A 72,089-nucleotide genomic window follows, 5' to 3' on the forward strand; every position below is an offset into this window, starting at 1 on the left:
AGATAAATGTACCGAGTACATGCCTTATTGGTGCCACAAATATTCAAAAGCCTAACGTTAAGCATAGGAAGTGCCAATAATTTTTTGTTGTTGTCTTACATCAGAAGTTCTCACTCAAAACACTACTAACCTTATGGCCCAAATACTCTGTTAGAGGTGACTGCACTGCCCCATGCATGGGTTTGTTCATCATCAGTCCTAACATTTCCCCACAAGGTGCCAGCAGCACGTGCTAAATCACAGGAGTGTGTGTGTGTGTGTGTGTGTGTGTGTGTGTGTGTGTGTGTTGCCAAATGTTCCCCAAGTGGGAGGTACTGTTCAAGGTGAGAATCATCAGTTAAAAGTCATTACATGAGAAATAAAAAAATTGTTTTTCAAAGTGGTCTGTACAGAAATAAAAACTTTCACTAGGAAATCTTATCAGCAAAGCTTAAAAAAAAGTACAAACTTATTATATATTTCCTTTACTTCTGTAGCTATACAGTTAGGAAATTAAAAAAAAGATTAGATAATCCTAATGAAGAAACATTTTTATGCCAGAACCACTCTGTTTTTATTACTGTGAATCTGTACCATAATTTGAAATCACTCTTTTTAATTATGATTTTTTTTGCCAAATTTAAATTGTTTTTACTTCAATATAAATTTTAGAATTTTTCAGCACATTTTTATTGAGTTTCTTGAAATTTTGCATCATACACATCAATCATACTCACTTCCCAGTTCTTCCATGTCTGTCTCTTGTGATTTCTGGACACAACACTTTGGGAAACAGTGTTTTTACTTTTTTATTTACCTATCATCATGTTCTGTTTGCATATTTCTTTACTATGCAGTCCAGAGTGGTTTCAAACTCACTAGGTAGCGCAAGTTGACCTTGAACTCCTCCTATATTGTATCCTGCGTGCTGGAGTCTTAGGTATGTGCGATTACCCTCTGAACTGTCATTGCACTTTAAAACCCACTTAACTATTGTTTTTCTTTAAAACCACGGTATTGCCAGGCATGTTAACACATGCCTTTAATGCCAGCACTTGGGAGGCAGAGTCAGGAGAATCCCTGAATCCAAAACGAGCCTGGTCAACATAGCAAGTTCCTGGTTCCAAAACAAACAAAAGGCATCAAGTAGAAATAACATAATGGTCCTATGTAGATCTTACTAGAAATATTACTAGTTCTTCTACTCTTTGTATATAAACAAAAGATTTTATTCTCTAAAAAGGGTAATCACATGTCCTTTGCTAAGGAGCAGCTACATAATTTTAACATAAGATCTTATATGTAATCAATATTCACTTTATTTATTACAATAAATTCTTATCAACTATTAGTAAAAATTAATACAGCTGTGATAAATGCTTATGATATAAACCAAACAAAAATAGTATTTATCAGCTCCGTTAATAATTATTTATTGTCCCATTTAGCTCCTGTTTTCACTGATCTGACCTTGCTTACATAGGAAGGTGAAAATGAGCTTAGTAAAGCTGTTTAAATTGCGATCAAAGCTGAGTGATTGTCAATATATAAGGTACATCATTTCCTTTACCTCTATGTTTACATGTCTGTAATGATAGTAAAAACTGATTGTCAGAACACCACGGATTATATCTGAAGCCTGTACTTCATCTTTTGATGTAGACAAGTTAATCAAATAGGCATTAGACTACATAAAGATTAATTACCCTAGCCCAAGAGTTAGTTCTAGATGATTTGTTTTAATTGATAACCAATGGTATACATACCAGAAGTTATCATCTGTGAAATTGGATAAAGAGTCATACAATGAGAGAAATAGACAAGAGAAACAACAAAGAGAGATCTTTGTCATATCATAAACAGAATTGCTGAAAAGGAGGACATCCATAGCACACAGAAAAAGAACGAACAAACTTTTCCTATCTTAAGATTGTTATCTTTGTCATTGAAACTCAGCAATATTAAAAATATTCCTCATTTCTCTTGCACAACCCATTTTCTCTGTTGTGTCAATTATAGTTCCAAAGAAAGGAAATGAAAAATAGAGAGACAGAGAGAGAAACATTGAAAGAAGGGTAAAATCAAAGGAAGAGGGGAAATTTTTTCTGTAATAAAAATACAATTACATAATTTTACTTTCTGTAAGAAAATAAAACTATCCTATAAGAGTAAGGCAGTGGGTTGGCTTCCTTTTGCATTGTTTTTTAATTTTAAACCCCATCAAAATTTAACTTAGTAAGCAAATACGTTGTCTCACTTTGAAAAAGGATAAGGAAATTTAACTAGTAAAATGACAGTGTTAATTCAATCTTGATTTTGAAATTTAAGTATATGTTATAAATAACCACTTCATGTAGTTTTTCTCACGTTGTTCAGTCACTCAAAAAAAAAACCCAGTGTCTAGAAATTCTTGTTTTTCGGACATTTAAATATTTTGCATTGTTTACTCCTATTTGTCTTGCTATATGAGAATCTGTCATAAAATAGCAAGTGGGTCTTATGCTTGCCAGTAGGTCTAGATTTTTTTAAAAGAGCTAAAAGTACTCTTTTAATTTTTGAGATAGTTTCTCTAGAAATTTGAAGAAGACAATAACATTCACAACAGTGTCAAAGATTATAAATCCAGGTTACCAAGCATCATTGTTAAAGTTTTTCCAATGCTTTTAGTCCCTGTATTAGTTAGGCTTCCCTAGAATCACAGAACTTACTGAACGAATCTCTGTATATAGAATTTATTGAAATGATTAGCAGGCTGTAGTACAACTACTCCAACAAAGGCTAGTTATGAATGGAAAATCCAGAAATCTAGTAATTGCTCAGTCTCACGGAGGTTGGGTATCTCTAGTCTTCTGTATTTGCTGCAATCCCAAAGAAATAGGCTCCAATGTCAGTGAAGGAAAGGATGTGCTAGCAAGAAAAGGGCAGGCAGGCAAAGATCAAAACTTTCCTTCTTCCCTGTCCTTATAAAGGTTTCCAACAGAAGGTGTCACCCAGATAAACAGTGTGCCTTACACCTCAAGATCCTGATCAAAAGCCTGTGTCTTCCTACCTCAATATCCAGATCAGAGATGTGTCTTCCTACCTCAATATCCAGATCAGAGATGTGTCTTCCTACCTCAAAGGCCTGGACAAGAAATGGATTCACCTACTTCAAACCAATCAGAGCATCTATCACAGGTGTGCCTCCCATTTCATCCCAGATATAGTCAAGTTGACAATCTAAAATAACCATCACCTCCCCTTAATCAAAAATTATCTAGCTGTAGTTACATGGGCTTGTTTCTGTGTCTTCTATTCCTTTAGTATACCTGTTTGTATTGGAGGAGTACCATGATATTTTTGTAATTATAGCTTTGTAGTACATTTTGGAGTCACTTATTGTGATTACTCTAACATTGGTTGTCCCCAGTAAGGATTGCTTTACTATTTGGGTATTGTGAGACACTGAATCTATAGCTCAATTTGGGTAATATGGCCTCCTTTGAAATATTATGAAGTAAATCCATAAATTTAGTAAACATTGCAACTTCTTTTCTTTAATTTCTTATGTATTTATAGTATATATTTTAATTTCCACTTCATTTTATTTAAGGTTATTGTGAAAAATATTTTCCTGATTTCTTTCTCAGGATGCTTATTACTACTGTATAGAAAAACTACTGATGCTTCTATGAGTATTTTGCATTCTTCCCTTTTGCTGGAAATGCTTATTGGACATAAGAATTTTCTGGTTTAGTCTTCCAGATCTTTTAAGTTAGTAGAACTAAAATTAGAAGACTGAAACATGATCTCCACCTGTCACCCCTCAGAAAAGTTCAACCAAAATGAGTCAAAGATTTCAAAATGACTAAAAATTTTAAAACTAGTACCAAAAAAGTGAAGAAAAACATTTCATTATTTAAGAATAATAACTTACATTTCAAATAAGATTTCAATCCCCCTGGAAATGACTGATAAATAAGATTGTCTGATAAATAAAAACTGATAAATAAGATTGTGTGAAATCAAAAGCTTCTGTCTAGCAAAGGAAACAACATCCAGGGTAAATAGAGACTACAGGGCAGATGAAAATCATTGCCAGCTTCTTTTCCAAAACAGAAAGAGTATGTAAACCACGGTAAAGAACTGAAAAAAAAAGAAAAGCGCCAAACATTTAAAAAGACGGCAAGGACCAACAGATGAAGACAACACCTACACGGTTCATTGAACGTGGAGAAGTCAGGCTTATGGCCATAGAGCCTTCAAACCTATATTCTAGCATCTTAGGATTGTACTCTTCATTTACCAAAAGAGAAACATAGACACCAACCCAGCCACAAATGCTCTGATCTACAGTAATGTCCTGCCTGCAAGCTATACTAGTGCAATGGTGGCACAATTCTTATAGAAGTGACCAACCAGTAGCTGATTTGACTGAAGACTTGCCTCACAACACAAAGCCCATACTTGACAGAGCTTTGGTGACCAAGAACCAGAGACTAGATAGTCCAGGGACCTAGGATAAAACCAAATATTATTGCTCTTCAAAAAATTTGCAATAAAATGTTTCCTCCTAATGATATTCTGCTCTTTCAATGCCTTGCTCAACCATCATCAAAGAATCTTCCTTCGCAGCAGATGGGAGAAAATACAGAGACCCACAGCCAGATATTATACAGAGAATGGAGATCTTGGAACACTCAGTCCTAAATGGGATGTTTCTATCAAATCCCTCCTCTCGGGGTTCAGAGAATTCAGGGAAGTAGAGGCAGAAAGAGTGTAGCAGCCAAAAGGGAAGGAGCACACCAAAGTAATAAAGCCCTCTAAGTCAGCATGATCAAAGCTGACACGAACTCACAGAGACTGAGACAACATGCACAGGGCGTGCAGGAGTCTGCGTAATGTTCTCCGCATGCATATTATGGTTTTCAGGTTAGTGTTTTTATGGGAGCCTTATGTGTGTTAATGAGAGGGTCTCTGATTCTGCTGCTTTTTCTTGGGCTCTTTTTTTTGTTGGTGTGCACCTTGTCAAGCTCCAAGGTGCTTATTTTTGTTTTGTCTTATATTATTTTATAAAACAGCAAGTAATCAAATCAATAAAAGGGGTAAAGAAATGAATACACAGTTTACAAAAGAAGTGCAAATGACTGATAAATTTATGAGAATCAATGTTCTTAGCCATAAAAACTATACTGGGTTTCCAACTCACCCCAGTTAGAATAGCTATCATCAAGAAAACACACAACAGATGTTAGTGAAGATATGAAAAGAAAGGAACCTTTATATACATACTACTGGGAGACTATGAACTAATATAGTCACTATCAAAATCTGTCTGAAGGCTCCTCAAAAAAGTTAAAAATATATCTTTTATATAATCCAACTATATCATTGCTGGGTGTGTCTATCTGAAAGAATAAAATTCAGCATATAATAGTTACCTGCATACCCATGTTTACTTTGACAATATCCACACTAGACAACCTGATATCAGCCTGCATGCCCATTAATGGCTGAAAAAACAAAAGGTAATAAAAGATAATACAGTAGAGTGCAATTCATCTCTAAAAAAGAATAAAACCATGCTATTTTCTGAAAAATGTAGAGTATTGATGATGAACCTTTTTGTAAGGGAAATAAGATAAATTTAAAGAGACAAATTATTTCATATTTGCTAGCAAATGCAGAAATCAGAAATGAAATAGTTGCAAGTAAAATCAAGTTATTGGAAAAAAACAACTTAGGAGGGTGATAAGAGAGAATAATGGGTGGCTCAGTATGATGAAGTATGTTGCACACATACATGACAATGTAATAATTAATGTCATTATTATGTACAATAAGCACACAATAATGAAATCTGGCAAATTTCTATCAGTTCTAATCTGACTAGAAAATAGAATATTAAGTACAATTTTTGACTCCCATTTATTTTGCCCATTTTTAGTTAGGATTTCTATGGCCATGAAGTGACACAACGGCCACAGCAACTCTTATAAGAGAAATCATTTAATTGAGGTGACTCATTTACAGTTTCAGAGGCTTAGTCCATTATTATCATGGTAGAACATGGTAACCTGCCCGCAGAGATGGTGCTGGAAAAGTAGGTGAGAGACCTGCATCTTGCAGGTGACAGGAAGTGGCCTATCTCACTGGGTGTAGCTTGAACCAGTGACACACTTCCTTCAAGACCATACCTACTCCTACAAGGCCACATCTCCGACTAGTGCCACTCCCTTTAGGATTCTTTTTCTTTCAAACCACCATAGCCCATCAATGTAAAAGAAGTCTTTTAGTTAAAGACCAAGCATAAGCAAAGAATGAATAGGTAGTATTCAGTTAATAACCCTTTATATTAACATAGAACACAATTACAGTTTTATTATATATTTGTGTTATTGTTTGTTTAAAAACGGTAAATTTTAAAACAGGTAGTTTCTAAAGCAGAATGAAGACATCGTAAGACCATTTGATCAAGATAAGTTACTCACATGTAACTGTGAATTTACATCAAAACCATAAATCAGAAGTTTGGGTGATAAATCATTCATCAATCTTTAAAGACAAAATGACTAATCAAAATCAGTGAGCTCTATGTACTTTCATGTAGAAATGTTACATCTTCTTTGTAAGATAAATGTTACTTAATAGAAAATAATAATGTCGATGACATGATTAACCTTAGATGAATTGCCCTTAGAATCTTGATTGAGCTAAGCATAATGTTTATGCTGTTGGAGATAAATCAAAGATCTCCCTTGAAATTTCAATTTATCTTTCTACCGATCATAAAAAAGATGAAATGTAGTATTATTCACTGAATCTTTAAAACATATACTCTTATCATCATAAGCATTTACTCATTCTCATTGTAATTTCTCTTATATTAATTTGCACTGAGTGAATGAAATCACAGAAAATTGGTTCAACACAATTTTAGTCAAGATAACTGAGCTAAAATAATAGGAAAAGAGAGAAAAGGGATAGGAGAATGTTGACACAACAACCGAATCAGCCTCTTTGATCTTGCTATATTCAAATTATTTTTAAACAATTTATGACCCACGCCCCAAATCTCTGTCTTTTCACTTTGAAGAGCCTGTATAGAATCATGATGTTGAACAAGCAATGCATGTGTGATATGTAAATGTTACACATTTAATCTGGTGTCATAATTAGTAATGTAATAAATGAGAAATTAAAAATGAAATATGATCTTAGCCATTTTGACAGAAGTAAGATGGTATCTCTCTCATACTTATTTTGATTTGCATTTCCCTGATGACGAAACATGTTGAGCAATTCCTTCAATGTCTTTTGGTCATTTGAGTTTCTTCTGTTGAGAATTCTATGTTTAGATCTATGCCCCATTTTTAAATTGGATTAATTGGTATTTTGATGCCTAGTTTCTTGAGTTTTTTTTAATATATTTTGAAATCAATCCTCTGTCCTCTGTACATTGCTGTTTTCCCTTATTTACCATGTCCTTTGGCTTACATAAACTTTTCAGTTTCAGGAGGTTCCATTTATTAATTGTAGATCTCAGCATCTATGATACTTGTGTTATATTCAGGAAGTAGGAAGTAGGAAGTCATCTTCTGTGGCAATGTGTTCAAGGTACTTTCTACTTTCTGTTCTATTAGGTTAAGTGGAACTGGATTTATGTCGAGGTCTTTAATCCACTTGGACTTAAGTTTTGTGAAGGCTATAGCTATGGATCTATTTGTATTCTTCTACATGTCAACATTCAGTTATACTAGATTTGTTGAATATGCTTTTCTGTACAATTTTGGCTTCTTGGTCAAAAATTAGATATTAATAGGCATGTGAGTTTATGTCAGCATCTTCAATTTGATTCCATAGAACCTCATGTCTACTTCTTTGCCAATACCAAGCTGTTTTCACTACTGAAGCTCTACATTAGAGCTTGAAGCCAGGGATGTTGATAACTCCTGAAGTTTCTTTATTGTATAGGATTGTTTTAGCTATACTGCATACATTTGCTTTTACATATGAAGTTGAATATTGTTTATTTGATGTCTGTGAAGTACTGTGTTGGGAATTTGATGGGGATTGCATTGAACCTGTAGATTGCTTTTGGTAAGATTGTCATTTATACTATGTTAATACAACCTATCCATGAGCTGATGACAGCTTATACTGATGACCAAAACACTGATGACAGATTATGCTGGAGATGGTATGGATTAAGGGAAACACTCCTGTACTACCACTTTGGAGATCAATATAATAATTTCTCAGAAAATTTGGAATCAATCTATCTTGAGACCCAGCTATACCACTCTTGGGCTCAACACAGAGGATGCTCAATCATACCACAAAGGTACTTGCTCAACTATGTTCATAGCAGCATTATTTGTAAAGCCAGAACCTGGAAACAACCTAGATGTCTGTCAAACGAAGAATGGATAAGAAAAATGTGGTATATTTACACAGTGAACTATTACTCAGCTATAAATAGTCGATAACATGGAATATGCAGGCAAATGGATGAAAGTAGAAAAATCATTCTGAGTGAGTTAACTGAGACCCAGAGAGACAAACATTATAAGTACTCACTCATAAACAGATATTAGGAAGAAAGTATAGTATAACCAACCAATAATTCATAGCCCCAGAGAGGCTAGACAACAAGAAGAGCCCAAAGAGGCCTGCATATGTTTCCCTTTGAAGGGGAAATAGAAGAGCTCTCCTGAGTAAACTGGGGGTGGGGGAATATGGAATGGAGGAATGGGAACTTGAGGGAGTGAGTTGGCAGGGGTGAATGCAGGAGGCAGGTTGAAGATGAACAGACAGGAAGAGTAAAAAAAGAAAAGTCTTGATGGGGCTGCATTTTGGGGTTATGTAGAAACCTGGCACCAGAGAAATATCTGGAAATCCACAATGATAAGCACTGCTACGATTCCTAGCAATAGCGGAAAGGGTGCTTGAACTGGACATCTACTGTAATCAGATTGGTGTCTACCCTAATTGTCAACAGAAATACTATGTCTAGTAACCGATTGAAGGAGATGCAGAGACCCATAGTCAAACACAGGGCTGAGTTCTAGGAGTCTTGGTAAAGAAAGGGATGAAAGAATGTACAAGCCAAAAGTGTCATGATGAGCTCATGGGAACTCATGCACTCTGGACCAACAGTTAGGGAGCCTCCATGAGACTGACCTAGGCCCTCTGCATGTGGGTGACAGTTGTGCAGCTTGATCGGTTTGTAAGGCTTCTAGCAGTGAGAATAGGACCTGTCCCTGGCACCGAGCTGGCTTTGGGTAACCTGTTCTCCATTCAGCCTTGAGTCAAGGGCAGGAGCTCATATGCCTCAACTTGATGTGTCATGTTTTGTTCAAGTCCAAGGGAGGCATGCCCCTTTCTGAATAAAGATGGTGGAGGTGTGAAAGAGGAGAGAGTAAGATGGAAAGTTGGTGGGAGAAGACTAGGAGGAGAGGAGGGAAGGGAAACTCTGATTGATATGTAAAATAAATGAAAAATGTTATTTAAATAAAACTAAACATATTATATGTCATATATAAAGTAAAAATAAAATATGAGCAGCTGAGAAGAATATGTAAATCTAATCTTTACTAAATTCATATAACATCACAGTGCATTTCTCAGGGACCACTTACAATTATTTAAAATTCAACAAAAGCAAGGCTTTGTCACCCTTTCATAATTTAGATTTAAAAATTATACTGCAGAAACTAATGAATGATTTGTGGTACCTTCCACTTAAGACTCCTTTATCTAAAACCAGAGGTTATTTAGAAGGTACATAAATAGAACGCACCCTAAGCTGTGAGATAACTAAATAATTAACACACTTTATAGACTATAAATGATCATTTTCTCTTGTCATTTTCTCAGGTTGATAATTTGTGCAATTGGCACAATACCAAATCAAGTGAAATATAATCAGGAAATTTGGAAAATACTTCATAGGGTAAAACATGTCCACTAAATAGAACAATGGTGCAGTGAAAGTCTATCCCTTGATATAGGGTATGTTTCATATTTATTACGAAAATCATTAATCATGTTTTATCTATTTGAAAACCTAATCTAGTGTTCTAAGACTCAGAACTGCCCAGGAATTACAACAAATAAGATGAAGTATTGTGTCCTGTTTTGTCCTGTGTGATCATATTTTAGTTGCTACTGTTGACTTCTTATGATTATTTAAAGCAGAATATGAATAAATACTTCACTAAACTCCATCTTGAAATTTTTCCACTGGCTAGAAACACAAAAATAATTAATTATTAATCCAAGTAGATATTCCCACACAGTGCTTAGAACATTAAATGTGACATTTCAAGTAGGCTCAATTAGATAACAAGGAAGTTGGGACTAGGGCAAAGTCAGCAAAGTACCAGTTGCACATGCATGAGGATCTGAGTTTAAATCTACAAAACCTATGCAAAATTCAGGCAAGGCAGTGCCCCTGAAATTCAAGTGCTGAAGTAATCAGAGACAAGTGGATCCCTAAAGCTCATAGGTCAACCAGCTGTGAAAAGATGAACTTTGGATTCAACAAGAGACTCTGGCTATATAAATAAATGTGGAAAAGTAAAGGAAGACAATGAAGGCCCACCTCTAACCTTCACATTAATATAACCTCATGAACACACATGCACACACACACGCATATACACACACCTTTGCACACTCTTACTAACATGTACACATTACATGTGAACACGGAAAGAGAATATTAGAAAGAAACAAGCAAAAAAAACAAAAAAAGATGTGAAGGAAGGGAGAGAGACAAGGAAATAAGGTTTCAAAGTTAATGTAACTAAAGCTGTCACCTAAAGTACAATTCCTTTTCTGTAATTCTAGAGTCTGTATTTGAAAAATCTCTAAGTACTCTAATTGTAAAATTACACTCCCAGTATTTTTTTATTACTGTAGTTTTAAATTTTTGACTTTTACAATCCTGGCATGATTGTCATATTGAATTTGTTTTAAAGGCATGTTAGAATTTGCTTTAAAAGTATCAAAGTACAGAAAACAATCAGCATGCCACCTTGATTTTGGAAAATATCCTAGCAGTCTTGAGCTGTATGACATCTTAAAATTCTGCATCTGAATTTTTTTCTATTTTTGTGTGATTGTTCCCCATATTACTGCAGGGTCTTTTAAGTATGGTTTCAATAAGCTGACTTATTTGTAATATTAGATAAAGTCCCATTTTTCATGAAATTTAAGTTTTGTATTGCTTTAAATTCTTTTCAAAGTAGTTTAAAATAATGCTTATTTTGTATTTCTGATTATAAGACATTTTCATTTCAAATGTTTCATGACATAAGGCAAAATGAAATGTAGAATTTTAAAGGCACATGTTAACTCATCACCTAAAGACAAAATTGAAACTATTCTCTAGAAGATTAGATACTGAACCTTCAATATGCTAAAAAATGGTTACCACTGAGATAGCTCTGGTCTTTGACTTTTGAGACAGGGTCAGGATAGCTTAGAGATTCTCCCATCTCCACTGTAGGACTTGCTGCAACTATAGTCACACACCATTACATCCCACCCAAAGCACAAAACATTTATCTTTATAGTTAATTAGCAAATAATACCTTTATGGTAAATGTTTCCAGGGCGTGGGGGAGGAAAACATTGGTTAGAACATCTAGTCAGTGTCCATGTGCTGTCTTCCCAAGGTTCTCAAGCAACCCCCTCTCTTCACATTCCAGCCTTCATTTGTGTATCACAATCCTGTTGTGTTAGGACACCAAGTCAAAATGTATGTGATCAAATATAGTAAACAAGGGTGCTAAGATAATATAAAAGACAGAGTGACTACACACATGAGTCATCCTCTGTAAACTAATTGGCTGAGACTGTGCTGGCACTGCCTGCTTCCTGGAATAATGCACCTTCACGTTCTGCTTCTGTTAGACCATCGCATAAAAATGACTTTTAAATTAATTGATTATAATTTTACTAAAATTAAAATTTCACTATTCATGAGAATGAATATACTACTCTACTTTGAATAATTTCAGATATATAAATCTTTCTAATCCATTACATACTGTATTTAGTCCAGGGGAACCAAGCATTTTCTTGATTGAAGAAGCACACTTATTCCATAGAAACAAAAGCAGCGTTTCTCTATCCGTATATTTTCAACAACCCCCTACTTGGTCTGTAGCTCTTTCTTTTCTTGGAGCAACTATATATAGCACCCATAAAAAAATAACTGCAGCCCCAACTCCTCAGCATCCCACATTACACCTGTAGCTAACATAGGAGAGAACGGAGAAGGTCAGTTGCTGTTGCTTAGTCCCAATTTGCAGACACTGGCTAGCATATGATAAAGCTGGATTAGCTTAACTTCATTCACAAGCATACTAGGTTACAGCAACTGTGACTGCACAGCATACAGTACATGGTATTTCCTGGACTAGGGTAGACTGCTACCTGATCCTTCCTGTACTGTGAATAAAGCAAAATGTTTCATAGATGGAAATTTGGCAGAAATAGTGATGTTCTATTACAAAATTACATGGAGTTGCCCCACTCCTCACAGAGATAGGACCATGAGGTCTGTCAGTTCTCCTGATAAATAAAATATACCTCCTTTGACTTCTTTGGGGATTCAGAGTGTTACTCTGTATTTTAACATTTATCACTTTGTGGGGTCATGCATATTATATTAATGAGGTTAGACTGCATTCTTTACAGGTCAACGGTAAAGAAACTGTCATTTTTCCATCAGTCTTGTATTATGATTAATATGACTGGGGAAAACCAAAAACAAGTCCTGGCTCTTCCCTGATTGATGTACACTCCCTCTCTTGGGTCTTTCCAACATGCTTGCTTTAGGTTCCTTGAATTCTTTGGGCTACACTTATCTTGTTCATAAGTAGCCATTTTATCTACTCTTGGAAAATACGATTTTCTTTTCTAAGAAGTTAGATTTAGGCTTTAGAGACAGCAGTTAAGACGTTTATAAAAAATTGTAAATTAAAAGGAATCTATTTAGAGTTTTATTGACAGCTCTTGGACATTATAATCTAAATAGTTTCTTATCTAGCTCTGCGCACTAAAACTACTTATAGTTTTGATGAAAACTATATCATCTGTCATCTACAATATAAAAGTATTACCACAGCTTAGCAGTTAAGCCACATTCCTGTGTCAAGAATGCAAGCATGGCTTATCTGGCTCTTTGCTTAGGGCTTTATATGATGTTTCAGTGTACATGTCAGCAAGGTTATTCCAAACTGATTGTGTTCTTGAGCTTGGAAAATGTCTCTGAAAACTTAATAGTTTGTGAGCAGAACTCATTTTATTTTATATCTGCAACTGAGAACTCAGCTCCTTACTGGATACTGACTGTAGACTGCTCTGAGAATAGAGCAGCTCCTACTATGTAATTACTGGAGGCTGGTCTAAGGATGGAGCAGCTCCTACTATGTACTTACTGGAGGCTGGTATAAGGATGGAGAAGCTCCTACTATGTACTTACTGGAGGCTGCTCTGAGGATGGAGAAGCTCCTACTATGTACTTACTGGAGGCTGCTCTGAGGATGGAGAAGCTCCTACTATGTACTTACTGGAGACTGCTCTGAGGATGGAGCAGCTCCTACTATGTACTTACTGGAGGCTGCTCTGAGGATGGAGAAGCTCCTACTATGTACTTACTGGAGGCTGCTCTGAGGATGGAGCAGCTCCTACTATGTACTTACTGGAGGCTGCTCTGAGGATGGAGAAGCTCCTACTATGTACTTACTGGAGGCTGCTCTGAGGATGGAGAAGCTCCTACTATGTACTTACTGGAGGCTGCTCTGAGGATGGAGAAGCTCCTACTATGTACTTACTGGAGGCTGGTCTCAGGATGGAGCAGCTCCTACTGGGTGCTGACTGGAGATTGCTCTGTGGATGAAGTAGTTACCAGCAATTATCTAACATGTAGCTCTTGTGTGTGTCCACAGCTACTTTACTCAAATGACCTTTTAAAACTGAACAACTATTACATAAGAACCATATTATTATCGTAAGTGTAGATCAGATCAGAAGATTCCACAGACTAAATCTTCCTATGGCCTCCCACTGCACTGTGCCAGTATAATAAGCCTGGTCAACTTGTAATAAGTAGTAATAAGACTCCTTGACTTCAGCTTTGCTTACTCTCCCCATCACTCACTCCTCCTGCACATTAGGTTCTTTCTAAGTCCCAGGCTGGATTCTCCACCTCAGAAGCATCACCATTTCTCTGTTTGGTGTTCTCTTACAAAGAAGTATGTGTCAGGCTCCTCCCTTTAATCAGATCCCCACTGAAGTGCCAGTGTCTCTCACCAAGGTTCACATAAAATAGTAATCTATTCATCATTCTTTTTAACTTCTTGCCCTGACTTCCACTATTCTGGAAAGCTTACTGGTACTTGACATTTTTGGGGCAGTACTCTGTTTTGTTCTGCTTTTATCAGTTTGCCCTCATTCCCACACATATAAGCTCAATGAAGTCGAGACTGACTCCTGCTTCTGTTTATTTTCCTAGAGGCCAGAGAAGTGTTCATCATTCAAAAGGTAACATTAATACATGGACGGAAACATCTTGGATTAAGCCCCACCCACTGATTAGCATGAAAGAATATAAGCTAAGCACTCCTAATAGCCAATTTCATTTTAAATTATGCTTAACTACTACACCACAGTATTTCTTTAAATTATAATTACATATTGAACAAAATTGTATTCCCTGTCCCCTATTAAACCCTGATAAACAAAGGTGATTAAGGACCAGGATATTAAAATGAGAATTGATTATTATTCAATTGATACTAATTGAAATTTAGTATGGCATTTTTTGCTAGAAATATCTTCTATCGTATGTGTTTTTTGATGTTATCTATATTTGACTTGTTTGAAAGGAAAATACCAAAATGAAAAAAAATATTTGTATATGAACAAAACCTATTTGAAAGATTTCACAACCTGGAACAGAAGGAATTAAATGGTTCATATTCTATATCATAAAATATCAAATAGAAACCATTGTTAATTTCTGATTTAAATGAATGAAGACTTGAATTAAGTATGTTCACAAAAATGTATTACAAAGTTTGTTTTGTGTTGGGCAAAGGATCTGACCTGGAGTGTGGTTGATATACCTAGTCAAACTCTACTGACAAAACCCTTTCTCTTTTTCCCAGCAAGTATCAATTGCAAATAGCATCTTAGTTAGGGGTGGGGGTTTTGTGCCCACTTCTCTGTGGGATTCTGTCTGGTTTGAACTTGTGTATGCTGTGTCATAGTCTCTGTGAGTTCATATGTGTATTGACCATGTTTTATCTGAATAACGTCATTTCCCTGGAGTCACACATCACCTATGGCTCTTAGACTCTGTGATATAGGATTTCCCTCTGTATGCTATAATTACCATTGTCTAACAAAAGAACTTCTTTGGACATATAATAAATTTACAGGGGAACAGAGGTAGGTGGGGGAAACTAAACTGAGTGCTGGGAGAAAGAAGGTAAAGAAGGAGCCGTGTAGCCCCACCAGAGACAGACTCTGGCCAGAAATTTACCCAGTAAGCCACAGCCACGTGGAGATACACAGATTAATAGAGATGGGTAGGTTTATGGTATGAGTTAGCCAGAAATACGCTTCAGCTATTGGCCAAACAGTATTGCAAATAATACAATTTCTGTGTAACTATTTTGGGGCTGAGTGGCCGGGAACTAAGTAGCGGCCTCCTCCAGCAAATTGGCACACCAACATGGTAGACTAAATCCATGTAAAACCTGAGAGGTCTTGAAAAGGAACTCTAGAAACTAAATAACAAAGTTTAACTGCATTTTTTTTTCCTGAATGGACTTTGCTTGCTGGCAGCATGCAGCAGTTGCTTTAAGAGAGGTTTTCCTGATTCAATGTTAGCAGAAAAAAAAGCCTCAGTTTCAAAGCGGCTGCAGCTTCCTGCTTTGCCAGCACTAATGGCTCTAGCTCTTTTGGAAGGTTTGTCTATGGAGCACTTGGATGGGGTTTGTAGGCCCGGGTGCTTGTATGCCCAGTTGGGAAAGTAGCTGAGACCATACCAGCAGCTCAGCGCCCCCTGTCTCAGCAGGTGGCAGGATCAGGACTGCCTGGACTGCACAGGCAGGAGAGCATGGTGGATTCCTGCTGCCATACACAGAGATACTTCCAGGCCATGCAATGCTCTGCCAAGCATATTCAGTTATTACACAGATCAAAAGAGTTTATGTGTTTCATGCTCATTCTCAAGAGTTAAACAACCTAGGTGCCCCTCAATAGAAGAATGGTTAAAAAAGGTGTGGAACATATACACATTAGAGTTTTACTCAGCGGTAAAAAATAATGACATCTTGAATTTTGCATGCAAATGGATGGACATAGAAAACACTTTACTGAGTGAGGTAAGCCAGACCCAAAAAGAGGAACACGGTATGTATTCACTCATAAGTGGATTCTAACCATAATTTAAGGTCTTTGAGCCTATTATTCGTGATCCTAGAGAAGCTAAATAAGAAGATGAACCTGATGAAGATTATTTAGCTATCCGCCAGGAGGTAGGAAATAGTCAAGAGTCCCAGATCCTTCATCTGGCGTTGGATGGCGATACAGATGGAGGCCCGCGTTGGAGCATCGAACTGGGCCCCCCAAGATCCAAATGAGGAGCAGAAGGAGGAAGAAAATGACGAAGGACTGCGAGGGATACTATCACCCACTGATACAAGGGGTCGGATCTAATGAGAGTTTACCAAGGCCAGATGGACCGTGACTGAACGAGCATGTGATCCAACCAGATTCTCTGAATGTGGCCGGATTTTCTGAATGTGGCTGGCCTGCAGTCTTTTTGAGAAGCCATTGACAATGACACTGGGACTGGTTTCCTCTGCATATACTGGATTTTTGGGATCCAGTCTGTTTGGATGCTCACCTTCCTGGACCTGGAGGGAGGGGGGAGGAACTTGGACTTCCCACAGGGCAGGAGATCCTGACTGCCCCTTGGGGACAAAGAGGGAGGAGGAGAGGGAGGGGGGGAGTGTGAGGGCGTTGGGAGGAGGGGCGTAAATGGAAACTTTTTATAATTTAATAAAATTACTTTCAAAAAAAAAAAGAAAAGAAAAAAAAAAGAGTTAAAGTGTTGAGCGTGGTTCACACCTGGCAGTTCCAGAGCTGGCAGCAAAGGAACCTCTACCATTTTGAAAGTGGAGAGAAGCAGAGCCAGTATTCAGAGCTACTGCAACAAAGCTGCTTACCATTGAAAAACTCTTCAAGACAGAAAAGAATTTCAGATACACAATAGAACAGATTCAGACATAAAGGAACTTTAAATGAATTACAGTGTTTAGAAAATGTATGTAGACTTGGGAGAGAAAAGAAAAAGAGTATAAAGAGTTATAAAAAGAAGTAAATGGTTTATAAAAATAAACCAAAGTTTTTAAAGAAACAGTAAATAAAAATAAACCTTGTAAAGATGGAAATTTCACAGAGAGTTTATTATAAAGGTATCTTGACTTCAGAATTTGGGTATAAGGATTTGTTGTTTTGGAAAAGAGGTTCTTCTTTTGTTTCCACAGAGGATGAGAACCTGTGGATTGCTTTCAGACTAATATGGTTTTATGCATCAAGACCCCCTAAATGGTTGCTGTAAATATACCCCCCAAAATACTTCACCCAATAAACAATAAGAAGAAGTTTTGAGGAGAACTATGCTCATATTCCCAAATATTGTCTATAAATGTTTGTTTACATATAAAGGAGAATATACTATAAAGATTTGCATTGGTGTGGATCTGGGTTTATTGATACAAATTTAAGGTAAATTTTGTTATATGTATATTTCTGCTCTTGATTAAAGTATGATGTTTATGTACTTAATTTAAAAATGTATGTATAATTAAGAAATACAGATTAATAGATAATCATCTTTAATAGCCAATCTTGTAGTCATGATAGTTAGATTTTCTAGATATACAGAGATGTATTTCAGATAGGTATTCTTCAAATCTTTCAAAGTCTACAGTATATGGCATTTAAAATATTTAAGGATTTAAGTCTTTTCATGACAATGAGACACATCTCCTCCTGGCAGATCTACTTCAAGAGGATGACGGGCATTGAAGACGCTCCTCATAGAGTTGGTTAATCATTTGGGCAAGAAACTTCTCTTGCTTGTACTGTTTAATGAACTGAACATGCAGGACCTGCATAGAAATGACTGCTGAACTTGCCTAAGGGTGAGACGGTCATTTGGGGTTTCTGATTCATGAAAGTGTCTGCTAGACATTCTGCAAGACAAAGAAGAAAGTGACTAACAAACTGCTAATATAGGTTTCTGAAATTTCGTGCTCCATGGAAAAGTCCACCGGATACTATGGGCCAGTAGGCTGAAGATGGATGTGCCAATAGTACAGAAGAACTTTGGGTGGCTGTCCATGCAGTGAGATGTCTCTGTCATTTCTGGAGTTTTGGGGGTTGTTTACAGTGCACTTCCTGTTTACTTAGATAATATTATACCCTTCTTGAGTCTTTGATATGGTTGAATAACAGATATTTATAATTATAGATTCTCTTGCTTATGATAAAATATAAAATAGATATAAATATTATAACTATAATTCTTGCTTGATACCTGTTTTGTTATATGTAATTTTACTATGTTAAAGTTAAAGTTGAAACTTTTTATTTATAGAGAAAAGGGGAGGTGATGTGGGATTTCCCTCTGTATGCTGTGATTACCATTGGCTAATAAAAGAACTGCTTTGGGCCTATAGCAAAGCTATAGGGGAACAGAGGTAGGTGTGGAAAACTAAACTGAATGCTGGAAGAAAGGAGGCAGAGTAAAGAAGAAGCCATGTAGCTCCACCAGAGACAGACTCTGGACAGAACTTTACCCGGTAAACCACAGCCATGTGGAGATACAAAGATTAATAGAGATAGTATGAGTTATCCAGAAATATGCTTAAACTATTGGTCAAACAGTATTGCAAATAATACAATTTCTGTGTAATTATTTTGGGGCTGAGTGGCCAGGAACTCACTAGTGGCCTCATTAGAACAAATAGAACCCTGACACTTGAGGGAAGAGGCTAGATAAGGCATCCCATTTAGGGTTGTGCAAAGTCTCTCACATTACATTGTCCAGCTGTGGGTCTCCGTGTTAATTATCATCTATTATAAGAAGAAGGTTGCTAATAAAATGGAAACTGGAAATGCATTGCTACACATATTCTAATAGGTTCCTGACCAAAGAAAGAAAAGAAGAAAAGAAAAGAAACCCCTCCCCCAAGATATGCTTACAAAAATGTACTGTGAGTAGATATTTCAGACAAATTCTAGTGACAGAAATAGAAATGATAGAATAAGTAGAACCTCCTGACACATATTGTTTTTCCAAGGCTTGTTTTCTGCCTGAGTGCTCTAGTTATTACATACTTATGCCTGATCTCTTGTGAAACTCTCACCTTGTTGGAATGTCAAAGTGAGAAGTGATCTCTGTAATTTTCCATTAGTCACTGGGTAGTACATTTAAACAGTAGATTACTCCTTCTGACTGACTTGCTTGGCTGGTGCCAAAGTCTGTTCAATGTTCTCTATGCATTGTTTACTTTTGTATTTGTGACTCAAAGTCATTCTGCCAAGCAGTCCATGAGTTCTACAAAATATGTCACCGGAAATAGGTCAGCTGACATCATAAGAGTAATTATATCAAGTAAATTGATCAAGAAAATCTACATAAATGTGAAAAAATGTACTTCCATGTAGGTAATTAATTCTTAAAATAATAAAATGAGGAACTGATGATCTGTTGTGTGTGTGTCATTACCTAGAAGAGATGATTAATCAGTAAAAAAAAAAAAAGGTGAGGGGAAGCATAGTCAGATGGTGATGAGCATATCCCAAGCAGAAAATAGAACAGAAATGAAATAGTACCGAGAAGAACACACAAGGAAGGTCAGCGTACTTGTACAATGCTCACTGCTGGCATTGTCTGCAGTATGATTTCCTAGTATCAGCATCAGGACCCTGATAACTATCCAGCCTTATAAGCACTCTGATCTATAACTCAGGGTAAGATCCTGAGGGATGAAGGATGTACCAAATGCAATCAGCTGAACAGAAAGGCACACCGATGTGGACTTAGTTCAGCAAGTCTACAGAACAGGAATCTTGTTCCTTCACTGCTGTATTCCACAGAATCTTCCAACTCCTCTCTCAGATTAAGGTTGACTTGGCATGGTGCTTTATCATTAGATATCGGATTTAAAACTACTGAAAACTCTGTTGGTTCTATGGAGTCAGTGTGTGTGTATATTCTGGTTTTAAATTCTATATGTTATGTAGATACCCCTGTTTTTTCTCAGATTCTATTTACCACCAGACCTAAAAAGCGGTTCAGAAAAACAGTTAATTATTAAAAAGGACTTACACACTAATTGTCATGATATTAGCTACATATATCGGACTCTACAGTTTCTCATAATTCTTATCAGATCAGAACATTTGTACAGAAAAAAATGCATCTATTTAAATATAATGCAAGTCAAATCCTACTCATTACTCACTTCTTCCCTTTTCAAACAGTAATTTCTTTCAGGTTTATAGTATAGTATGCAATGTTAATACTTATTTCAAATGCTGTGTATTAATCATGGTTTCACATGCCTATAATCCTAGCACTCCAGAGGCTGAGTTAGGAGGACACTAAAGTATAGGCCAGCCTGTGTTACATAGTGAGTCCAAGACAGCCTGAGCTATAAGGTAAGTTCCATGGCAACCTAGAATATATATTAGACCCTGTCTTAAACAACAGATGAAAACATCTGTCTTGAGTTTCATGGAGCAGAACTGTGGATGTGGTGGTATGTTTATGATAAAGATATATACATGCTAGAAAAGAATTTAACGTTCACACAGTTCAATGTTCATATAATATACAGATATTGCACATCACAAAAGCAAGAGAGCCACACTATAGGAAAGTAGGTAGAACAACAGAGCTAAGCTGTCAGCCATCAAGCCTCAGTGGTCTTTAGTCTCCCCTGCCACAGTACTGGAGATCAGGTGGCACACACACACGGAATTTTTGGTGTGGGCAAAAACCCAGATACTCAGGTTCAGATGCTCCTTGCCACTGAGCCGTCCCTCTAACCCTTTAACTTTTTACAAACCTTTTGATTTTCACTTGATAACAATCCCATCTGTATTCATGCAAATTTTCCACTTTTTCTGTAGATACTGTAAGATATCAAAAATGAGTTTAAAGTATATCAGCTATTTCTAAGTGTGAGCCAATTCTGTGATAGCTTTACCTGCTCTCTCTTGACTATGCTCACATTTTCTTCCTCATCCATAAGCCTCATACTTTTTATTAAATACTAGATATTGCATTTTAAAAAGCGCAGTAAGTGATGTGTCTTTAAAAGTATCCTTCTCATTTTTATTTTTTATTTATTTATTTTTTTTGAGACAGGGTTTCTCTGTAGCTTGGGAGCCTGTCCTGGAGCTTGCTCTTGTAAACCAGGCTGGCCTCTAACTCACAGAGATTCACCTGCCTCTTCTCCAGAGTGCTGGGATTAAAGGTGTGTGCCACCATCCCCCGCCCCATTTTTTTTTTTTTTTTAAAAAATCAGGCTTCTTGTTAGGAAAGTTGAACCAATCAAATCTTTAGATTTGCTGAGTCTTAGATTTGTTGATGCTTTAGTTTGATTCAGTTCACCGTGTGTTACAAATATGCTAGCCTTCTCAGAAGCGGTGCCAGAGCGCAGGAGTTATCTTTGTACCTTATGTTCTACTGCTGACACAGTCTTACCTCAAACTTCAGGTTCAAACATGCCCACCGTACATCCTAGCCTGCCTGTATTTCTGAGCCTTGCCACCCTGCCTGAGCCTTCAGACAGGAAGCACCGCTGAAGGGCTGGGACCGGCAGATGATGGATGTGCTCCATCATCCTGCCTTAGATCTGCCTTTGACAAAACACAGCTGATCACTTCCTCTCAAAGCATCCAGGAAAGGTCTGGGAGGTGGCTGCTAGGATGGGTGCTCTGGGGGACTTGCAATCCCTCACTCCAGCCCACACGTAGCCAGTAAACATTCCATCAGTCTCCCTTGGCCCATTTATGGAGCGTCCCTCCGCCTCCCACTGCTCTAAAGATTAAAGCAACTACAAATCTCTTAGCTCCCTGGAGTTCTCAATGCTTTCTGGATTTGAGTTTATTTATCTGTGTACTCATCTCTTGGATCTGATTCTGTTTCTGAAAATCAAGTTTAAAAATGTGTGATTAAAACACCAGTTTCTTGTTACTTAGAAAACTGGACTTTGTGTTTTTCTTACTTTATAATAATTTCAAAACACTTTCCTCAGGATTTCTGTACCTACTGTTTCTCTTCATCTGCAGGGCTGATAATCACAGATAAAGAATGGAAATGTTTTCTTTTCTTCCCCGCCTACACACACCCTGTCATCAGGTGAGGTGCTCTTGCTGTACAAATCTACTTGACAGATGTGAGTGTCACATCTGGTAACGCATCTTCTTTCACAAATGCTTCATTTCCACCATTTCCTGTTCCGTGTATTCTGAACTTCACTGAACCCAAGAAATGACTCTGATCTTCCGTGGGAAGTACACCAGAATTGCAGGCTCTTGGTTAGTTACAGTTCTCGATTCTTGGGTTGGTTCTTACTCCTTGATCTTAACTGTTTCTTGGATGGATCTTTGTCGAGAGCTTCTGACTGTCTTCTAGATTGTCTCTTCCTGACATCTTCTGCTTCTTAACAGTAAAAATCTTGCTTAATTCTGGAAACTGAAAGTACTTTTGCTAAACTTGGAAATTTGCTGAGTTACCCAGATGAACACATGAAAGCTGTCCATTGTTCTCTGCCTTCTCAGATGCCTCTCAGTACATTCTGAACTGTTATAGTTTGGGAGAATAAACCTTGCCAGTTCACATTTGTTACAGATATTTCACCAGAGATGAGCACCTAGACACAGTTTATAGTCAACTGATATCTTTTGTTCTATCTGCTGGGAACAGACTGGGGTGTGACTCTGAGTGTCCAGAACAGGGGTTTTTAAAGGCAGAACCATAAAACCAGTCCTGGTATCTTGCTCAGCAGCTTCAGGGGGCAGGGCTTCTCAGAAACAAGGAACTGAACAAAAGCTAAGATTAGAGGTTAGCTATAGGGGATTCTGTACAAGCAGGCTAAGATAAGCTATCTAGCACATCCCGGCCTTATATCCCGAGAGTAGAGTTCGTTAATTTTCTATGGGATTCTCCATCGATGAGTTCAAATTCTAGTTAAATCTGAGATGGCCTCAGCAAGAATACAAGACAGAAGAACCTGTGCCCTGCCTTGTTCTGTCTCTACACATTCCCTCAACTATTAGAATTCTGACTTGAATACAATCAAGCTCACATTTTGGTCAACAACAAATCATATATATGAGCCATCCCATATTATAATATAACTAGATGATTCTAATCACGTATTATTTTTACTGTGTCTCTTCTATGTTTAGGTAGGGATCTATACACAAATATTGCTTATGATGGTTTGACAACTGTCAGGATTCAGCACAGTAACATATTATACAGGATTATGGCTTAGGAGCAGTAGGAAATAGCATATATTACATATTGTAGCAGTCTGTCTTGTAGTATTGTCTAAGTGTGTACTATCATGATCACACAAAACCAAAGCTGCTAATGACACTTTTTCAACTGTATACCCATCATTAAGGAAATCATTTTTACTTACTAAGTTGGCTATCTCATCTGAGATTGTTCTTATTCTCTGACTTAGCTATGGTTCAAATATAAATTATTCCTCACAAATTCATGTGCTACAGATATAGTCTGTGACTGATGTCATTATTCTGGAAGATGATAGAAACTTTAGAAAGTGGGCTCTAGGTGGAGGAATAGGTCACTAAAAGTGAGACTTTGAAGATTCCCATGTTCTTATCTCTTTCCTTTTTTATTCTCCTCCCCTGCTTCCTACTTATCATGCATACAGCTATAATTGCTCTACTATATCCTTTTCAGCATGATGCTTGGTCTCACTTGCACAGTGAACATACCACTATGGACTAAATCATCATAAGCCCAAACAAATCTTCCTTGTTCTGTGTTCTTCAGATATTTGGCTATAGTAATGAAGGACTAACACAATTAGGAAGATGCTATAACACAATACTCAAGATGCCAACCCTGGGATGTAATTATTGTACTAAAAGAAAATCTTCAAGAAACACTTAAGTTTTGAATAATTTTCAATATTCAAAACAAACAGGGTGGTTGTAGTTTGAATGAGGAACATTGGGCATATGCTCATGCACTTAAATACATGGCTTCTGGTTGGTAGGGCTGTTTTGCGTGATTATGGAGTCTTGAAGAGTTGGAACCTTGCTGAAAAGGGAGAGATCTGAGGACTTGTAGTCTCACCCTATAGCCTACTTGCTTCCTCTACTTCTATGTGTGGATAAAAATGGATCAGTAAGCTTCCTGCTCTAGCTGTCTGCCACTATGCCTTTCTCCTCACCCCACTAAGGACTCTCCCTATAAAACAGTAAACCAAAATAAAGTCTTTCTTCTACAGGTTGTTTTTAGTAATTGTTGGCAGAGTTTTCTTTACAGTCTGCCAGTTTCCAAATAACCAACACAGAGGCTTATATTAATTATAAATGATCGGCCAATAGCTCAGGCTTTTTACTAACTAGTTCTTACAAATTAACCTAGTTCTATTAATCTATATGCTGTCCCAAGGCTCATGGCTTTTACCTCTATCCCATTTTATGTGTCTTACTTGTTCTGTGTCTGACTGATGAGTCCTCTGACTCCCATGACTCTGCCCTTTATCCTCTAAGCATTCTCTTAATCTGGTTTTCATATAGTGTACAAAAAGAATGTTTCAAAATAGATAATGGTATTTTATCACAACAGAAAGGTAACCAATACAGAATTTGGCAGTAATGTGGTGTTTTAATGTGAAGAACCTGACTATGTTTGTTGTTGTTGCTACTGCTGTGCTTTTAAAAGAAAATGAGTAATGTGGGTTGTTTAGAACTTGACTGGAAAAGCAGTTTGGTACTGTATGCAGAAATTAATAGACCATTCTAAAAGGAGCCTAGAAATCAGTAAGGTTGAAAGCAATATGAACAGTGGAGGTTTCATAAGAGAACAAAGACTCTTTCAGAAGAAACTGGGTAAGAAGTCTTTCATGTGATCTTTTGGCAAAGAATTTGGCTAGTTTCTGCTCAGATCTTAATTTTTTTCCCAAGGTTAAAATAAAAGTCAATGTGATAATTTATTTATCAGCAGGTATTTTAAGGAAACTTTGTGTTGAATCTGTGACATGGTTACTACTATTTTTTATGCAGATTTACAGTGTGAAACAGCAGTAAGTGGGGGCAAAACATGCAGTTTGGGGAGGAAAAGAGCAGAAAGGCTGCAATTGTTAAGAAGATTAGTGTCATTAGATAAAAATCTCCAACTCTAAATTGGGAAAATTGAAAAAGTTAGCTGAGGGAAAGATATCATCTAAAATTTCTTCCAAATCTTGAAAAGAATGCGTCTAAGGAGTCTTTTGTTCATATAAAGCAAAGTCATGAGAAGCTGCTGCTAGTGTGGTCAAAGTCAGGGTCTCTCAAGTGAGGAGCAGAACCTGGGTTGTCATCCACACGGTGCTGATGTTAGAGACATGAAAGATGCAAGATTAATGGTTTTCTGGCTTCTTCCTTGGTGACTTCAGGGAGATGTTAAGACCAGGCACTGTATGGCAGGGTTGAAGTTCCTGCGAAGATACCCAGGAGGCCATTGTGTGGCACTATGAAGGTAAGGTATGGGTTGCAGAAAAGACCCTAAGATGCTGGAATCAACAAAGCCATGGGACATCACCCATGAAGAGCTTCATACAGTGAGTAGAACCAGCCTAAAAAAGAGGTATGTTGTAACAAGCAAAGCTCAGAGGCTAGCCCTTTGAAATTAAAATCTTTGATACAGGACATAGAGTTACAGGGCTTGTCACCCCCTGGCCACTGGGGAGAAACACACACACTGAGCCAGAGTCTGTCAAGCAGGATCTCATTTAATTGCATCAAGCAGGAATTATATAGGTTGAGATGGGGGGGGAGCCTGGGATGGGTGGAGGTAGAGGAAGGAGCAAGGGCCAATAATATTCTACCATGTTAGCGGTGGCTGAGAAGAGGCAGGCCTAAGTAAGGTAGTCAGAGACAGATCTCCAAACCTGAGCTAGGCTCAGAAAGTTACACTAGGCCTCACCAAACTCAAGTTAGCCTTAGGAAGTTACACTGGGCCTCATGGCCAGGCCTCATGAGGCCCAACAATGTCACAATGGGAAATAACTTGTGCTTTTCCACTTTGCTAGCTGTGTGGTCAGACAGAAAAGACACAACCTGGAACCTTTCTGTCTTCTCCCTTTCCTATTGTGTCTGTGTACATGTATGCACATTAGCACACGTGGAGGCCAGTGGTGGATATAGGAATTCTTCTTCAAACATTCTCCAACTCAGATTTTGAGATAAGGTGTCTCACTTCATCTGAACCTCATTGATTCGTCAAGGCCAGCATCTGCTTTCCCAGAGCTGAGATTACAGATACAAACAACCATGCCCAACTTTCTTGTGTGTTCTGGGGAAATAAAACTAGATTAGTCATTTTTGTGGGAAAAATACTTTACAGATTGAGTGATCTCTCCAGTCTGTATTTCCTCTGTTTAAAATATATGTGAGATTATAATTGAACAAATTCCATAGACTTCCCATAGAAATTAAGCGATGAACTAAAGCACTTCATACACACTGCAGAATACAACAAATTCATTTCATTCGTTAAATATTACCTAATTCACAACATTTTCTCATTAGTTGATTATGACAGACTTTTAAAGTTGAAAATCAATATAAAGTTAGTAATTAGTTTTAAAATTTGAATACATAGAGATAATTTAGACTATGTAGGAATGGATGAAATATGTATGTACCTGGGACTAACTAGAATATCTCAATGCAAAAAAAGGTTGTTCAGAGATATGAATTAAAGTCTAAAGAGGTGAATTATTTGCAAAATTTAACACAAGATATTGGTTTGAAAAGAAAGGAAACAACAAAGTTGTAGCCACGGAACCAAGAATTTGCTATGAGTGAATGTAGGGCAAAAGGCCACAGGGAATAATAATTTTGTTATGCCTCTGGGAAACTATCCCAGAAATGCAACCAGAAATGCTCTGCGCCTTTAAGTCCCACTGTTCTATGAGACATAGTTAAGTAAAATAAGCCTGACTCAGAAGAACAAAACGTACATGATTTTTATACACAGAATTGAGGTTTAAAATGATATATGTGTACACATATGAAAGCAAGTAAACTCATCTTACTAATGTTCCCCAAGCAACTTGAAACTTACAAGGTGAAGACCGTGACTAACTTGCATATTAGCAATAGACCATATACATCAGAACAATTAGGAGAGAAAAATATTTATGAATTATTTGTGTGCTCAAAAGTTTTAGCAACTAATTTCTAATAAAGTGAGTGGCATTTGCAATTTGGCTGCCAGCTCTTAATATGTGGGTAATTCCCATTCAAGGAACTTATGAAAACCATGAAAGGAAGAAGCCTGCTTTGAGATTGAACTTATGAAGAAATGCCTTAATTTCAACTCCCGTGAGAATCTAACCAGACTGCAACTTCTGTTCGGCTATCTCACACTACTAAATCATCGCCCACCCCTGGTATCTAATAGCATGTGGGCAGATGCACATCTCAGAATTCAGGAAAGCTCTGCCAATTGACCAGAAACTTATCAAATGTTTTTCCTTTAAAATGTGTTTTAATGATTAAAGAAAAAAGAATCAAAGAAAACAAGCTTATCACTCAGTTTATCTTTAAAATACCTCACTGTTTATGAACAAAGGCTTTCTCACAATAATATCTAATAGCTGCTATAGTTACCGTTTAAAACAAGCATGATTGCTTTCTGCATCCTAACAATAACAAGCACATAGGTAAAGAATGGTACTTACCCGATGTTTCCTAGGCTGGGTACGTACTGTGTAGCGTAGCTTTTGCTCAGGCAACCTATCTCTGAAGGCTGTACTACTGAATCCATAGGAACGGTCTCCTCGGGATTCATTGCTACTTGAATTCTAATAACGTGGACAAAGACTGTGCCAAAATGATGATAGCAACAGAAAAATGCTGCAAAAATGCACACTTAGAAGTTATATTGGGTAAGTACTTACTTGTGCTGGAAAATAATACAGGTCAAATTAGAGAAATGGGTGCTAATTCAACATTGTATACAATATTTATTTTTTGAAGCTTTTAAAAAGGCAAGTGATGGGTATTTCTGTTTCTCTTAAAAATATATGGATGAAATAAGAGATGGGAAGCTGTTACCATAACCTCCTCCCAGCTTCCTCTTAGCTCTGGGTCTCCATGTAAAGAAATTAGATGTCCCCTCCCCACTATGTGTATAGAGCATAATGTAGAAGATGGATATAATTTATTACTGAAGAGTGTGAAACATTCCAAATAGTAAGCATGGACAAAGGCCAAAAGGCCACTGTAAAGGGAGGCTCTATCAGAAGTTAGGTGACAACAGCCAGGGAGACCACTGTGCTGACCTACATGTTTAGGAAGGGATTGTTTGCTTCAACTTTCTGGAACAGCTTCTCGAAGGTGTTTTCCTATTTAGGTGATTGTCAGGCCCATTTTGATTAACTCTTAAGGGTAGTGGTAGCAAAGTTATTGAGGCAATGTATAGAAATAATACAGAAAGGCAGACGGAATTATGGGGACATGGGAAAGAAAATAACAGGCTCCCTACTCTGGAGTCTGTTTGAAGCTCTCACGAGCTGACAGTTCAGGATTCCAGAACAAGTAACATTCACTGTGAGGTTGCAAACACAGAAAAATACTCTTCTTAAAACATGAAACAACAACAACCCACTCCCAATAGACTGAACACACAAGGCCTCATGGATGTCCTCATTCCTTGATGTTTTGTGGAGGTCTCACTAAAGACTTTTAGTGTAGGTAACAATGTACTGACTTGGTACAACCCTGTGAGTTGTTTCATATTATCAGTTGGAACTCAAGGAGGAACTACTCTGTAAACTCACTGAAATTTTTTAGCGAGCATTGAAAGATAATTGAAAACCAAGTCCGACGTGTCCATGGGGCCACTGTTAAGACAATGAAGTGTGACTCTCTCCTGAGACGTATACACTCACGTTTTCAGATGAGATTTACCCCTTCTCTGAGTCCCATTCATGTCCATGGGGCCACTGTTAAGACAATGAAGTGTGTCTCTCATACGCTCACGTTCTCAGATGAGATTTACCCCTTCTCTGAGTCCCATTCATGTCCATGGGGCCACTGTAAAGACAATGAAGTGTGACTCTCTCCTGAGACGTATACACTCATGTTCTCAGATGAGATTTACCCTTCCTCTGAGTCCTATTCATTTCTTTTTAACTTCTATGCTTAAAACGTATGTTTTAAAAGCCTTTTAATGCACTTTGAATGGGCTTCATAATGGATCTTATTGAAAATTTTTCCTATTATAAAGACAGGGATCCAATTATATCTGAGTGGAGATTTCTGTAAAGAACTCTGCAGGCTGTTAGTGACAGCAGCATGGAGCAATGTTTCCTCCCCTCTACCTCTGACAGCATTCCTTGAGTCTTGATCAACAAGCCTTCAGTGAGTTTATGATTATTTTTTAGGCAGTCAGTGCAGAATGTTAGTTTTCCACACTGGGTCTAGAAAACATTCTTTGATTAATAATGAAAGTCCTACAGTTTCAGTGCTTCTTGGTTTTACATACTATGAATTATGAAAGAAGGGTTTGTCCTCAGTGATCATCAAGCCTAATTAAAAGCAGTCATTGTGATATCTAAGATATTGGGCAAGTGTGGTGGTGTGCACCTTTAACCCCAGTACTTTGAAAGCATTGATGGGGAAGGAAAACTGATCTTCACATTCTAGGCCAGCCTGGGTATACAGGAAGTTTCAGGGTAGGCCTGTGACACAAAGAACCCTATCTAAAAAGCAATCAGTACAATGTTTACCAAGTGCACCGACCCGGTGGTGTGATTTAATCACCCTTCCCATTGTTGGGAACTTGGTTGATGTGACTGGTCACACACTGTACACAAATTTATTTTAGAATCCTTACTAAATTTTGGGATAAATTCCCCAGAGTGGACTTTCTAGAACTAAGGAAGTGAAGCTTTTAAATAATCTTAAAACATACTGCTTGTGTGGATGGAAAAAGCCAAAACAAACAAACACCACTGCTCTTACCTCAAAAGAGCTAGGAGTTTATTTTGGAGTCAAATATGAGTGACCATTGCCTGAAACCAAAGACTATCCCTCATGCCATGTTCCAGCGTAACAACAATTTCATGACGTTATTATAGTCATAGAAGATGGTCATAAATCAAGCTACTTCCTAAATACAAGTTGTTGGTGTTTAATTTTGGTATGTTCCCTGGTAGGCTCACAGAGCAGCCGGTAGTCCAACAAGGACAGCTGTGGGTCCCTGCAAGGTCCCCAGGGTGGTAGGCTGGTCCCGCCATGCGGCCCAGAGAGCAGGCAGGTGGGTGCCGTGGACGGTGGAGTACATGGACATAAGGCTATACACAAAGCTAAACATTTATTATTTAAAGAAGAGGGAAACAGAGAGACATAAAAACAGACATAGGACACACAAAAGACACGTGTGCACACGCCGAGAGAAAAGGACAGAAGAGAAAGAGTTAAGATGGCGACCAGGAGATCAGAAGTGGCTGGGAGTGGGCGTGGCTTGCGCTTAAAGGGACCAGAGCCAAAGGACTAACACAAGTGAAACAGTTTAGGAAAGCAAACAATTTGAGAGCTCCTCACCCAGTCGGGTGGCTTTTTCCAGCAGAGAAACAAGAATTTCAGCACAATTAGTAAATGCTTAAGGTCCTTCCCTCTTTCTAGCCATAAATCTGTTAATTTTGTAGGAACCTCACCAGGAACTCCATTTACAGAAAAATGCTAAACCCCTGGATCAATCCATCTGCTCTTGGTTTCAATTTATCAGATTTTAATTCCATCCAGACATCTTTTGTATTTCTCGATTATCAAAAAGAAAAATTAACAACCTTTGACGATTAAGTCTCAAGAGCAACCAAAATGGCAGTACCCACAGAAGCCTCAACTAGCTGTGGGCTAAGGCAGGGCAGTGAGTAAGCGAGTAGGAGGTGGGGTCCTCAGGACTATTAACTGCTCACCTGATCATGGGCCTTGGGAGAGACGCCCTATTGCATGCACAGAATAATGTGAACTTAAGTACAAAATCAAAACCGCATTAAACAAAGGTGGCTGGGCGGTGGGGGTGGGGGTGGGGGGTCGTTCTGCCAGTGACCGGAATTTGTAAAGGAAATACAATGCGTGCATCTCTCTGTCAGAGATGTGCACCAACCAGCCCATCCTAACCCCAGGGAGGAAGGCTTGTGGCTGCCACTGAAGCACGGGCTACTGGGCCTCTGAAAACTGCGACGGTGCACATTTTTCCCCTTCACAAAAGAAATCAGGCTGGGAGGGGAGGAAAGGAAATCGATTATTCGTAAGCCCTGAGCAAGTAGCACTGTTTCTAAACTTTCCAGTCTGGAGACTCGACAGGTGACAAAGCCAGGGCAGGCTACACCGGGGGCAGCTTCCCTTTTGAGAACCAGGCCTTAGGAACAGCGCATGCGTAGTGCCCGTTCCCGGGCGGCACCCCGCCTTCAGGGGGCGAACCGCGCAGGCGCACGCGCAGGCTTCCGGCGGGCGCCCGGCTCAGCTGGTGCGGTTGTTGTCCTGCCCCTCCCCCGCCCCGCTCGGCCACTTGCAACCCGGCGCTCCGCCCCGCCCCGCCCCGGGACCGGGGACGCCGTGACCCCGTCCTGCGGCCAGCCCGCGCCGGAGCATCCCGGGACCGCGCTGCGCTCCGCGTGCGGGTGAGCGACCGGGACCCTGGGGCCCCTCTTTCCCTGCCCGAGAGGTGGGGAGGCCGCGGCGCGCCGGGTGCGGAGCTGTCCCCGAGGACCTTGGCCTCCTGCCGGCTGGGCCTGGGGCGGCGCCAGGGCCCTTGATCTGGGCGGCCCAGCGGTTGTGGGGTTCTCCCTTTCTAGTTAGTTGCAAGGTGGCTCGGATGTTGATATCATCCGGGGATTTGCTTGTGTCGCCCTTTGAAAGACTCTAGTTCCCCTTCCTCCCCAGCCCTTCAGAACTGACCCCGCTTCTGGTGACACATCTCAGTTGGATGCTGTGCTGTATTTATCTTTTTTTCACCCCCGTTTCCAGACCATCTGAGAACCGTGTTGAGTTCACAAGACCGCGACATAAACATTGAGGCCAGGGAGGAGGCGAAGGGGATCTTACACTCCTTTTAAAACCTCAAGTAAGTCTCCAAATAACAGTACTTACACTTGGCAGTACCTTAAAGAAAAACTAGACACGAAGCGTAGGATTCAAGTTACTGCTTAATCTGGTGCGTGCCTAAACCTGCCTTCAGCAAAATATGTCAAGGTTGCTGTGGATCTCAAAAGCCACTTAGCTGTCTTCAGTGGACATAGTTTTTCACCCCTGTTGTCTAAGAGAGCTAAAAGGGTGTACCCCATGGCTTCCGCTGAGGACAGCCATTCCCAAAGCACCCAGTGTTCTGCATAGCTTCCAAGGTCACAGTGTGTGGGAGCAGTAATGATTAAAATTCATCCCTGTGCACCTGTGGCTGGCAAGTGTATTGGTTTGGCTCTAATTTGCTTTCATTGAGCCCAGTTAGGATACTGTTTGTTTGGAAGTCACAGTCATTAATCTATTTGAGATTAGGTAGGCAATGTGTGCATAAAACTTTTGGAAATACTTTTATTCATTATTTCACCCTTTTACTCTGGTATACTATTCAAGTGTTTTGTTTAATGTTACTGTCTATACTATGAGTATTCAGCAAATAGTGTACAAATTTTGAAAAGCTAAATTTCCTTCATATAGGGTGACTTGAATTATTTAGTTAGTTTTATTTGTTAAATAATTTAAAAGTACTATTTACTGATTGCTTAATGGTATTTAGAAACTGACAAATGATATATGGTTAACTGTAGGAAGAATAGAATCGCACCATTAAAAATGTTTTCGATTTCTATTAATTTTTTTCCAGAATACCAGCATGTTGTTTTATATGACTTTTCATGTTCCTTTCCGTCATGAAGTTGTAGGACTTTAATGTATTGCATGACCTATCTGGAGGACTTATTTCTGTATGACGTGTAGGAGTAATTAATTATTCTTCCTTGGATTGTAAGCTTCTGTTATCTAAACTGTTACCCTAAAATTTTGACATTAATATACTAAATTGTGCGACTTTCTATAATACATTATGTTTAATATTTTTGAATATTTGCTTAACTGCCAGACTGTTAGAGGAAAATATTCATGACTTAAGTAAATTTCTGATTCAGAGATTTCCTTCTTTTTGTAAATATTTGCAGTTGTTTGAAGCAAGAATCCCAAGTTTGGAACTCAAAGGAGTATGAATTTTAAATGAGTCAAATGTCACTGTGAAATTAGCTGGCATTTGGTTGTAATAAGCCAGCAATTAATTTCACCTTTAGTGCCAACTGCTTTCTAGTTAAAACATGTTTGCTTCTGTAAAAACTAAGAATAAGGACATAGATCTCTTTTAAGAACGCTAAGAGGGCCTCAAGTCTGTATGTACTGTAAACTTTTACCGAATGTTGTCACCATTCTGACCCTTATTCTCATCGCCCGGATCGCATTTCATATTTCGTTAGAAGAGCATTTCTGGGTCCTAGCAAATGCCTCCCTCATGGCAGACATGATTTTGACTGGGTATAATTTTAATCCTACAAGTAATTTACCCTTACCTAACCCTGTAAATATCCCATGAGATTCCTTTGAGCCTGGAATTTACTGTCAGAATTTTCTTTTTCATTAGACATGGGAAAGTCTCTTTCTCATTTGCCTTTGCATTCGAATAAAGAAGAAGGTTATGATGGGGTCACATCGACAGACAATATGAGGAATGGACTGGTTAACAACGAAGTGCATAACGAAGACGGAAGAAACGGAGACGTCTCTCAGTTTCCGTATGTGGAGTTTACGGGAAGAGATAGCGTCACTTGTCCCACTTGCCAAGGAACAGGAAGAATTCCTAGGGGTACGTGTTACCGTGTGGATAGTCCTCTTAAAGAAGGATTCCAGACATTTGCTTAAGTAATGTAGAGCCTGTCGCCTTACACCATGCTGTTTTCAGGGATTCGAAGTTAAAACTTGCCAGGTTTGTTTAGTCAGAAAGACACAAAAGCTCTCCATGACTTCAGCACACCTGGTGTTTTTCATGCTTGTCTGCTATAAGAGCCAATATGCGCTGTCATTTCCACTGAGGATTTTAGTCCTTTGTGACATCTTTAGAAGCCATATCACAGTCATTTTGCCACGTTGGATGTTAGTAGTTACATGATTTAGTAACTCATTATCTAAACAATAAGTTGTTTATGTCCCACATAGACATTTCAAAAGGAAATTTATCGTGTATGAAGAAGAGCCAAGTAAGCAAGAAAAAGAGGTTGTGATTTGTCATGGGGAAGACAGAAGGAACAGTTCTCTCCCTCCTATTTGTAGGGTACTTGAAGTTACACTGATAGGAAAATAATAGAGTGTATTGTGGTGTACTTCTCTGTGTGCTGACAATAAGTGGGTGACCCTGGGGAGACCCTAAGGACAAAGTGACTGCAGGAGGAATTCCAGAGTCTCTGAAAAGTGCCTTGCATTAAGTGGAGTTTATTGCATAGACTACTGAATGGTGGTTCTATCTTTCTGGAGGCAGTAGCTTCTTAAGAATAAAAGACGTATTGTAGTTGAAGAAATTAATACACCAGTGTGGTAGGATAGGAATACTATTTCTGTCTTTCTAGCCATTCTTTTGAACTATGGTCAGTAGGCTTTTTGGTAGCCTGAGTGTGGATTATGGAAAGTAGATAATCAAGGAGCACCCAACAATTTATTCTGTCCAACAATTTAAAGAGTGAAGTATGTTTTACTAAAATAGGCATAAAAACAATTTAAGTGTGCATGTCAGAAGTGAGGTAAGGATCTCAGACATGTTTGCGGACGTGGTTTGGCATCAGAGTGAGTTTTTAATGGGTAGTTCTAAGGGTCTGAAGCTGAAGAGTATATTTTTACTGGTGCCATTGAAGTACAATGACACTTCAAGTGGAACTTGATGGATCACTATTCTTAGGAGTTTGGATAGAAGGAAAAGGAAGAGACTTTGGTATGAACTCTGGGGCCAGTGCAGCATTTGAGAATAGTTGCAAGAGAAAGAGGAAATCTGCCTTTGGTGCCCTAGAGGATAGGTAGAGAAATGCTTTGAAAAGGAAAGAGAGCCACAATGCAATGACTGATGGAGTTGTGTGTGGCCTGGAAGCTGCCCGTAGGTTTTGTGATGTGGGGGCTACTGAGGATTTCTTAAAAGAGTAGTTTGAGTTGCAGGAGGATGTGTAGACAGTGTCATAGTGAAACCATTTCTTTTGTCTTGAATTAATGCACACTAGAAGGTGTGGGGGCAGTAATGTAGCATCTTAAATAAAGAAATAGGTTTTGTGAGTTTTGCTCTAGAATAGGAGAGAGGAGAGATGGTAGCTGGGAGGTTCTAAAGTCAGAAGAGTACTGCTAGATGTGTGCATGCTGGTAAAAATGTTTCATAGAGGACACACTGTTAACACAGGAGATGGGATAGTTATTGGAGCAGTGTCCTTGAGTAGAAGCAGGAAGATGATACCTAGTGCAGAAGGGTGACCCTGTAGAGGATACGGGGAGCTTCTCAAGGAGGGACATGGGAGCAGGTAGATGGGTAGATATTGTTAAATTCCCAAGGCAGAGGGGCTTGTGAAACAAAGGGCTTATTTAACTGTTACAGATATTAGCCAAAGGTAAAAGAGCTGGTCCTATTACAAATTCTCTAAGCATGGTCAAATAGCACTTGGAGAAGTGTCCCCTGGACCTAAGGGACCAAGATAATCCATAGTGAAATACTTGGAGAAAAACTATAAATTATTTACATTCTGAGTCTAGAAAAGATGCCAGGAAAACAGAGAAGCCCATGGAAAGCGGGAGAGGATAGAAAGAGAAGGTTTTGTTGTCTAGTTGTTTGGTTCCAAAAACAGAAAGCAGTGTGGTCTGGTCGCTTCCTCTTTACCATACAGGAAAGGAATAGGGAACACGTGCTTCTTTTCTTTGTCTGATGCCGTGAGCTGAATGAACTGATCTCTTTCCAGTTTCTGTTTTCTGTCCTGTAGGTTAATTTAGAACATGTAAAAATGTACCTATGCAAGGTACATTGTTAGGGACATTCTCTCCCTGTATCACATTAAGGACCAAGAATGAGGATAAAGGAGGCGATGCTGAGAGTTTGAAGAGAGTTGAGTTTTGATCGTGATTTTTAGAGCAAGTGAACTAAGGAAATATGTCTCTTTAGGGCATCTCTTGAAATTAGTGATGCAGGTGAGAACAGTTAGCTTTTGAGAGCGTGAGACTTAAATAGCAGTTTTGGTTCAGCGCTAGAGTAACTGGGGATCAGGAAAAGGCAGTGGCAGTGTTTCTTCTACCCTCAGTCACACTGGACTGAGTGGAAGACAGTGGAGCTGAAGGCACGGGCCTAAGTTCAGATCTCCTGAAAGTCAGGACTTTTCAGTTTTGCTTTATTTTGAAATTTGGTTCTTGAACCAGTGGATTAAAGGATAGCAGAACCCTCATTATTTATACTACTTTTGGTTAATTGGACATTATGAAAAACCATAGTTTCTTCTTTATTACTCAACTTTTGGATTAATTTTTGAAGGTATAAATCACAGTTTCCTAAAGAAATAAGGACAGAAGTATTCTGGTCTTTTGAAGGTAGATTTTGCAGAATACCACAGTATTTTTAGTTACTGGTATTACTGAATTTTTAATGTACATCTATCACTTTAGGGCAGGAAAACCAATTGGTGGCATTGATCCCATATAGTGATCAGCGATTACGACCAAGAAGAACGTAAGTAATTATAAGATTTCTGCTTTTTTGTTATTTTTATATTTTTACTTTCAAACTGTATAAGTAATTACATTAGTTAAGACATTTAAGAAGAAAAATGTATCTAGTTGATAGGTTATATCATGATATGCCTTGTGTCTTTAACAAAAATTACTGATTGAGATGAGGATTTGAAAACTTCATGCCAACTATATCTTCAGAAGTCTGTTTATTAAGTGTCCTAAAATAGTGGCAGTAACACACATGTACACAGGCCCTTTTCTTCAGGCATGGGACATTCTGTGTTCTCACTGGCCACAGAATGGTAATGATTACCCAAAGCATAATGGCCACAGAGAATGGAGCATATTTAGCAGATGCGTGGTCTTGGCTTTGAAGAGAAGCCAAGGGAGTCTCTAACGATCGTAAGAGTCCTGATGTAGAAATCAAATGCTCCACCCCTAAAGAAGGTGCCTACATTCAGCACTCCTGTAAGTATTTTTGAGAATAACTTGTTACAATGAGAAGAACAGAGATTGCAGAAAACCCACAGTGGCCTTGAGAAGGTCAGAAAGGACTGAGTACATCACATTACTCAATATGGAACATGAGAAACATAAATCAAAAACATGCTGAAAATTGAAACACAAAAAGATGGAAATCTTTAAATATATGTAAAATTTAAACTATACAAGATATGACAATAACTTAGACATTGACAAGTTCAGAAATGAAATAAATTGATGGGAGGATGTGAAAAGATAACCAACAGACCCATTAAAATGTCTAGAAAAATACATTTTCTATAAAATTGGATGTACACAGTGCAAATATGATACCCTGGGAAATGGGAGAGAAATGGAGTAGACATGAGGCTTGTAAACATCAAGACCTCGTGTTCTGTTGTTGTGGAAAGACAACATGGCAGTGTTAACTCTTAGGAAAGAGAACATCTAATTGGAGTTATTTACAGGTTCAGAGGTTTAGTCCCTTAGCATAGTAGGGAGCATGACAGGGAGCCCCAGATGTGGTGCTGGAGAAGTGGGCGAGATTCTACTTCCAGATCCACAGACTGCAGGAAGAGAGAGACACTGGGCCTGGCTTGAACTTTTGAAACCTCAAAGCCCACCCCTAGAGATCCACTTCCTCCAACAAGGCCACACCTACTCCAAGGCCACAGCTCCTAATCCTTAGTAGGCCTCTCACTGATGATTAAGCATTCAAACATTCTCATTCAAACTACCATGCATACTATCTTAGGGTTTCAATTGCTATGAAGAGACATCATGACCACAATAACTCTTATAAAGAAAATATTTAATTGGGGTGGCTTATATTTTCATGCATGTGTGTGTCTGTGTGTGTGTGTCTGTGTGTGTGTGTACACAATTAATTAAAAATAAAACAACCTAATGAAATATTTTAAATATAACAAAGTTAGGATGTGTGATCACAATGATTTTTATATTTCTTTTGTGCCTATGAGTATATGTAGGCATGACAAATATGAGTTTGTTTATTGGTTACTTGGGGATCATTATTACTAAGATGGAAAAAATTCCCCAGCAAATGAATGGTAATTGTCTGGTTTGCTCCATACTAGCAGCATAAACTCCGTGGTAGCAGTTTAGTGAAATTTTGTTCATTTACTTTATTTCTTCTTAATAAGCCATTTTTCTTCTTCTTAGGAAGCCAGAGTACCTAGAAAAATCATTAGGGAGTTTTTAACAGCTGTTCTAAGGTGTATTCAGTTATCTTGGTTGAGACATAGGAAGTTTGGGAGAGGAGAGAGTACACAAAAGGATAGGTCACAGGAAGGTGAAGGGAGTGTGGGATTCAGAATGAAAGTGGCTCTTAGGAGAGCACTACCTGTTGAAGTGCACAAGAAATCTGAAACCACAGTTTGAGTGTAACCTTGAAAGGAAATACACATTTCAGAGGAGTTATATGGATAGAAAGGACATGTAGGTAGTTTATCTTTTTTCTCTTATACATGCTTAATACTAAGCAAAACAGAGTAAGTATCATCTTCACTGCTCAGTAGATCAAAGTAAACAATAGTTTTAGAACTGAGTACGTGAGTACATAGGGAGGGAGTCTAAAAGGACTGGAGTTAATGAGGGTAGGGAGCCGTGTGTTTATGCTGCGCAATGAGCTTTGCAGGTTTTATCATGGCAGGAAGATAGACTCTCTGGTTCAAACCCTGCTTCCATGAATTCAGATGGACACCTGGATTCTGTGTTTGTAAATGGCCGTACACTTGATTCTAATGTAAAGTCTGGATTGAAAATCAGTTCTAAATAATTCATTAAAAGGCTGAAATCTCATTTTCCAGAAATGATAGTTTATCTTCTAAAGAGACTATTTTAAATCTTAGTAGTACCAACCTTAGCTAATAGTTCTATAGTGAAAATATGGTAAAATCAAATGTTTCTTCTTGCTGCTGTAATATATAACAGAAGAATGCAAACGAAAACTTGTTACATGTTGCACTGTGTAATTTTGGATGGCACGTACGTAAGCCTTCTTTTTCTTTTCAGAAAGCTGTATGTGATGGCATCTGTGTCTGTCTGCCTGCTGCTGTCTGGACTGGCTGTGTTTTTCCTTTTCCCTCGATCTATTGATGTGAAGTATATTGGCGTAAAATCAGCCTATGTCAGTTATGATTTTCAAAAGCGAACCATATATTTAAATATCACGGTAAGTGTACACTTTTGCTGAAGGCCTTGACTCCATCCCTTGTATTGAACAGCGATGCATTTATTCTGCTCAGAGAACGCTTGCCGCTGAGCCATTGCTGCTGTGTTTTCCATGAATTTGCATTGTTTTTTTTAATTAATTTATTTACTTTACATGTCAACAACAGCCTTCCCTTCCTACTCCAGTTAATATTCACTTATGAGTGAGTACATAATGATGTTTGGTTTTTCGGGGTCTGGGTTACCTCACTCAGGACAATTTTTTTCTAGTCCCATCTATTTACCTTCAAATTTCCTCATATTTTTGTTTTTTTACAACTGAGTAATAATCTATTATGAAAATATACCACATTTTCTTTATCCATTCTTTGGCTAATGAGCATCTAGGTTGTTTCTAGGTTCTGGATATGACAAATAAAACCACTGTGAACATAGCTGAGCAAATGTCTTTGTGGTATGCTTGAGCAGTCTTTGGGTATATTCCCAATGATATATTGTATCTTTGGATCGTTAGGTATACTGATTCCCAATTTTCTGAGAAACCTCATATTGATATCCAAAGTGGCTGTCCAAATTTGCACTCCCACCAGCAATGAAGGAGTGTTCCCCTTGCTCCACATCCTCTCCAGCATAGCTGTCATTTGTGGTTTTGAGCTTAGCCATTCTGACAGGTGTAAGATGGAATCTCAGAGTCATTTTGGTTTGCATTTCCCTGATGGCTAAGGATGATGGACATTTCCTTAAGTGTTTCTCTGTCATTTGAAATTCGTCTATTGAGAATTTTATGCTTAGATCTGTACCGTATTTTTTAATTGGATTATTTGTTTTTTAATGTCTAGTTTCTTGAGTTCTTTGTATATTTTATAGATCAGCCCTCTGTTGGATGTGGTGTTGATACAGATCTTTCCCATTCTGTAGGCTGCATTTTTGTCCTTTTAGAAGTGTTTTTTGCCTTACAGAAGCTTTTCAGTCTCTTGAGGTCCTCTTTATTAATTGTCGGTCGTAGTGCTTATGCTACTGGTGTTCTAGTCAGGAAGTTGTCTCCTGTGCCAAGGCGTTCAAAGGTATTCCTCACTTTCTTACGTGAAGTTCAGTGTAACTGGATTTATGTTGACATCATTGTTCCTCTTGGACTTGAGTTTTGTGCAGGACACATTTACATTCGTTTACATGCCAACAGCATTTGTTGAAAGTGCTTTTTTTTCTCCATATAGTTTTGACTTTTTTGCCAAAAGTCAAAATGTATGAATTTCTGTCTGGGTCTTTCATTAGAGTCCATTGATCCACCTGTTTATTTTTATTGCAATACCAGGCTGCTTTTATTACTATAACTCTGTAGTAGAGTTTGATATCAGGGATTGTGATAACCTCTGACAGTTCTTTTATTGTACAGGATAATTTTAGCTATCCTGGATTTTTACTTTTCAATATGAAGTTGAGTAGTGTTCTTTCAAGGTCTGTAAAGAATTGTGTTGGGATTTTAATGGGGATTGCAATAAAGTTGTAGCTTGCTTTTGATAAGATGACCATTGTTACTATGTTAAAATATGATCCATGGGAATGGGATATCTTTCCATAGTCTGATAACTTCTCCAGTTTCTTTCTTTTAAGACTTGAAGCTTCTGTCATGTAGGTCTTTCACTTGCCTAGTTAGTCACCTCAAGATATTTTATATTGTTTGTGGCTATTGTGAAGGGTGTTGTTTCTCTCATTTCTTTCTCAGCCCTTTTATCATTTGTAAGTAAAAGGGCTACTAAGTTTTTGTTTGTTTATTTAGTTAATTTGTACACAGCCACATCACTGAAGGTGCTTATCAGCTGTAGGAGTTCCCTGGCAGAGTTTTGGGGATTGCTTATGTATACAATACTTCCATGTCATCTGCAAAACAATAGCAATACTTGAACTTCTTTTTTTCCAATCTTCATCCCCTTGATCGTCTTTCCTTGTTTATTGCTCTAGCTAGAACTTCAAGTACTATATTGAATAGATATGGTGAGAGCCTTGCTTTGTTCTGGATTTTAGTGGAATTGCTTTGAGTTTCTCCATTTAATTTGAGGTTGACTTGCTTTAATTATATTTTAGGTGTGTTCCTTGTTTCCCTGATCCCTTCAAGACTTATCATGAAGGTGTGTTGGATTTTATCAAAGGCATTTTTGGCATCTAATGAAATGATCACATCATGTGTTTTTTTTTTCCCCTTTCAGTTTGTTTATATGATGGATCGACAGATTTTTGAACCATCCCTGCATCTCTGGGATGAAGCCCATTTGGGCATGGTAAATGATCTTTTTGATGTGTCTTGAATTTGGTTTGTCAGTATTTTATTATTATCATTATTATTGCATCAATGTTCATGAGGGAAATCAGAGTATAATTCTCTTTCTTTGTTGAGTCTTTGTGTAGTTTTGGCATTAGGGTAACTGTAGCCTCATAAAAAGAATCTGACAGTGTTCCTTCTGCTTCTGTTTTCTCAAATAATTTAAGGAATACTCTTATTAGCGCTTTCTTGTAACTCTGGTAGAATTCTGTAGTTAAACCTGGTCTTTTCTTCTTTGGGAGAATTTTAATGACTGCTACTATTTCCTTAGGGGTTATAGGTCTGTTTAAATTGCTCATCTGGTCTTGGTTTAATTTTGATATGTGGTATCTGTCAAGAAATTTGTCCATTTCCTTTAGATTTTTCAATTGTGTGGAGTACAGGTTTTTGAAATATGAACTATTGAGTGTCTGGATTTCCTCGGTGTCTATCATTATATCCCCCTTTTAGCTTTTGGTTTTGTTAGTTTGGATATTTTCTCTCTGCCTTTTGGTTAGATTAGATAAGGGTTTGTCTGTCTTGTTCATTTTCTTAAAAAACCATCTTTTTTTATTTATTCTTTGTATTGTTCTGTTTCTATTCTATTGATTTCGTTCTTCAGTTTCATTATTTCTTGCTGTCTACTCCTCTTGGGTGTGTTTGCTTCTTGTTCCACAGCTTTGAAGTTTTCCTGTTATGTTGCTAGCATAAAATTTCTTCAAATTTTTATGAAAGTCGTTAGTGCTATAAACTTTATTTTTAGTATTGCTTTCATTATGTCCATTAATTTGGGTATATTGTACATTCATTTTCAAATAATTCTAGGAAGTCTTTAATTTCTTTATTGTTCCTTGACACAGTGGTAATTCAATTGAGAGTTGTTTAATTTCCATGAGTTTGTAGTGCTTTCTGCAGGTTGTTGATCGCCAACTTTAATCCATGGTGATCTGATAAAATACAAGGTGTTAGTCCAAATTTTTTGTATCTATTAAAACTTACTTTGTGACCGAAAATGTGGTCAATTTTGGATAAAGTTCTTTGAGGTGCTGAGAAGGTATATCTTTTGGTGTTTGGGTGAAACATTCTGTAGATATCTGTTAGGTCTATTTGAATCAAGATCTGTTAGTTCTGATACTTCTCTGTTTAATTTCTACTGGATGATCTGCTCATTGGTGAGATTGGGCTGTTCAAATCTCCCACAATTAATGTGTGGGATTCATTATGTGATTTTAGCTTTAGTAATATTTCCTTTATACATGTAGGTGCCCTTGCGTTTGTGGCATAGATGTTAAGAATTGAAAAGTCATTTTGGTGGGTTTTTCATTGATGAATATGAAATGTCCTTTTATTTTTATTTGTTTTAGTTGGAAGTTTATCTTGTTAGATGTTTGTTTTTCTGTACCAGCTTGTTTCTTAGGTCCATTTGATTGGAAAATCTTTTCCAACCGTTTACTCTGAGGTAATGACTGTTTTTGATGTTGAGTGTGTCTCTTGTATGCTGCAGATAGATGAATCCTGTTTTCATGTTCATTCTCTTAGCCTGTGTCTTTTTATTGATGAATTGAGTTCATTGTTACTGAGAGATATTAATGACCAAGGGTTCTGGTGATTGATGAATCCCTTGACCTGGTAGTCATTTGGGGTTTCTAGATCGGACCTGGCCTCCAGAAAAGTCTGAGTCTTCTCCTGGGGTACCTAAGACCAGCCTGACCTCCTGTATAGTTGCTGGGGCTGCTCTTTCAGATGGTGTTATGTGGGCCTGGAGCGTCTGTTCTGCCAACTAGTGTGGGCTGTGTTTGGACCTGTGGAGTCTGCTGGAGTTCTGTTCTGGCTTATGTGGCCTGGGCCTGTTCTGGCTGGTATGGTTTGTCCCTCAGTGGTGGAAGCCAGCTGGGATTAGGGGTGGGTGCACAGCAGCTGCAGGGCCAGGGACCAGTGTTGGCCTGGGGAAGGTCACAGTGGACAGAATGGGGGTGGGGTGCATTGGTTCAGGTTTGCTGTGAGATGGCTCACTCATCCTTTCTGGCTGGTGTTGAACTTGCTGTGTTGGTCCTACTACCATTTTTGGTTCTGCCAGTAATGTTAGGTAATAATTCCATGGCATTTGAGTATGTGGAGAATCATTTAATATTTGAAGTTGTATTTTGTAGGAAGATCAAATAAACCATTTCTGGGAAATAAAAAATATATAGTCAGTTTACTTTTCAACATTTGATTCCAGGTAATCCTTAACAAGGTTAACAGTTGAAGCATTAGATGTCATGAATACAGTAGTTTTGCTTTCCATTTTATGAAATAAAAATTCTGCCACGTTTAATAAACCTTTATTTAGTTCTGTTTAAAAATAAAGTTGAAGCTGGGCAGTGGTGGTGGACACCTTTAATCCCAGCATTTGGGAGGCAGAGATAGGTAGATCTCTGTGAGTTCGAGGCCAGCCTGGTCAACAAGAGTTCCAGGACAGACTCCAAAGCTACAGAGAAACCCTGTCTCATAAAACCAAAACAAACAAACAAACAAACAAAAGCCATGAAGCTGAAGTGATGATCTTCTGATTGTTTCAAGTTAGAATATGTGAAAATGGCCTGTGGGTTTACCATAAATGTGATTTTGAAAAGGAGTATACATCCACCGAACTTTGAAAAACTTTACAGAAGATCTTATATCTACATTTACAGATTAGCATTTGGCTAAAAAGAGCATGGTTTGCTGTATATTCACTTGTGCCATCATAGTTGTTTATGACTTCAAGCCCAGTGTATGCTGTGGTCTGTTTGGCAGAGTTCTCATGAGTATGTTATTTGCTTTTAAATACCAGTATATTTAAATGATAGTGTCTTACTGTGTTTTAAATAATTATGCAAGGATTCTCACAGTATTAGATATTTCCTCATAATCAAATTAAGGAATACTGACCTTTAGGTCAGAAATAGAATTTCTGTTAAGTTGAACATTAGGTTCACTCAAGGACAATGAAGTAAAAGACTGACAGGACTATAGGTCGTAAGCTGGAAATCCTTTCACAGTTCCAGAGTTGTAGTATTCTGCCCCTTCAAATGAGGGGTGAGTTTACTTGTGAGTGTCAGTATTGACTGTCAACAGAATCTAGAAACATCTAGTAAACAAGCTTCTGGGTAGTGCTGTGAGGGATTGTCTATAGTAGGTTAAAGTGGAAAATAGCCTCCTCAGGTGTAGGCAGTTCCAGCTTAAGGGCTGAGGTCTTGGGCTGACCAGCTAGTAGTAGGAGAAGCCAGCTAAGCAGCAATACTCATGACTCTATGCTTATTAACTAACAATGTGAGATGTTACCAGCTCTCAAGCATCTGCCATCATCCCCTCATACAGAAGTTGAAACAAGGCCTTCCTTTCTCAAGCTGCTTTCTGTTGGATATTTGGTCATAGCAATGTATAAAATGATGAATACTTCCATTTATAGTAGCTAAGAATGTATGGGGATACCCCGACTTAGAGGATTTATCCTCAGCATCAGGCAGGCAGTTCTGCAGAAGAAACCAGCCAAGTACCCTCTAAATTCATCCACTCTGACACTGGCCAACTGCAGGTAACCTTCAGACCTCGGGGTTAGAGATTCAGTCCCAGCTGTCCTGTTTTTCCTCCAGAAGCCAGTTTCAGGCTCAGACACCCAAAACTTCTGGTAGACTACCTGTTGATAGTCTCTTAACCTATGTTTTAGTTTGGTTACTTTGTCTGAACAACTCATAGAACTTAGGGCAGCAATATACTTGTATTTATTGGTTCATTAATAAAAGGATATTTTAAGAGCTACAGGTCCATAGACATATGAAAAGACAGAGTAAACAGCAGAGGCGTGGCTTCTGTCCCTATGGAATTGGGCTGTGTCATACTCCCAGCGTGTGTTTTATTTGTAGAGATATGACCTGGGCCCGGTTTGAGCTTTTATGAAGCTTTAGCTGCATCAGCATGATTGGAAGATAGCCAACTGCAGTTGGACAAAACCATAATTTAATGTAAATAAACCGGAAATTGTCAGACAGGAGCAAGGACTGAACGCAGTATGTATCATAGCGCCATAGTACCAGTCACCAGCGCCGCACTAATGAAACCCTTCAATCCTTATTACTAGACAGGGAAAACTTCTGTAATTCATCATGGTATTGACTCTTCTGTGAAGACTTAACTCTCAACAATACATACATTTAATTGCTAACAAAATACATAAATCAGCCTCCATATAGACCTTTAAATGTATAGTCAAGCAGTCTCACATATTTTTACATGACAGATACACATGAATGCTGGAAACCTACTTTGGCAAGAGGATATAGGTCCCAGTGAGGATGTGTGCAGTTGGTGTGAGGGAGGAGGAGGAGATTGACACTGATCTGAGGGTGACTCAGAATGGCTACCAGCAGCATCTAACTGGAAAAAGACTACACAGTTTCTTGTGCATAGTATTAAAGGGAGGAAAAGGTTGTGTAAACTGGAGTGTGACCTGAAATCAGAGATTGAGGAAGCTAATCTTGACCTTGACAGTAAGCACCAGCCTGCCCTACTGAAGGGCCTTAAGTTCCTCTTGCCAGAGATAAGGAGAATGACTTCTTTAGCAAGCCAGTCTTTCCTCAGGCCCCAAGGGAATGGAGACTCTTATCCAAATGCCTGATCCTGGGAAAAGGACTTCTGGGGAAAAGACACTAAACTACAATTTCTTAGTCTTGCTGTGTGGGCCTGTTCCCCTCTTATGCTCCCAAAAGGGAAGGTCCTGGTGTCTTACTCCTTCCCCATTATACTGGATCATTCTGATTTCTCTGTATTTGTTAGCTAAACTCCTGCCCTTAATGGCCTCAGGCTCTGGATCTGGATTGTAGGCATTTCATCCTTGGGATCAGGTGTGTCTAGTAAATATCTAACTTTCCTGTTCTTGGCATACAATGGAATTCCTAGTTCCAAGGTGGTAGGCTTTTTAATTTCCAAAGAATAATTATGTTTAAGGCTACTGTAATGGTTTAAGTAAAATGCTGCAGGTCCCTGAGTGATGGCAGTGGGCAATGAGCCATGAGACCATGCCACAGGTTCCCAAGCAGCAGCAGGCAGCAGGCAGCAGGCAGCGGGTCCAGAGACCACAGCAGGCCACGAAGGCAGCCAGGTCCCAGGCAGGAAGCCACACAGCGGGTGAGAGACTGAGATGGATAGGCACACCATGCAGAATGAAGTTTTGGATATTTATTTAGTGGGTTTGGAAGGGAAGAGGAGAGAGAGAGGCAGAGAGAGAGAAACAGAGGGAGTAAGGGGAAAAGTGGGGAGAGGGGAGCAAGGCAGAAGCTGCCTCTTTGAGAGAGGGGTGACAGAAAGGGAGGGACTCAGGCTGGAAGCTGAAGATCAGCTTGTCTCAGCAGAAGGGGTAGGGAGTGGGCGTGGCTTGTCTCTTAAAGGGACAGGTAGATCATTGCATTCCCATCTCTTTTTTATAATAAAATGGCAGGAGGCTAGGCACAACAAGTTAATGGAATTGGGGCTCCAGATTCTCAAGACTGCTTCCTGATTATTTGTAGGTGTTGTCTTGAAGGGTGATCCTGAGAAAACTGGATGCTGATCACATCCTGGGGTAGCTAGTCACTTTGCTCCTGTCTGGTACTTGTGGTATGGAAATGTCTGGTGTCTCTTATAGCTGTTTAAGGTATTGGCAGAACAGAGGACAAAGCGTTAGGTTTAGGAAAAAAAATTTAGGACCAGGGAATTGAGAGGGATGTATCTGACCTGTTTAAGGTGAATTCTTCAATTCAGCTCCCTAGAGCTCACAAGAATTTTTTGGGTTTGTGAAAACAGAAGTTTTAGACAGCAGCAGATGACTGTGACAGATGTTTTTGCACAATGAGAAGTATTTTTAAGATTCTGGAAGGCAGCGTGAGAGAGAAATTTCATGGTGTGTATTTGTCCTCACTCCTTTATAACTTGTAGGTATACACCTTAATAACTTGTATTTGTATTTTGTTGAAATTTGTTTGGTGAGGTTGTCCTTTTAAACAACAACGCCTCTCAGCTGTCAGACTGCATCAGAGATCTTTGAGAAGAATAAAATTTTACTTGAGTTATTGATTAAAAAACAACAGAGAACTTGCTGGGTTGGCACCTAGAGCTATTGCTCTGGTCCTCCATGATTGCTGAGAGTCGTATTTTTCTTTCTTGTTTAGCACAGGGTCCTGCCAGGTTTCAGAAGGTCCTGCGGGCTAGAAATCTGTAGGAAGACAAGCCTGCCTTGACATGCGTAGCTAGGCTGTCGATTCCAGTGATTCTGTCCACTGGTGATCTTCAGTTTAGATGAAAGAAAGATTTTTCTTGTGGTCAGCGCTTGGCAGTTGAAACGAAGTGTGGATGGACATTGTTTAGTGCCCATTTGTCTTCTCTCTTCTTTGGAGGAAAAGAGTGCTGCTGCCTGGAGCCAACCTGTCTCCTTTTGTTATGAAAAACCTTTTAATAACTAAATATTTAAATGCCATATTACCCAGATCTCTGAACAGTTGAGGGATATTTATCAGGTACAACAACAGTATACAGTCTGCCTGGAGAGCTGGGTCCAAGCTTGGCATGTTGGATTAAATATAAAGTATTTTTATAAGGGACTTAAAAGTACATACCAGTTTAAAGCATGAGACTTATTGTTTTTGTAGTCTGAAATGAGATGCAGTGAACAGACAATTATAACCTTTAACAGTAAACATAGGTTCATTTAAGTTACATGTATAAACACACACACAGAGTGAACAGGAATTGGGGGAAGTGGATGCTCTTGGTGGACCCTACCAAAGGCATGCCACGGCACAAAACACACGTACTACAGAGTCAGCAAGAGGAAATTAGAGATAAAAGCATAAGTAAACCAGGACCAGGCAGGGAATACCTCAGTAAAGATGGCAGAACTTGGTCTTCTGACCTGGCTCTAAGTTAAGATGGCGGGGAAGTCACCTGAGCTCAGCCAAAATGGCAGTGGTCACATGTTATATGGAAGAGAGACTTAGAGGTGTGATCCTCCCCGTTGCTGAGCCACCATGCCACAAGCCAGGAGCAAAAAGCTGGAATTGAAAACAGCTGCCTCGTGGATCCCACCAATCTTGTTGGCAGCAGTAGCCATGACAGGGACAGTTTCAGGAAAAGTGGAGCCAGTGGGACTGGCAGGACACCAGCAGAGAGTTTAGTCCATAGCTGAAAGCGGAAAAACCCACAAAAATGGTGGCACTGCAAGGCTTATAGGGGGAAGTGTCCCCTCTATAGCTGGGGTGTGAAATGGCGGCGAATGCTGCAGGGCTTGTGGAAAAGTCCTCTATCTACAGGTGGGGTGTTATCGTCTGACTGACTTCATTCCGGACGACTTGGAAGCCAGAAAGGCTAGAGGCCATTTCAAGTAGTCTCTCACAACGGGGACCACTGCTAAGTGGTTGAAAAGAAAAGAAAAAAAAGAGAAAGAAAATTCTGAGGGACCATGTTTCCCCAGTTTAATGCACTGCCCAGCATCTGCAGTGCTAGTACGGGAGTACTGACCCCGGGTCGTCCGGTCATATTTTTGACTATGGAAAGCAACGGAGGGCTCAGTCGTAGCCATGAAAGCTGTGGTTGGGGGCTGGAAGGGGAAAACTTACCACCAAAGCTGCTGGTGTGCATAGACGTCAGCGCTCAGGCAGATGGAACACGTGGTTGTGAAAAAACTACCTGGTTCTGGATCCCCACCCTGAGACAGGAGCGGGAGGGTCTACCAATGGCACCATTGTAATGGTTTAAGTAAAATGCTGCAGATCCCCAAGTGGTGGCGGTGGGCAGCGGGTCCATGAGTGGCTTCAGGCAGTGGTCTCGGTCTACGACAGGCCACAAAGACAGCCGGGTCCCAGGTAGGAAGCCATGTGGCGGGTGAAAGACTGAGACAGATAGGCACACCATGCAGAGAAAGTGGGTATTTTTTTTAGTGGGTTATGGAAGAGAAGGGAAAGAGGGGGAAGGGGAGAAGGGAGGAGAAAGGAGCAAGACAGAAGCTGCCTCTATGAGAGAGAGGTGGAAAGGGAGGGACTCAGGCTGGAGGCTGAAGATCAGCTTGCCTCAGTGGACTGGGAGGGAGTGGGCATGCTTATCTCTTAAAAGGACAGGACAACCATTATAGCTACCATTGTACACATTTTTATCCTTTACCAAAGTTTGCAAGAAGTTTCCCCAAAAGAAAGGCGTTAATTTGTGAGAATCATTAAAACTGAAAGTAGAAAGGGGTTGGAGAAATGTGGTGTGCAATGTCAAAATGCAGGAACTGTGTAAAGCAGCAATGATTGCTGTAGAGTGTTCATGCAGATTTCAGCTGAGAGCACACTGCGTTTTTCTGCATGAAAGGCATTTTCACTGACTATTTTCCTAAGTAATTTGATATAATAGTTGTGAATTTAAAACATGCAAACTAAAACTGACCATGGGTAGCATATGTCCATGATGCTGCCACTGGAGGGTTAGGGCAAAAGAATGAAAGTAGAAGCCAGTTTGAGCAACAAACTTTAATCTAACTTTTTTTTCTCTGCATGCTGATTTGGTATAAATCTCTACAAGCATGTACGTGAAAAATGCCATTTTCATGTAAACAGGCTGATAATGTCACTCATTTGGTAGTGTCTTTTGCCTATTCTGCACAAAGATCTGATTTAGTTTCTATTGCCACGCAAAACCAGACTTGGTGGTGCATGCCTGTAATAGGAGGACTGTAGAGCTGGCAATAGGAGGGGAAATTCAAGGTCATTCTTAGCTGCTACTTAGTGAGTTCAAAGTCTGCAGGACTTCTTGAAACTTCGGATCCTATTTGAAAACAATTATTTTCCTTTCAAGACTGTGGCTTTTGTTTGTTTATCATTTTTTAAGTACTAAGTATGTAGTTGATAGACACATACACACACACGCACACACATACATATATATATACATTGCATACTTACATATATGATGCATAAGCATTTAAATAAAATTTTAAAATTGCATTTGGTCCAACTTTTGCTAAAACTAAAAAATATATGTTCTAAAATTTACTTTTCCATTATTTTATGTAATATATTTTCTGTGTCTGATTTTCAAAATTTTGAATTTTGTGTTTCATATACACATAGATCTCTGACATTTTTGTTAATTTGACATGTTAATATTTTGTTAATATTATAATATACCTAATAAATGAGGCATAGTCATAACTAAAATCATTTGATCTGTAGTTTTGAGTTCACATTTGTGTGCCTATTTAAAGATAATGTATGTTTTTGCCTCCTTTCTTTTTACAGAACACACTAAATATAACAAACAATAACTATTATTCCGTTGAAGTTGAAAACATCACTGCTCAAGTTCAGTTTTCAAAGACAGTTATTGGAAAGGCACGCTTAAACAACATAACTAATATTGGCCCACTTGATATGAAGCAGGTAAGCCTCAGTCACGGACAGTCTGAGAGAGTTAAATGGGTCTGCACCCTGTGTGTAGTAAAGGAAATGAGGGGGGATGTCCTCAAAGACTTGGACATGTGTCCCATATAAGTTTTGATGATGGTTAGTGTTAGGATCCTATCCTCTGTTGATGTTTTCCTTGTTGTTCCATTGTTTTTACTTTCAGATTGATTATACGGTACCTACAGTTATTGCTGAGGAAATGAGTTACATGTAGTAAGTGTTGATTTTTAGTTGCTTTACCTTTTGTTTTCTGAATTTTTATAACGCTATCAGTTCAAATGACCACAATTTCAGTGTTGGCTCTGTTCTTTAAGCGTGCTTGGCTGTTTTGTACTCTACAGTGTATATAAGGTGTACATATGTACCTGTACCCATGAAATTCATCTTTATTTCCAAGATTTTGCATATATATTACAAAATATATATTATATATGTATATTACTTATTTTTAGTTACAATATATTCATGGTATATTAATATAGGAGTACTGAGATTTTTAATACATAATAATTTTTTATGGTCTCGTAGTTCTGATGACTTTTCAATATTGTGTGTGTGTGCTGCATGTGTGAGGATAAAGACACCCATACATGCATTTGTGGAGGCCAGGGTTGTAGTTGACTGTTTTCCATTATCAGTTTCTACCTTTATCTTAAGTTAGGGTCCATTGCTGAAAACTTAAGAGTTCATTTATTTGGTGATGCTGCCTGGCCAGCAAGCACCTAATACCCTGTTCCCAACCACTAGTACTGAATTTACAAGTGCATCCTGCCATGCCCGGCTTTCAGCCTGAGTGCTTGGTATCCAAACCCTAGTCCTCATGGTTACCTAGCAAGTGTTTTACCCAAAAGCCATCTCTCTAGCACTTCTTATATATTCTTACTAGTGTCTTGCCAGGCACAACACATGGGCCCATATTCCCAGCTGTTAAGGAGGATGAGAGAGGGAAGATTATAGAGGCCAACCTACATAACGTATGGAGATTCCATCTCAAAGGGGAAAAATAAAACAGAATTAGATATTCAGTGTCTATTAGGTATAACAGAAGTTTGGTTAATAATATAATAACATTTCTCTTCCCATTTTAATTTCTTTAACAGCGATTTCTGTACACTGGTCTCCATCAAAGTACACAACATAGTACTCATGATGCAGTAAGTATGGCCCTGTTTGCAAACATAGCTCTTGCTAAGACTTTGAGTTTATAAAGTCTTTTAGGAGATGCATCCCCATGAAAGCCATATCAGTTGGGCTTCAGTCTTACAAGAATGCTATGTAAAATGTAATGTTTTCTCACTTAGCTAGCTATAGTTGCTAAGAGACAGTCAAAAACCTGCAGGCATTATGGGAAGAAGGCAGAGTTAACACTGAGAGTATGGGCCAACCACTGTTCCTTTCTGCTTGGTAAGTAAACTTACAGTACCAAGGAAGAATAATGCTTTGGTGGGTATTGTTGGAGCCCACAGAACTCTACAGTAAATGTATAGCTGACAGATTCAGAAAGGCAGACCCACGAGTGTACAACTTATAGGACGCCCATCTTACAGAGCTGCAGGAACACTTGTCTGTTGTAAAAGTCACTGTCATATCTGTGGAAACCTTGTGAAGCTATGATTCTTCCCTTCAAAATGGGATTCATTTCCAGAACACCTCAGCAGTGTATCCTCTGCCTAGGCAACAGAATGACCTTATCCCATTCCCCCACACCATGAGGCCTTAGAGCGATAACAGTCACTCTTTAGTTAAATTTACATAGAGCCAATCCCACAAAACTACCTGCTAATAGACCACATAGAAATTTCTATAGAAGACAAGCACTGAGCATGCCCCACCTTTGCTAACAAACAAATCTGGGTGTCCCCAAAGCTGGTTATCACCAAAGAGTTTGGATGAGGAAAATGAGTGAATCCAGGACTCAGGGATGTTTAGTAACCTTATCTAATGGTTTGGAAAGTCAGGTGCTTCCCGTTGGATGCTGGCTCTTTTCTGGGTCATGTCACGACCTGTTCCATAGCACAGCTTTGTCAGGTTCTACCTGCCCTTTTTGTGATTTTGATATGCATATTATCATTGTCCTTGCCTGTGGAATTTTCCAACTATGTCTGTAAAAACTAGAAACCTTGTGGAGATCATCCCTTCTTCTTCTCCTTCTTCTTCTCGCTACTTCTACTTCTTCCCCTTATTCTCCTTCTTTATTTTCCTTTTTCTTATGCGTCTTCTTTTCCACACCCTTTCACTTCACTTTGCCCCTCACATGAAAAATAAAGAAGATGCAGAGGTAACATGCTTGAGTAAATTTTTTTACCCTCAGATCATTGCTTGCCGTAGACATCCAATTCTGAGCCCTGAGCGGGTAACGAGGCTGGTAATCAAGGCCTCCGATAGGGTGTTACTTAGGTACATAAAATATTACTGGTTGCATTTGATAGTTTGGTCATTGGTTAATATTTAATTTTCATTTTTCCTATCATGAGGGAACCATGTGATTCTTTTTAAACATGTAATACACTACTTTTAGTCAAAATAACAACTTATATTTTAAGGCATTTTAAAATATATATTTTATAAATATGTTTAGCATATTCATAAAGAAATATATATTATTACCTGTTTTTATATATTATCTAAGCAGATAATGGACAGGGTTGTTCAGTTATCATTTTTGGATCTGGTGAAGAACTGTTTCCTAAGAATCCCATGTCTATAATATTGTCATCATTAATACCAAATCCAAATGATCAGTAACTGATCATTATAATTCACAGTAAGTAATTTTAGGATTTTAACTTATGAGACATAAAATGATATTAGCCTGATTTTTAACCTCAAATAATCTTCTTGGAATAATTTTTACATACAACTTGAATATTCTTTCCATTCTTTTCCTCTTTAGAGTAACTGTAACAACGACGTACTTTGGCCACTCTGAGCAAATATCTCAGGAGAGGTACCAGTACGTGGACTGTGGAAGGAATACAACTTACCAGTTGGCCCAGTCTGAGTATCTAAATGTCCTTCAGCCACAACAGTAATGCCTGAAGATGTGACAGAGCAAGAAGACACCCGAGGTTTGCTCAGAACTGTCAGTGAGGACGTATTGCCTAGAAGGACCTCTTGAATTGAGCATGTCTAAAGTGTACCTAGGACACTGAGGGTTCAGATGACAGAATCTGTTCCTTACACGGTTACTGGACTCTTGTTCTGTGTCGATGATTTGCTCATACTAGGAGCCTTTATTCGACTGTAAGTTAACTGATTGGCTTTCTTCTTATCTTCGTTCCTAAGGTGAAAAATGAGACATCCTCTAAATACAATAAATAAATATATAAAAGTCATAGACTTAATCTATAGCTCTATTGATAATATAGTTCAGTCATGAACATAATTTGAAAAATAACTTCTGAAGATTTTTCTATGAAATTACTGAAAGTCATGGAGGACTTTTAAAAACTAACCTGTTTTATAAATTCCCATTCTTACATGATGGTAGTCTTTTGACTATATAACTTAGCTATTAGCTAAATGTTTTTAGCCTTTAATTTGTTGAAATTCTACTCATTTGCATGTTTTTGTCTTATTTCTAGCTAATGATTGCATATTTACCAACCATAACAGTATGCAAAATTCTGTTCTACACTTTGTAAGAACCTCTTAGTATGTGCTTCATGTATAGCTTCGTGAACTTTTTGTGATCATCAAAAGTATTCCTTTTGTGTACAATATTGTAAATAAACTGCATGACTTTTATACAGCTTTGATAAATGTCAAATGAAGTGGTACTGATTGAGAAGTAAAGCAAGTTGTTCATAAAAAATAAAGCAGGGCAATGAAATTCAGAAATCTATAAAGTATCAGTAGATTCTGACTACTTGTTAGATCTGGCATAAAATAGATATATAATAAAACAGTTTGATGCTTTAATTTTATGTTGCTTTTCATATTAAGAATTACATAAATATTTTTCACAATGATTAGGTATCATCAATTTTATGAATGCTTTATGGAAGGAAATTATTTTTACTAAAAATTATTCAAGAAATCCTTTCATTGAACATTGATGGCTATATCAAAATAAAACCTGTAGTTTAATTTTAAATATTTAGTCTTTGTAATCATACTGATTTGATGCTTTTAGCAGTTAAGTAATTCTTCCTTTTTTAAATTTCATCTAGCACTGTTTTCAAGTATGATGGATGTTCACCATATTGTGACATATTTTGAGCATCGTTTTCCATAAGGTGGTTTACCTTATTCACTCAGAAAACTCTAAGACCCTTTTAGAAACATAACACTAACATAGGAGCTAAGTATGATACCAAATTGTTGGAGGAGGGTCACTTGGGTCATTTCAGCTACTCGGCCCCGAAATAATCACACAGAAACCATATTATTTAAATCACTGCCCATTAGCCCTAGCCTCTTATTGGCCAACTTTACATCTTAATTTAACTGATTTTTATTAATCTGTGTGTCGCCACAAGGCTGTGGCTTACTGGGAAAAGTTTCAGCATCTGTGTCCAAGCAGGGCTACATGGCTTCTCTGACTCCACCTCCTTTCTCCCAGCATTTAGTTTAGTTTTCCCTACCTAGCTCTGTTCTGTCCTGCTATAGGTCCAAAGCAGTCCTTTTTTAACCAATGGCATTCACAACCTACAGAGGAAAATACCACATCACCAGATTAATTTCTTTTTGTTTTCTCATTGAAGAAATTGGGTTTTCCTTTCCACATACCCAAGTGCCTACCTTAGTTGTGGTGTGTAACCTATTCACCAGTCTGGTTCTCAAGTATAAAGCATAAATTCTGATGGCTTAATCCTGTCCCTTAAGCACATACATGTATGTCTTCCCATACCATATTCCTCACTGTGAGTGAACATTGCAAACATCCATTTTTTTGTGTCTTACATTCCTCAGGGGTTACAAGGCTGGCCGTGCTGTCATGCCCAGACCATCCGTCCTTTGCAGTCATTCATTCTCTCATCAAACCAGTCTTTGATGGATGCCTTCCTTTCCTGTGCTTGCCGGTCATCCTCTCCCCCACCACCTCCACGTTCATTCTCCTTCAGTCTGCACAAATTGCACAAATGTCCTGTTGGGCTTATTCTTTCTGAATTAAACTCACTTCATTATCTGTATTCTCTCATTTTAACGTAACCAGTGGCTGTGACTCCTCTGATTTTCCCTTTGTCCAGAAATATTTAATCCTATTTCTCGAAAATAACTGTTATCAGTAGTTAGGCCTCCAAGCCTCTGTCTCTTCCTGACCAGTAAACTCTGTAGTTTAATGCTTGCTCAGTTAGCTTTGATGCTTTAGTGACTGTCTATGTGTCAAAACAAAATGCTTTCTGTTGTGCTTTCCCCTACTCTTCATGCCTCACTACACAGTGTACAAAATTGTCATTCGTTCATTTCTTCTAAATCAATCTTTCCACATGCCCCATATAGTGGTCACCTTCTGTGTTCCTTCTGTGTGTGCTTTAGTCTGGGATTGCACTGTGTAAGTGAGAAAGTCTGTTTTACCTTCTAGAGTGCCTGCGGAAGGCCTGAGGGGCAGGGCAGTGCAGCCACTGGAAGCAACGTCGCTCCCAGTGATTCAATTTTCTTAACTTTAAAAAATTCAATCACGTATAGACATCTAGGTTTAATGTCTCGTTTTGATGATGTTTGAGTCATTAAAAAAAAAAACAGTTGGAATTTAAACCCAAGTAAACGATAAAAGGAAGAGAGATGAAGATTGCCTATGACTGTTCAAGGAGAATCAAGTAACTCCTGGGTAGGCCAGGGTGACTAAAAAGCTGTAAGTTAATGAAACTGAAACCAGCAACAACAGAACCCTTGTATTGGAGAAACTAAACGAGAGCTGTAGAAGCATGGGAAAGTATGACTGAGACTTCAGCTTTTCTTGGGTCAATGCTGAGTCTGACTTCTGGCATGGAGAAAGGGTGGGTATGAAGATATGTTTTTGAATACCTTCATAACCTAGCCAGACACTTGATGAAGACATTATAGTATTGCTCCATGTTCTCAGAAGTAAATTCTGTTCTGTTCTAATCCAGTATTCAGCCAGACTATGTGGATATTGTGTGTACAATACACTGCTGTTGCTCTCCTGTCTGCTTCTCTTATGTGATTTCTCAGCAGGATGCTGAGAAGATTTGCTTTAAAATTATATTTCAGTAAATACTTTCACTGTGGCCAGAACTAGGTTCTCTGTCTCTCATATTTGTGCCCTATTATTTAAAATATCTATCAGAAAGTTGTGACTAATTGGCTTAATGCTGTTAAATTTAGAAGTGTCCAGTAAACTGGTTCAGTACAGAAAGATGTTGCCAAGGCTGGTGACCTGAGTTCAGTTTCTACATCTCAGAGGGGAAGGGGAGATCTTAACTTCTACAAGTTGTTCTCTGTTGCCCACACACACACAGTACCACATGTATATGCACACATAAATAACACACAAATGCATGTAAAAACAGAATAAAATTTCTTGAAGTTAATAGTGATGGGCTACGATTTTGGTAACTTCAAGTTGCTATTTAAAATATTTCTAATACTAAATTGAACAATGTATATAGAATACTTTAAAGCCTACCCTGGAACTTAATTTTTGTTTCCATGTTTACTATTCCTCAATAATTCCAATAAAAATAAAACTTTTTCAGTGTGACTTATTTATAAGTCAGATTATTATGTTTGATATTTGTAATACAGTGTGAAAATATTACACATGAGATAATTTACCTGAAGTTGCTTGAAAGCCCACATTGAGGTAACATTTAATAGACCATAATTGTATTTTGTGCTCAGTTATATTTTGATTTCTGTTTACTTGGGCTTAATGAAGTAGTTCTCCAAAAAAAAGTTACAATCCAGTGCTCCAATGTGGGTCTCCGTCTCTATCTCCAGAGAACAGGGACCAGCTTTATGCCTCTCACTTTTTTTGTGAAACTAGGTTTTAAATGAGATATTTAACTTTTTAAGAAAAATTATTACATATCTGAGATAGTTGGGTAAGAACCATTATTGAAGTTTTATTTTTGATTAAAACGAATGTGTTTGTGATATACTTGGATCAAAATTTTAAATTCTAATATCCAAGATCTACTTACATAGCAATAATCATCCATAGTTTTTAATTGGAACTGCATCGTGTGTCTTTAGTTTGCTTAGTTCCAGGTTTCACGGAGGAATTTTGAAACTTATCTTTAATTTGGGTAAAACCAACAGTGATATGTTTACTATAGGACTGAAATGGAATTCCCATGTTTTCAAATGTTAATGCAATTACTTTTCAAGTTTTTTTTTTTTTTGCACATTTAACACAGCCTCCAAGTTGAAGAACATAGTGTGGTTGCTGTTGAACCCTCAAAGCACTGCCTAGATAGCTTAGCAAGATTATGAGAAGCTTTTCATAGTTGAGTCTAACTATCCTAGAAGGAAGTTGTTGCCTTCTGTTTAATTACATTAATTGAAATGTGTTTAGGAAAAATGTTTTCAGGATATTTTGTATGCTGCAAAACACAAAAGAATAGTATTGTGCCAATGGCCAAAGGTAATATTACTACCATGTAGAAGTCTAAATTGACCCACTTCACTCAGAATTTTAGAAACTAGAAGTCTGGGAGATGCTGCATCAGCTGTCTTGGGTAATTCTTAGTGCTGTCCAGGATGAGGAGAAACAAAGCCAGGCTGTACTAGATGCAGAGTATTGTTACACAGAGGCTGGCTAGACTCTAACCGTCAATTCAAATCGTGGAATAGAAAATGTAAAATATGTTCTGTATACTTGCTCTTTAGTGGTCTCCATCATGGTACATCTATTAAATTTATTATTGGTGCAGTTCAGTTCTGAATTATAGTTATGATTGCCATTTGTGTAGGAAAATGTGGTTGTGAAAGGAATAAAAGAATAGACATGCCCCTCAATGCTATTTTTTAAATCCACTTGTAACTGTTACTCTTATACTTGTGTATGACAAAATAAAATTTGTAAAAAACATTTTAGCATGAAAAATAAAATTTATATCAATGAATTAAATGAATTATTTGACTTATACTCTTGAAATTTTGTAAATATAGATATTTTAATCCCCTCAGCTTTGTAGAATCTGAGCATGAGCCTCACCTTTGGCATCTCTTTCTTTGATCCACTCTAACTTCCGTTTTTGTCCTCAAGTTTAGATGGAGACTGCTTACTTGTTCCCAAATAAGCCCCCGAAATAACCACACAGAAACTGTATTCATTAAATCACTGCTTAGCCTCTTAGCTCTACCTTCTGATTGACTAGCTCTTACATCTTAATTTGACCCATCTCTATTAATCTGTGTATCGTCACATAACTGTGGCTTACTGGCAAGGTTCCATCTGGCATCTGTCTCTGGCGGAGCTACATGGCTTCTTCTGACTCCACCTCCCCTTCTTTCCTCCCAGCATTTAGTTTAGTCTTCCCTGCCTAGCTCTGTTCTGCTGTGCTGTAGGCCCAAAGCAGTTCCTTTATTAGTCAATGATAATCACAGCATACAGAGGGAAATCCACTTCACTCAAGTTCTACCCATAATATCTCTGGATTCTTATGCATGGAATCTCTATTGCTCCTCTTCCCTTATTCTTTAGAAGAAAAAAAAAAAGAGGCCTAGGTCCTTTCTCTGGTGTTGAAACCCTTAATTATCTGTTCACAGCCTAACTTTACACCTGTGTCCACCTGTGAGTCTCCACTGGGAACTTGCGTCAGTCCTTTGCTCATGCCGTACATTTATACACAATTCTGTATTCATTTGATCTAGCCTCCGTTATATCTTCTCTAATGCTCAACTCGTATTCCACTTCTTGCTCCCTTTCTTTCCAATGGATTCACAGTTGATAACACTTTCCCAGTTGCCTACTTTTAAATCAGTTGCCTAATCATGAAGGAAAAAGTTTTGTTTGAACCTAAAATGTCTTCTCTTAAACTGAATTTAATAGTGTTTAAAATTTTTATTTAGGTCAGTGTGTATTTTGATATCTTTCTCAACATCGAGTTTTTATTTTAAACACAGTTTTTAAAGTGCTGTAAAAAATAGAATGAGCTGAGGTTAGATGAGATGTGCCCTGTTGGTAGAGTAATGAAGAAAATATTGTTTGTTTTATTTTTTTAAGTCTGATATTAAAAAAAAAGTGAAGTAAGGAAGAAGCAACAAGTTGATGAAGCTTTTTATTCTGGTAAATTCTTTTCATCAAAGTTTTTTCATTTTTTAAAATGTAAATTTTAGTTTCCAAAACAGCATATTGTCTAGAATCCCAATATGTGACATCATGTTTGCCTTGATTTAGTGGGGAGCAAAAGGTCAACGTCTGCAGACAGCTTTAAGGCTCAAAAAAGGTGTGTTCATACACCGTAACTGAGCACACTTAAGCTTAAATGTATGTTTCACAGATAGCTTTTCAAATGACAATGAAAAGTGTGATTTTTACTTTCTAAGAAATGGTTTTCTCTGTTTAATGTTTACTCTTGGAAAGAAAAAATTCAGAAATTTTTACAGTGCATTATATTTTATGGTAATATCGGAAGTCAAAATTTGCTCATCATAATCTTGGCAAAATTTATCTTTACTTCATAAGCCCAGCACTAGGAATGGGACACACTATTTACAGCATTTTTAAAATGTCTCCCTGAACTGATCAAGTGCAAAATGAATCCTGACCTTAAATGTAAAAAAACGTTTCTCCCAATGAAATAAAAGCAACTTTGTCTTATAATTATTTTTGCTCTTTGGAATAAACATAAATGAACTATCAGTGAAACATTGACAATCTAAAATTGATTTTAAAAATGGTCGCATATGGTCTCTTTCACTGTGGTTGCTTACAGAACACAAACTTTCAAATATCTGAAATTGGGGCTTGAGAGATTGTTCAGTGTTAAATAGTGCTTACTTTGCAGCCAGAAGGACTGGAATCTGATCCCAGCAGGAGGGATTGTGGTTGATCACTGCAGCTTGCTAGATTTTAGCCAAACCAAGAAAATAAGGCGCAAGTTCAGTAAGACCCAGCCTCCAGAGGAATAGGTGGGGAGTGGTAGAGTGTGACTCAGTGCCCTCACATGATCTCTACATGAACATGCACTCATGCTGACCTGACACACGTGCATATGCTTAGGTGCATGCATGCGCGCGTGCACACACACACAAACACACACACACACACACACACATCTTTAAAAATCTGAAATTCCTTACTTGTTTTCTGCCTACATAGTTTTGTGGGTTTTGTTTTGTTCTTCAGATACAGAATTTTCTAAAATGAAATTATTTGAATATTACTTGTCACAATTTAAAAACATAAGTTCCAAACAATAGCTTTCAAAATATTAAAAATAGTGACTCTTGAATAAGTTCATATCTAGATTAAAATAAATCTGATCACACACCTATTTCAGTACTCAGGGGACCAAGTCTAAAGGATCACGCAATCTTGGGTGTTTGAGATCTGCCTAGGCAACATAGTGAGATGCCCCGCCTACAGAATTCCAGAAAATATGTGCTTTTAGAACCCTGGGACTATGGAATGCCTGTAATTTTTGTGTATTTCACATTCTTGTAAGACTTATCCCTACATAAAATGTGGTTGACTTATTTGTCTTTTCTTGGCATAGTTTTACTACTACACAGTAATTGTCTTTGGTTACTATGCTGGGATGAAACATGACCAAGGCAAGTTTTATAAAAGAAGCATTGAATTGATATTTGCCTGTAATTTCAGAGGGTTAGTCCATGATCACCGTGCCAGGGAACACTGGGGCATATAGGCAGGCATGTTGCTGGAGAAGTAGGTGAGAACTACATCCTGATCTGCTGGCAGTAGGAAGAGAGAAGCACCAGAACTGGTGTAGGCTTTTAAACCCTCAGAGCTCCCACCCCCAATTTTAAAAAATTTCAAATGTGGCATCTGTAACATGAAGGCTGGCTTGTTGGGGTTTCTGTCGCACCTGGTACCCCAACAAGCTGGGAAGCCCCAAAGAAAATCACACAGAGGACTCCATAAGATTATAAACTGATTGGCCCATTAGCTCAGACTACTTATTAGCTCTTATAACTTATGTTAGCCCATTATTTTTTCTATGTTAGCCATATGGCTCAGTACCTTTCTCAGCGGGGCAGCTTACATCTAGCCTCTCCGGTGGTCTGGGCAAAACTGCGGAGGGAGCTCCCTGCTTCCTAGAATACTCCCATTCTCTTTGTTCCACCTCTACTTCCTGTCTGGTCTTCCCGCCTATACTTCCTGCCAGGCCAATCAGCATTTATTTAAAATATAATTGACAGAATACAGATAGTTCTCCCTCACCAGGCATCAGCAATGTGATCCAAAGTCAGGAGGGCCCAACATTATGAACATGTCACCTTGATGCCTGTGATAGAGTACTATCAGTCACACTCATTCTAACAAATGAGATAATATATTTGTGTTTGTATCCAGTTTATTGATACTATTTGAGTTTGTAAGAAAAAGTTAATGGTTAACCTCAAAGGAAACTGGGGAAAGTATCTTATACTACTTGTATCAGGAGGGTCAGCTTACCTGTAAAGCCACATTTGTACATTCCTTTCTTAAATAGTAGCACTGGGACTTCATAACCTTTGGATATGAGGTTTTAATTTTAACTTCCTAATAATGAAACTGACCCATTGCTTTGATAAATGGGTTTTGACTTATGTCTGTTCCCACCACTGTGAGGTCTATTTAAAACAGAGGTATTTTGTAATTCCAGAATCTCCCTTTTCATGACACTCTGATATTCCCTAACTATAACGCTTAGAATTTTGAGAACTTAATTAACATGGTGAGATTGATACCAGATTTTGATTGACCCAATAAGCTTTGAGCAACAACTATAAGGCAAAGTGTCAGGTTACAGTAATACATAAATAAAAATGCACATTCTGTTCCAAAATTTAAATGAAGACAGCTAAAAACAAATGTCTTAAAAGACCAATCAATGTTTTAAAACTAGCTTTAGGGGTGGGAATGGAGCCAAGCCCTAGCCCCACACAGGGTGTTGGGAACTCTAACTGAGATTGAAAATAGAAGCAAGATCTTCCCTGGTCACTACTGTAAATATAAGCAAAAGTTAGCTCATTTCTGATAAAGGCTTATTTTAGATAAATATAGCAACCTCAGCCAATAAGTAGCCAACTAGGATGGTTATGTAACTGGGAATTTCCAAATAGATAAATTTTTGGCACGTTTATTGTTTTTGCAGAGTGGAAAATTAAACCTCTGGCTTCATGCATGCTGGACAAGCATTTCACTGAGCTCCATCCTCAGCTCTAAGTACTTTATTTTCCTCTCTCATGTTCCTACTAGATAACTCTGACCCTTTGTCATTGGCCCTCTAGTCAAATATTTCCCAATTCATGCATTTCTTCTTATTCAAACTCTAATGTTACTAGAATTTTATCTAAAAAAAAAAAGATCTTTAAAAATGAGGCTGGAGCAATTTAGTATACAAAAATAAAGTGGCCCATGTTCTTTCCATCTGGGAAGAACTTCACGCTCCTCTATTCACCGCATTCACATTCATCTTGTGATGAACAAGCCTGAGCTTAAGCAACATTTTAAAGGGATATGAGGTAAAGAAGATGCTAAGGCATCAAACAGCTCTCCAAGCAGCTGATGTTCTATAGGTAGCAAGTAGTGTGCCAGCCTTCCGATGGCCATGTATATTCGCATATCCTCATTGGTCTATCTTCATAAATTGAACAAGTATTTTCTGTGTAAACTATGGATGGCAGAGTTGAACAGGGCTGTACATTACAGAATGGTGAAGAAAATAACTTTTCTTATTAATCCACTAAAGTTGTCATAAGCTGTGTAGTGTATTTTCCAACTTTTGTTAGAAATAGATTATACTTTTTTTTTCTCTTCAGTCCTCTCTAGGTATTAAACCTGCCTTTATCATTTCACGATATTAAGAAGGCAAATATCTTAAAACATATATCCCTCTATAAATAGTAGTAAGACAACATTTCCTTGACAACAACGTTGTATGTCGATGCACTAGGCGACCAGGAGCACAGACAAGGAGCCCAGAAAGATGGCCTTTCTGCAGGTGAGCCACAGAAAACAGGCTTATACATTACCAAGATTTTTAAGTACTAGAAAGACTCAACTTGTTTTTTAACTTTCCAATTGAAAAAGTGCTCAATGGCATTTTCTCTCCACATTAAGCATTTTTATTTAGTTTATCTAGAACTACAGACAGAAATATTGGCAGCAGGCTGCCTCTCTGAATTGCTTTATAAGCTTCCTATTTAAAGTTTTAGACCATTCTCTCTAATAGGATTCCAGCTGAGCTGCAGAGGCATTTAACCAGGTCAGCTGGCTGTATCCAGTATTAATTGGAACTCAGATTCCTGCAAATAACAGATGTATTCAACTGTAATTATTTTGCAAGGCTAAGTTACTTTGTAGCTTAGAGGTTGGGATATGAAGGCAGCATAGGACCATGCGTGTTGCTCTTACTATGATCAATTCTTTTTATTTTAGGAAATGGGTAATGTAATCATGTGATTATTTGGATTGCAGTTTTAGCCCAAACTACAGGCCAAATTTACAAAATGACACGTAGATTCAAATCCAGTTCTTTCAAGTGTTGTGCGGTGGTGGGTGGTGGGACGCTAGGGGTGGAAATGGGGACTCCCATTGTCCTTCAAGCCTTCTACAACTGAGCTGTACTTCCATTCTTATTCTGAGACAAGGACTGGCCCAGTGGCCCAGACTGGCTCCAGAGTCACTATGCAGGCTGGCTCCTCATTAATTACTCAAACACCTTTCTTATAAAACTCAGGTTCACCTGCCTAAGAATGGTGTCACCCAGTTAGGCCGGGTCCTCCCCCATAATTTAACAATGAGGAACTGGCCAATTTGATGGAATCCGTTAATGTTCCTTCCACTCAAGAGACTAGCTGCAGTCTAGTTGATATAGACGGATTAGCACACCATTGGAAAAAACAAAACAAAACAAAATGAAACATTTCAGAGAGTGTTTCCATAAATGTTTGCTTGAGAATAGAAAACGTAACCTGACTGTGGGTGGCCCCATTCCACAAGCTGGAATCCCAGACTGGAAACAAAAACAAAAACAAATAAAAAGCTGCACACCAGCATTCATTTTTCTCTGTGTCCTGACTGTTGACATAACGTGACCCCATATCCCTGCTACAATGAGTTCTCTATCAGAATGTTCTCAGAGCATCTGTTGCCTAAAGTAAACCTCTCCTTCCTTAAGCTGCTTTTGGCAGATATTTTGTGACAACAACAAGAAAGGTAACTAATAGAGAAGCCCAAGAGAAACTCAGTGTAGTCATCTCTGGATAAACAGTAAGTTTTGCCAAGCCCACTCCTAAAACATAGAAAACAAAATGATGTCACACATAGAGAAACTGACCAATAAGCAGTGTTAATGAACACTCATATAGTTGTGGTTACCTGTAACCTGTAACTCAGGAAGGTGTACCTAAACCCAAAAGTGTACATTGTCAGAACTTTACACTGTATGTTGCTATAACATCTATTACTAATGCAAACCTACATAGCTTATACAACTATGTACTATTGCAGGTAACTTCTGTTCACTTGTATGCAGCACAACTAGAAATCAGCAAAATTATAAACCAGGATATTTGAACAATAGGTAACTCAATAATGAAATTATTTTGGAGATCATTTACTCTATAATACCTATGAAACCATTACATTTTAAATACCCAGGTATAGCTGATATAGTCACAATCTGAAATGTTACCATGATCCTTGTGTCCTCAGCTAATACTATTTTGGAAGGTTCTAGAAATTGGGCAAACAGTGCCTAACTGGAGAAAGTTGGTTCTGGGTCTTGGAGTTTTGTTTTCTTGGCCTCTTTTCTGCTTGCCAAGAAGTGGGCATCTCTCCTTCAGCACTGTGATATTCTGTCCAAACTCAAGGGACTAAGTGATCATGGATTAAAATCCTGGAATCCTTGGCCCAATAAAGAAATTCATTCCTCCTTTGATTTACTTTTCTTGGATATCTGGTCATAGAGACATAAAGATAGCTAAATCTTTTAAAACTTCAAAAAGTCACTAGGAGAAATATAAGCAATTCCACTAAAAAACAAAAAAATAAATGTTTTCATTATAAAAATCTCTTAACATTTAATGGAAACTTCAGTCTCATCCTGACTTCAAAGCTGCTCCTGACTAATCCCAGTTCAGGCCTCATTTCTTCAATCAGAAATGATCTGGATGGGAGGAGGAGCACCCACCCACTCACATTCTTGATCTACTTCACTCATCATTGTTTTGGACTTGGAGATGTGAGGATTCAAAACAGAGAAAACAGAAGGAAAAAAAACAAATGCTTTTATTACTTTGTTTTGTTTTGATTTACCTCTTGTGTAGGATGTAGTAATTTAATTTCCCTTGAGTTGGTAGAGATTGGCCATTCATTCCATTTTGGCAGAAATGATTCTACCAGCTCCTCTGGGGAATTAGTTAGGGTCCTTGGAAACACTTATGGAGACCCATGAACTGTTTTCTGTAATTCCATTCCAGAGCCTATATCTTAGAGTTCCTTTACCCCAGAAGGAATCTCACCTAAAGAATAATACAGCAGTAGCCATAATCATGTGACATAGGGGAAAGTTGTAAATACCAAAATTTGTAAGCATATGCACCCATTTAGTATAGTGGATATCTTCAGTAAGGTGATTATGTATAATTCTAATTTTGGTTCATCATTCTTCATAGTTTATAGTTCTATATGGCTATATATAATTTTCAAAATAATATGTTCAAATAATACAAATCAGAAATGTTCCAGAGAAAGATATTTGTGTTGGACCCTGAAGAGGAGTCGCCCCAGGAGACCACTCTCACACAACAGTTGATATAAAAGCAAGAGGATTTAATTAATTCTGTTGTAATAGGGTCTTTCAGCATTCGAGAAGTCAAAAGACCCTGAATGCCTGTCACAAGCCATTTTTAAAGCAAAAAGTCATAGAAACAAGGGGTGAAAACTCTGGGGTTGTTCTTCAACTTTTTGAATTGGCTTATTCAAAGGGCTATTAACAATGATTGGTCTGAGCCAGGGCTGGAGGGTGGTTGCCAGATCAGGGGAGGTAAGAGGAAACATTTGAGAATTACTTTGATTCCTTCCCAGGGACTAAGTCAAAACATCAGGAACTGAGTCAACACCTAAGGGTTATCTTGCCCCTATTCCAATAACTGAGTTGTATTTGGAGAACATACACAAGGACTCAGGGAGATGGAAAGATCCCAACATTTCAGTACATACATGTATAGTTGTTAGGTCCTTGGTTCCCAGGGGTGGGAGGAGCACTACTGCTGAGAGGCCTCAGAAATGGCCTCAGAGTTGTCTTAAAGTTTTACATTTGAATGAATATGTTTAGAAAAAGTGTTGAGGTAAGTTTATAGCTCAGTCTGACATATAAGGGACTCTGGATTTTATCTTTAACACTGTAGCACACACACACACACACACACACACACACATATATATATATATAGAGAGAGAGAGAGAGAAAGAGAGAGAGAGAGCAACAGGTATATCATCATTTAGCTCCATCCGGTGTAAGCAACAGAGTCACTAAACCTTAGTTTTATAATTGTCCACAATTACAATCAAAACTGATCCAAATTGGCTATATTGACAAAATATTTTTCATAGAAATATTTCATAAATCAACTAAACTTAGGTTTCACAACCAATAAAATTCAAAGCAATGTGGTGCCTAAGATCTGCTTTCTACTTGAGAATGCTGTAATGTTTGTCCTCCATATTAGTAAATGATTTTCAGAGTGTAAGAACCATGAGATGCACTGGCCTAACAACTGAAGATTATGGAAAAGCAACTGATATTGCATGATGCATGCTTGTTAAAATTAGTATGTCATTTATGAATTGTAAACAAACAAGATAATGCAGGTGCATTATGCTGACACTATGGAGGGTTTTTACAGCTCTTGGATTGATGTGAGCTCAAAGCACAGAGCAGTTAAGGACTAATAAAGCAGCTGCCCTTTGCAGGAATATCTTCTTGACATCCTATCATCTGCCCATCGGCATTGTCTGATAAGTCTAATGCAGCGCTTAGCAAAGACAGTGAGCACTTTGCTATGTGAAGATTCTAGCTCCAGCAGGGACTGTGGATTGGGAAGCAGATCCCAGGCTTTAAGAAACGAGTCCTTTAAGCCTGGTATCTCCTCCTTAAACAAACATTTACAATTCTCTGCTCTCTTTACAAAACTCAGGTCCTCAATGCATCTCCAACAGACCTGAGATTCCGCAAGTAATAAGTTCACTTGAAATGAGAATGTTGAATGAGTCAGGAAGAAAGTGACTGATTGCCCCAATCACTTGATTCATTAACTAATGAAATTAAATTCATAAAATTAGAACTAATTAACATATTATGTCTTCTAGGCACATTCAGTGATCCTCTCCAGTCATATATTCGAGCCCAATGTAATTGGAGAAAGGGATTTAACTAGAAATTTGGTTTCTGAAGGGAAAATTACAAAGGAAGAAAAATACAAAAGTCAAGAAGACTCTATAATTGGGGATGATGGTAGGGGCTGGGTGTTAGGATTTATGGAGCTGATGACCCTGGCAGGTTCCACTGTGGGTGGGAGACCACAGCCAGTGGGGGACAGGCAGATAAGCCTCGCAGAGAGAGCTTAGGTATAGAGTTTTATTTAGTGAGTACAGGAGTGTATGGGAGGGTAGGCAATATGGGGGACGGGGAGAGAGAGAGAAAGAATGGAACAGAGAAAGAGAAGGGGGGAAGAAGGGGAGGAAGGGAGGCAGAGGCTGCCTCTTCAGAAGAATAAGCAGAGAGAAAAGAAGAGAAGAGGCTTGAGAGGAGGGGAGGGGAGGTTGGGAGTGGGCAGAGCCTGTCTCTTAAAGGGACAGAGTACCCAGGTGACAGGACAGGCCATCATAATTATAATTATAACACTAGGTTCTTGATGTTAATTTATAAATAAGAAAGTTGGGGGCTTGCAAATCTCTGTGGGTGGTGCTCAAAGATTGTGCTGGGGAGATTGGACACTGAGATTGTGTGGGGACTCATTCCAGAAATTGGTAATGACAAGGTCTAGGGCTGACCATGGGACTGAGTGTGATTACAGTAGAAACAAGATTTGAGAAGAAACAATTTAAAGAAGCATGGAGGGCTTCGCTTTACATAGACTAGTCACATTCTTGGGAGAGACTAAATGAGTGTATGTCAGTGTGTGTTCTTTCACCGTGGTGAGGATTAAACTCACGACCTTCCATATGCTACCACTAAACAACACCACCAGCCTCATGGTACATCATTCAATAAACCACAGAAAATACATCAGTAATTTTCATTTCAAGCACCAAGTACTTTCAATTCCTAAAGCATTTTGTCTCATCTTTGTAGCTCTGAAAAGGGAAGAAATAGCATTTCAACTAGAAATTTCCTAGGAGCCAAGTACGCACTATTTCAGCCATGCTACCTGAAGCAGATGAAGCCTGACATCTCACCAGAGACAATCTTAGGAAAAATGAGTTAATTTTAACAACTTGAATCGTGACTCTCTGATGCGGGATGTTAAAAAGCCAACCCTTTCTGCAAGAGTTGTTCCGGACTCCAGGGGAAAGTTGGTCTGTCTGAATAATCATAAACCATAATGGTAATAGCAAGTGCAGCTCTCAGGGGCACTATGCTTTAATGACTCAATATTTGTGGAACCTTTTGAGCACCTCTGAAGTTATATAAGCATAAATGAATAAGTAGAGGCATTGTATCCCACTGTTATTTCTGCATTAAATCTTTCCTGACTACTTTATAAGGCGGGGACTATATGAAAAGCTATGGGAGAAATAAAATATGGAATAATATATGGTAGTAGTTCCAGGAGAAATAATAAAATAATTATACTATCATAGTATTGAAAGAGAATGAGGTCATTAATTGCCCCCTCTAAAAAGTAGTGTCTATGCTGCAAAATACAAGAAAATGAGACTGTGGAATAAAAATTTCTGATACAAATGTCTGTCAGACCCTGGGAAAACACTCACTTTATTTTTCTTATGAAGGAGACAAAAGGAGTTTTTGGCAGTTCTTTGTATTGAAGAAATTTTGTTTTCACTGTGTAATTGATCACTTGATATAAATTTCATATTTGGTGCTTGTATGCCTTCCACCTTGCTTCTTCACCTTCCATCACTACCACTGTCCATATGATATCATAGTACTCGTAGCCAATCAGGTGGAGATATATCCACAGCCATGTATATCATTAGCATGTACTATTGAATTATAATAGTGCTTAATATTTCAACTGAGATAGCTAAAAAATAAATTTCAGAGAGCACACTATCTTTTCACCCAGATTTTCACCTTACAAAAGTTCACTATGGCTAGAAAAGTCATCCTGTAACATGAAAACTCCAAAGGGATTCTGAGAAGGCAAGAACTATCTTCATTTGTACCTTTTCCCCTTTCTCCAGCTAATACCATTTATCCCCAGACAGAAAAAGCTTCAAGGGGTAAAAAGAAATGGACAAACAGTTGGATCACCTTTTTGTGAGGAGAGGAATTTATTTGTTTTAGAACAGCTCCGTACCAAGTTTTGGAGTTTTGTCTTCCCCCAGGAAGGCAGGTGTTGTACACTGCTGTCTTCCAAGTTTCACAGCCATTAATAACTTCATCAAAGCAGGTAAGACTACAGGCAGGAGACACTCAGTGCTGGGACTGTTGACTGTCCTCTCATATAGGTCACTGCTGCCTGTTTCCTTCTGTCTGCTATTTGCGACCTGCCCTAACTGCACACGATCTTATGGTCTCAGGAGGGTCCAAAGTTTACAAAGAATTGAAGTTTACTGAAGTGGGGGACTCCATCTATATAGCTATGGGAGAGTTCATGCTTTGGTGAGATGTTTTGGTAGTGTATGGTTTGAGGTCACCAACACTGTTGTAAGCAACCGCTCACCCATGTTTTGCATGCAAGCCTAACAAACTCATTTGCTTGCCAAGTTGGACTGGGATAAAATCGTACTTGAGTCTGCCCGTTGGTGCCCTATCAGCAGTGCGGTGACACTTGTTTGTGTGTCTCCAGGAAAATGTCACACAACAAGAGAGACTGCTGGCCGGACATCAATACAAAGTCTATGGGGACATAGTCCAAAGGTATGTGACCTCCACACCTGTGTTCTGCCTTCTGGACTGTAGTGGCATTTCAATTGTATTTTAATAAATAAAGACTGCCTGAAGATCTGAGAGTAAACAGTACCACTGCTCAGCCTTACAGACCAGGGTATGGTAACACACAAACACACACCTTTCTTTTTTTTTTTTCCTTTAACTGCCTGAGTCATCAGAAAAAAAAATATATTTTATTGGTCAGGCAGAACCTGAACTAACTGCAAGTTTTCAAGTACATCAGGTGGTGAGAGTTCACTGGATATGCTTGTCACACACACCTTTAATCCCATTAACCACACTAGTTGCCATAGAAACCGGGTGGTGTCTGCCTTTAATCATAGTGGTACACACTTTTACTCTCAGCCCTAGAAAGGGTTATAGAACAGGAGGAAACAGCTCTCAACACACGGTCTAGTTCTGAGA

General features: G+C 38.4%; 1 protein-coding gene across 1 annotated transcript; it reads left to right on the plus strand.

Annotated features, from left to right (window-relative positions):
• Positions 1-31,796: 31,796 nt before the first annotated feature.
• On the plus strand, positions 31,797-59,498 carry Tmem106b (transmembrane protein 106B). The gene is made up of 9 exons (XM_085683833.2): positions 31,797-31,952; positions 32,299-32,395; positions 33,950-34,171; positions 36,985-37,048; positions 39,568-39,727; positions 51,292-51,432; positions 51,620-51,669; positions 52,557-52,610; positions 54,350-59,498. The coding sequence occupies exons 3-9, from the start codon at positions 33,952-33,954 to the stop codon at positions 54,486-54,488; spliced, it is 828 nt and encodes a 275-aa protein (XP_085539959.1). The 5' UTR covers positions 31,797-31,952; positions 32,299-32,395; positions 33,950-33,951; the 3' UTR covers positions 54,489-59,498.
• The last annotated feature ends 12,591 nt before the right edge of the window (positions 59,499-72,089 follow it).

Source organism: Myodes glareolus, chromosome 25 (assembly GCF_982192425.1).
Source record: "Myodes glareolus chromosome 25, mMyoGla1.1, whole genome shotgun sequence".
NCBI lineage: Eukaryota > Metazoa > Chordata > Mammalia > Rodentia > Cricetidae > Myodes > Myodes glareolus.

Coding starts and splice junctions, on each gene's coding strand:
- Tmem106b (XM_085683833.2), top strand. CDS start 33,952: ATGGGAAAGTCTCTTTCTCATTTGCCTTTGCATTCGAATAAAGAAGAA. Junction 51,433..51,619: donor GCCCACTTGATATGAAGCAG/GTAAGCCTCAGT, acceptor TTTTACTTTCAG/ATTGATTATACGGTACCTAC. Junction 51,670..52,556: donor GAGGAAATGAGTTACATGTA/GTAAGTGTTGAT, acceptor TTTCTTTAACAG/CGATTTCTGTACACTGGTCT.